General features: G+C 52.9%; 1 protein-coding gene across 1 annotated transcript; it reads right to left on the bottom strand.

The window, feature by feature from the left end:
* Positions 1-6691: 6691 nt before the first annotated feature.
* Positions 6692-65657, bottom strand: LRP4 (LDL receptor related protein 4). The gene is made up of 38 exons (XM_075547683.1): positions 65606-65657; positions 48200-48346; positions 46250-46366; positions 45913-46026; positions 45194-45310; positions 44773-44901; positions 44432-44551; positions 43243-43368; positions 42692-42817; positions 42380-42514; positions 41853-41978; positions 41324-41554; positions 40160-40316; positions 38141-38358; positions 37856-38032; positions 35604-35726; positions 33488-33696; positions 33227-33308; positions 31732-31837; positions 30233-30434; positions 28006-28195; positions 27780-27911; positions 27271-27411; positions 26836-26922; positions 26559-26730; positions 24223-24385; positions 23872-24097; positions 23259-23562; positions 21223-21441; positions 20934-21068; positions 19849-19957; positions 18009-18153; positions 17676-17789; positions 17113-17248; positions 12519-12583; positions 11951-12038; positions 10524-10665; positions 6692-7651 (listed from the first exon to the last, which is right to left on the bottom strand). The coding sequence occupies exons 1-38, from the start codon at positions 65655-65657 to the stop codon at positions 7319-7321; spliced, it is 5715 nt and encodes a 1904-aa protein (XP_075403798.1). The 3' UTR covers positions 6692-7318.
* Positions 65658-66540: the final 883 nt, after the last annotated feature.

Here is a 66540-nt window from a genome sequence, read left to right as displayed (position 1 = left end):
CAACAAATATTGAGCAGCTGGAGATCTGCTAGGCATCTGAGCTAATAATAGAACCAAATATACCAAAACCAAAACACTTCCTTCAAGGAGTTCACATTCTAGAGGGGCTAGCAGACAATTAGCATGTAAGTTAGAACAGGAAGAAGAAAGGGAACAAAGCAGGGTAAACGATCCGGATCCGGATCATCCGGGAGTGGGTAGGGGAGGGGGAAAGGGGATCATTTAGAAAGGCGGTTAGAGGAAGTTTCCTGGAAGATACATTTGAGCAAAGCCTTGAAGAGCATGGAGTCAGCCGTGAGTGTTTTTAGGGGAAGAAAGTACCAACCAGAGGGGACAGCTCTGCAAGGCCCTGAGGTCTTGCCCGGCAAGTCTGAGGCACAGCAAGGAGGCCAGAGTAGGCAGAGCTGAATGGTAAGCAGCAGGAGCAGACAGTGGATGAGGTCCCATCTATAGCCACAGTTTTATCCCATCTGTCCAGGGAAGTGATTTTCAAATCGATAAGGAGCACTGGCGGCTCTACTGGGTAAGCATTGGACTGCTAGTCACAAGATTGGAGGGTCAAACACCACCGACTGCTCTGTGGGTAAATGCTCTTGTAAAGACTTACAATTCTGGGAAAACATCTTGTTCTTATTTGTATTCCTGACCTCTCATAATGGCATTGGTTTTATATACATATATATATACATAATACATTTATATGTATATAGTATATATATCCAATATAGTGATTATTTGAATTTAAACGCAAGCCTCTGAAACCCTACACAGGGTCTCTCTGATTTAAAATGGAGCAAAGAATCAGAGAAACTGGATTATATGAGGAACATGACCTCAGGGTTGGAGATAGGCTTCTTAACAGGCTACAATATACAGGTGACACGAGCTTGCTTTCTGAAAGCACCTGCTGATAAAGACCAAGGACTGCAGTCTTCCGTATGGATTATGACTCAATGTAAAGAAGGTCAAAATCCTCACAACTGGACCATCAGGGACCATCACGATTGGAGCTGTCAAGGATTCCCTCTAGCTTGGGTCCACATCAGAGGCCACGGAAGCAGCAGTCATGAAATCAGATGACACATTGCATTGGGTAAATCTGCTGCACCAGACCTCTTTAAAGTGTTGAAAAACAAGGAAATTACTTTGAGGACTGAGGTGCGCCTGACCAAGCCATGGTACTTTCAACTGCTTCGTATGCGTGTGAACGTTAGACACTGAATCAGGAAGAATCAATTCATCTGACTTATGCTGGTGAAGAATACTGAAAGTGCCATGGAATGCCAAGAGAACAAACAAGTCTCTGGGAAGAAGTCCAGCCAGAATGCTCCGTAGAAGCAGGGGTGGCAAGGATGTACATCTTCGACTCACATACTTTGGACATGTTATCAGGAGAGACCTGCCCCTGGAGGAGGACATCATGCTTGGTGAAGTAGAGGGGCAGCGAAACAGAGGAAAGCCCTCAAGGAGATGGACGGACACAGTGGCAGCAACAATGGGCTCTAGGGTAGGAACCATCGTGAGGCCGGTACAGGACTGGGCAGGGTTCTCTTCTGCTGTGCAGAGGGTCGCTATGGGCTAGAACTGACTCGATGGCACCTAACAACATCATGAGTCAGAATCCATGAAGTGTGTGATAGATAACGTGGGGCGAAGGGAGGCAGATCATGTAGGGCTTTGTAAGAACCTCGTCAGACACTCTCTTCATAGTACGTGTCTAATAAATGCTCGGCCAGTGATCTTTTGTCATCCGGGATTATCATGACATTGCATTTCTCTATGTATTTATTCGTGTTATGTGTGCCTTCTTTATTCCAAGAGCCTCTCCATAGTCCTACTACACAAGAAGGGCATTCATAGGGCACTGATGCCTTGTAGGCATTAGAGATCAAAGTAAACACTTTACGTTATTGTAACTAGAAGGAAACAAATGCCAAACTTCGTGCCTGGTGAATAACTCTACTGTGCATTTCTGCAAAAGCCTGCTATGAGTTGGGGCAGTGCTCATTCCATCTTGATCACAAACTGTACTCCTGTCATGACGCCACTACCATGGGGCATGGACCCATGGAGAGGAGCTTCTTCACGGCAGCTAGCTGTGCTGGCCTTCATGCAACCAATTTCAAGTGGCTGTGGGTCTTCACAAGAGCAAGGTCTAGTCTAGCTTGTACTTGGTTGCTTTGAATTGATGCTGGTTGATCAAAGGTCTGCATACCTTTTTCCTTTGGAGCTTCCCCTTCTAGTTATCACCCCAAGAATGCAGGCTGTCTCAGAACTCTGACCAGACTCATCAGTCCAAATGGGCGGAGGTGGACGGCAGAGATGGGACCTTGCTAGCAGGCTGTCAACTGGCTCTCAGGGGGCTGCCAGAAAAGCTACTCAGGTGAGCAGGTAAGGGAGAATTCTCAGCTTCCTTATGACTCATAAAATGTAATAAGCAGCCTGTGCAGGTTGGGGTAAATGTCAGCCTTGGGTGTCAACTCCCACCCTTCACTAGGTGGTCTGTCTGCTTGGACACCATGTTGAGTCCAAATCTGTGAGCTGGAGCTGTGGCTGGAAAGCAAACTATTCCCTATGCTGAGCTCTACCAGCCCCTGTCAGCCATTCACAGGGGGCGGGGGGGGGGGGGAGGGGGCAGTATAAAGAAGAAAAGAAATGGGCCAGGAGATGTTTCAAAGCAAAGATTGCCTGAATCAGACCAAAGCACACATCCGAGAAAGTGGGTTGTTTGGGGTCATGGTCACACGGTATGTTAAGAGCCAGGAAAAGAATTCAAGCACAGGTATTTTATCGTTAGGCCCATCAACAGAGATCAGAAAACTCAAGTCTATTGGCCATCTTGAAAGTCAGGGCCTGCCACTTGGAAGCGTGCATGCCCCCTACTCTTCTCCATGTTTCTTGCAAGTTTCTATGCAGCATTCGCTGTTGTCTTCAGACCCAGGGTGGGTAAATGGTTTCATCTTCACGTCGTGGAAATCTTTCTGAGGGCCACAGAGATTTTTTCTCCACTGGAAGCTGCACCATGCGTTCATACCACATAGAAAGAAGAGCTTGGGACTGCATGCTTTCATGTCATCAGTTTGCAAAAAACTACAGAGGGTTATCATTTAGCCCGCCTTCTCCATTTCAAACTTTACATCCAGAGCACTAGGCAAAGACGTCTCGACTCTAATCTCATCCCCGAGATCTCCTGGCAAAAGCACAATTACAAAACTCGGGCTGGAAGTGACTTCAGAAACCTTCTGGCTCCATGTCTCCCAAAGTGGGTGATAGCACCCCCTCTGCAGCACTGGACGGGTGCAGGTGGGCTGGGGGTGGGGCACACGAAGGCAGATACCTACACTTTATCTTAGATTATGGGTTCTCATACGAAGGTGCTTCATTGCCAAGGGGGCACAGAGAAATTTTTTTTTTTATTCTGAAAAGGTGGCAGTAGGCCATATATGTGTGAGAACCTATGACGTGGCTTCAACCTTTTGTAATTGGTATGATCAGGAAACTGAGAGCCTGAAAACAGAAGGTGTATTGCTGCCGCTGTTAATAGTCTCTGCAGCTGGTTGAATTCGTGCCAGCACCGGAACCATGAGTCCCAGCTAACCCTCATCTCTCAACCTCTGCAGGAGTGACGGACGAGGCAGCACAGGTGAGCAGGGGCCTCCAAGATACTGGCAATGTTGAGTGGCTGATTTAACTGGACAATAGGGTCACAGAACGCATTCGCTGAACTTTACTCTCCCAGAAATATCTTCAGTTTTCCAACCAAGTGCCGTGTTTGGTACATTTTTGTCCAGCTTTGTAAAGGTCTTCTGAGTTCCTAGCTCTGGAGGTCCGACCATAGTCTCCATGGTCCAGTCCATCACTCTACAGGGTGGTGTGCCACCTTTGTGCTCTGGGAGGGAGAACTGCCGACAGGAATCTAGTGGGGGGGGGGATGGTAGCCGGAATGTAAAGGTTACAAATGACCTCCCACCTCCATTGTAAATATTTAACAATGGAGGGGGATAGGGCCATGGTGACTGTCCTCAATCGAGTCCACTTGTTTTGTTCTGGCATACCTGCTTCTCCTCAGTTGTCCTTGACATCTAATTCCGTTGTCATAGATACAACAGGCTTCGATCTTTTTGCTTTTGTGCGTGAGTACTGCTCAACTCTAAACCAAAGGTCCTCAAACTTTTTAAACGGGGCCAGTTCACTGTCCCTCAGACCCGTTGGAGGGCCAGACTATAGTTTAAAAAAAACTCTGAGCAAATTCCTATGCACACTGCACATATCTTATTTTGAAGTAAAAAACAAAAAACAGGGCAACCCCCACCCCCCGTCCCCCAGGGTCCTGGATATACTCAGTGGGCCGCATGTGGCCCGTGGGCCAGTTTGAGGATCCCTGCTCTAAACCCTGTGTGATGATGTCTTTCTTGTTCATATTTGGGCAGGGCCTGACCCATAGGAGATGAATGGGGGAATTATCGTAGGCCTGGATCCTAGCTGAGAAAGTCAACTGCTGAGCCTTGGCACCGAGTTCTGCATCTGGCATTGAAACCAGTGAGGACTCTCAGTCTTCAAGGCGTATGATGGACAGCGCAGCAAGCTCCAAGTCCTTCTTCCAGCTTTGTAATGCAGTGAAGGAGAGATGAGAAGACAGTTTGTCTTTGCTTTTAGGAAGAAACGAAGCCTTCACTGTCCCTTTGATCCATCTGCCAAGTGACTATGAAACTTGACCAAGATCAGACAGAGCTGGGACTGAACTGAGCGCTCCTTGTCTCCATCCCAGTGTTTCTGCTTCCTACAGTGGGCCGCCTCGCCAGTGGCAGTCCCTGCAGTGTGGCGCTGAAGTCCTCATGAACACAGAACCGAGGTCGAAGATAAAGGGCTCACGTGCTGTGAGGCGTCCTTCTGGTGCCCGAGGGAGGCATCACTAGTGACCTTGACACTTGCCCTTCCCACTGAGTCTGGAGAGCAGCCCAAGAGTGCCCTCCCCACCCACCCTCTGCCAAGAAAAAAACAACAAAACCTCTAGAGGAAGTAATGGATTTCATACTGAAGTCTGCTCTCGACCACATCTCCTCAAGCTGACTGACCGTCCAGCCAGGAACCTCCCACCCTTCTTGTCCCTCATCACCCCACAGCTCCAAAGGACCCCGAGGGGATGTCTGCATGCAGATTCTTAGAGCAGAGGACTGCTGGACGGAGCAGGTATGGTACTAGTCATGACTCCAAGCCAGGCAAGCTGATTAAGTAAAGCTAAATTTATATTAAATAATCATGAAGTCCTAAAATACTGAACATAGTGGTTAAATAACTCCAGAAAGTCCAATCTCTCCAGTGAGTAACGTTAAAACCATTACACGAGTGCGGGAGAATCACAGGGATTTGCTTTTTTACATAGTAAATCAGTGCTCAAATAGATAATTCCTCAAATATGTCCTTTCTACATTCTGAACAGCCCAAGTGCAATAAGATCTGTCCCCCCTTCCCAGTTCTCTCTCCTTCCCAACCAGGCTCTCACGGCTCAATAGTGCTGCCCCCTTGCCCTGTTCCACGTGAAATGTCCCCTTTCCTCCAGGAAGTGGCATCTGACCTTTTCCAGGTAAGGCAAGAACCTTCTAGGCTGGCTGTAATGTGTGGACCCAGACCTCTGTGGCCGACGACTAAGGCCAGGAGGACGGACCTGGCACCGTTGTCGAGTGGTTAGAACTGACCAGAAAAGGCTTGGTCTTGTCCTTCCACACGTTTGCCATCTCAAAATCCACCGATGTTTCCATTCTTCCCGAGAAGCCCACCACTCTGTTGTCAGCCCATCACTGTCACTCTCTCCCGCCATGTCCGATTCCTGGGTGGAAGAGGTCTGGGTCTATCGACCTCACCAGTGGGGCTCGCTTCCTTTCTACTGCTGGCGCCTTGCACCTCTCGTTAGCCCACCTCACCATAGGACTTTGGAGACTGCAGGTGTCACAAGGCTAGGTCAGAAAGAGCTAACTAGGCAACACAGTGAAGAGCCAGGCAGAAGCAGCCTCGAGGACAGGAAGGGTGTCCACTGCCCTCTATGGGCTGAGGGCAGTGCCCTCTGTGTGAACGAGCATGCTCCCGAGGGGTGGCAAGGAAAGTAAGCCACTGAGCCGAGAAGAGGCTTAGCAATGGCAACCTCACCACATCACAGCCACGGGGCCTTTATCCACGACCTTCGATCCCTGAGCACTTGAAAAAGGACACAGGAAGCTCAACCTTATTTATGGGTACTCAAGTCTCTCACCCCATCGCCCGTCTGACTGATAGAAACTTCTGGGGCTTTGTCGAATGGCTGTGTCTGGTTCTCTTTCCTCAGCATCCTAGAGACTGAGGGAAGAGCGTGGGAGAAGATTCCCATGCAGGTGGTGTGCTACTAGGTGTGGCCTCCACAGGGCATCTTAAATAGACCTTGCAGGGATACAGAGTCATCCGGAGCCCCACCATTCACTGAAGCCGCTGGCCCACCACATGGTATCTGAAGAAGACAAGACTTAGGAAAGGTACTGGCCAGTGGCAGCAGGGAAAGAATTCCTATTTCGCCCGTAGTCATGTGATAAGGACCACCCCCCCACTAGTCATCTGAAGGCAGAGAAACCTCCAGAGTCTAGCAGGAGGCATACCAGCTTGAACCACCCCAGACCCTCCCCCCCAGATCTCATTGCCATCTCTGCATTCGAACAAAAAGAATGACTCCGAGGTCGAGAATGACGTCCACTGCCAGCAGTGGACTCTGGTCAACTAGCCCTACCCCCACCCCCAAATTCTCTCCGATTGCCAAGACCCTCGAGGCTGGGGTTTTCCCAGAGGCCCATCCCAGCTGGGCTGACTCCTCCTCCTCTCAGCCTCTGTCCTCCAGCCATCTCTTTACCCACAAGCCCCTGCCCCAGCCCCTGGCAAGCAAGTCCTCAGCGCAGTGGTCACACCAGTTCTGCCAGGCGAGCGTACAGTCTTGCACCACCAGCTGCTGTGGGGCAGGCACTACAGATGCGATCTGGGGGTGGGGCGGGAGGGGGACCTCCGCACTGACAAGGAATCCTTCTCTAGCCCAGTTTCCGGGGGCCCAGACTTCTGGGTACAAGAGTCGAGGTGCGTGGTAACATCCCGGTCTAAATTCTCAGATGTGTCATCATTTCTTCTGCCCAGGGGATCCTGGTCTCAGGTGGGGATGGCTCCCGTGGAGGGCATGGGAGCGGTTTCAGGGTGGGAGGAAGGACGAGCACACGGGGGGGGGGGGGCGCCTGTTGCATAAGCGGGCACAAGGACTGGCAATCCACAGAGGAGGAGTTACAGGCAGGGAGGGAAGGAACCTGGGCATTTAGACCTGGCTCTCGGAGGAGAGCTTGCGTTCATGTTTCCAGCCCGTGTCCGGCAGAGAGCCCCGTCTTTCTGGGGTGGCTGCGGTGTGGACACTGCTGCACTCAGATTGCTCTTCCTGTAGCAGCTGCTCTGTCTCCGTGTCGTCCAGGGAGCCAGAGCTGGCCTGGATGGACACCGTGTCCGTCTTCATGCACACGTGATCCAGCAGGAGGCCGCCCCGCGAGCTCCGCAGTTGCTTGAGGTCATCCCACTCCGCACCGTCCCCAGACAGGAGGCAGATCCCCTCCACAATCTTGATCTTCTCCTTGGTGTAGTTAGGGTCAGGCCCACCCTAGGTCGGAGAGGGAGGAGACAAGGTCAGTCAGGTGGGCGCTCTATAAAGGCTCTCCCGGTGAACTGCAAGAGGAAGTGGGCGTGCCCAGGAGAAGCACAAAGAGCCCACCAAGCAAAGGGGCACGTGATCAGGGTAAGTCTATGAGGCCCAGCCTACAAGGAAAGGAACAGCTACAGTGCTGATGACCCACCACTCACCCATCGGCCAGCACCCACCACTCGCCAGCTACATCGGCCAACGACTTAACATCTCTAAGACTCCCTGCCCCCTCTGCGGCGTGGGGGAGAGTAACAGTACCCACACCTCCCAAGCAGCTGTTCTGAGGGCACAATGAGGGGATACCCTGAATGCAATTGAGTAGCATGCTTGGCACCTAAGATGCACTACATACAACATATTAGCGATCGTTACATGGTCATGAACCCCATGCTGACATCAGCGATCAGAAGCAATCGGCGGAAGCCCTGCAGAGTGTATTCATTCAGGATTTTGGCCAGCGGGATATGCTGTTTTGTTCTGAATTCTCTCTTGTTTTTGGTGATGGGTCCCAAGAGCCCATCCACTGGGTCCCTCTAACCTGGAACTTTTTCAGGGTGGGAGTGTCATTTTGGTTCTGGAATCCCTGGGTGGTCCTGCCAGCACGCTTGCCTGCTAACAGGCTGGCTGGTGGGGTCCACCCAGAAGGGCCTGGGAGAGAAACCGGTGGCGTTTGGCTTCCAGAACAATCAGCTGCGAGGACCAATGGTGGAGCACCGTTCTCCTCTGGTACGCCTGGCACGGGGCCACGATGTGTGAGCAACGACCCAACAGCAACCGGCTCACTCGGCGTCTGCTCCCGTGAGCCCTTGGCCGTTTCCAAACAAGCTGGGACTGGCCCAAGGACAGGGTTGAGATCTGCTCAGGCCTCTCCCTTATAGGTCCCTCAAAGGGCAGCCTGGCTTCTGGTTTCCGGGGAATACCCACCGACATGCTGCCACTCCCAGGAGAAAATGGGCCACTGTGTCCGGGATAGTGCTCCTGCCAAGACCCAACTGCTCTACTCTAGCAACAACTAATCCCACAGATATCTATTGAGCCGCAATAGTATGAACCCCTGGTGGCCTACTGGGTTATGTATTGGGCCGCCCACCACAAGGTCAACAGTTCCAAACCACCAGCTGCTCCATGGGAGAAAGAGGCGGCTTTCTACTCCCATAAAGAGCTATCGTCTCAGAAACCCACAAGGGCAGGTCTACCCTTCCCTCTAGAGTCCCTATGAATCGGAAGTCACTCAGTGCCAGTGAATTTGGTTTTGAGTTGCTATGAAGGGTGATACAGTGGTAGGTGTCCAATGATTGCAAAAATGCGTATAAAATACGGTCCTTGCCATCATGCAGACACAGCACACCAGGAAACACACACACACACACACACACACACCTCTGCTCATCCAACACACTCTGCAAGCTGAAATTAGTAGATTAGAAGCAGGCCACTGAAGAGTCTTCGCCACACACAAACACTCTGGGTAAGTCAGGGAGAAGAGGGGGTCTTGGCACTAGCAATCTGGGGGGACACCACTCCCTCTGCAAACACACAGCAACAGGTACCTGAAATCAAGAAGAAATCAGAAGAGAAAAGGTGAAAGACTATCAGAGGGGTGAAAGAGCTGCTGAGGAAGAAGCATAAAACAGAAGACAAGAGGTCACATGGCTTTCATGTCTAACCTACGGCCCTGACTGAGGTTCTCTTTAGGGACATCAGACCCTGGGGATCCCAAGGACCCCCCGAGTTATTCCTTCAGGAAGATTATTTGAGGAAGGGACCTATCAGCCTCAGAACCACAGGATACCCCTGGATGTTCTTTTTCAGCTTGTAGAGCAAGCTCTGAGAGATTGAGAAAGCACTGGCCTTTGGGGGCGAGCATATTCATCTTGCAGGGGAGCCCTGTGGGGGTGGGCTTGCGAGGGGCCAAGGGGACAGACCGATTAGAGCCTCACAAAGAGTAACTCCTAGAGAAAAGTTATAGGAGCTGGGAGGAAAAATACTAACAACATGATTCTTTCATATACATTTAGCTTTAACAACATCTAAAAAATAGATAACATGGGTTAACTCAGACTTGGGCAGTTTGAAGAGGCAAGATATTGAATCCTTGTGAAAACAGGGCTGTTTTTTCAGCAAAAACAAAACAATTCACGGAAGGGAAAAATGTGCTAAAAAAGCATGAAAAACCTAGCAGCGTAGAGAAGTTGCATGAGACGCCGTGGGAAGAGGAAGAACGAAGGGGAACCAGCCATTCCCAGCCCTGGACCCACCAGCTTGCACGGGAGAGCTGAAGGCAAAGCCACAGCTGTGGAGTTTGGGTGTCTAGGAAGGCTTCCTCGTTCCACTGGGACCCCAGTCATGGCAGAGGGGTGACCACCCCAGGGGAGCAAAAGCGGTCAGTCTGAGAAGACGGGTCCTGGCGGGGAGCTGCACCTTCAAATGCCTTCAGATCTGATCCTTCGAGGATCTACAGGCCACAGCTTCCAGACCAGGGCTTCTCCCCCTTCCTCACACCGCGACCCTTTCACACAGCTCCTCCTGTGGTGGTGACCCCCAACCGTAACATTATTTCCGTTGCTACTTCATCACTGTCATTTTGCTGCTGTTATGAATTGGACGACCCCTGTGAAAGGGTCGTTTGGCCCCCACAATCTACAGGTTGAGAACCACTGTAGACCTTTCCAGAAACCCAAGTTATTTTTAGTTCTTGTTCACTGTGTGAAAAAACAGAACAAAACCAAAAAACCCAACCGTTCAGATGGTAGCTAGAACCACCCAGCCTCCTTAACGGATTTACTCTGGTGAATAAACAGACCCCTTAACTGCAAATTTCAGTCCTCACCTCTTTCTTGTAGCACAACTGATTGTAGATGGCGGGCTTGGGGGCTGCCTCAATCTTCACTTCCTGAGTGGAGGTTCGGTAGGAGGGGTTGCTGTATGTCAGGTTTCCCATGCCGGGGTCGGTGAACTTAGATTTCTTGTGTCTTTAGGAGGAAAGATGATGAGAAATGAGTTAGGATCTTTATGGGTGTGGCACGTGGGGAGGATGTGGCCGATGGCCTCAGAGGTGCCCACTTCCTGGGATTCATGCTCTTCTAAGCTCCTTCCCCCTTAAGTGACAGAGAGGCCAGGTGACGGGCGGTTCGTTTCTCATAGATAGAATACACAAAAGCAGCGGTTCCTGAACTAGGTTCTAAAGAAACTGTGGCTTCTTCTTGAGTTGCCATTCCCCCACTCACTTCTGGCAATTGCTCTGGGGATAGCAAGCGGCCGTGCTGCAAGGCGCGCTGTGGAAACTGGAAACCTGGGCCAAGAATCACATGAGTGAGCTTGGAAAGGGTCTCTTCCCCGGTCGAGTCTGGAGATGAGGCTGCAACGGCAGCATCGACCTGGATGGCAGCCTCATGGGGGGAAGAGGCCCCTGCTTATGTTGCCTCTGGGGTTATAAACCACGGTAGCAGAGGCAATAAATGTTTCTGTTGTTTAAGCAGCTGCATGTTAGGGTAATTTATTAGACAGTAACAGATAACGAACATACCAAGCTTTGGCGTCAATATGGACCTATATTTCAATCCTCCTTTTATGAATTACGAGTTGGAAACTTGGTGACTATTAGCTCATCCTCATCTGCACAGTGAGAAATTACGCCAACAGCTGTATTTACAAAGTTGTGTGTCATCGATACATATTTATTAAGTGGGAGCTGCTCTCAATATTATCATTGTTATTATTTGCAAAACCCAGAGATTTTTGCTGCAAGCTGTGCTTCTAGCCTTTGGGGGAAGATAAAAAAAGCAGAGGGGCATATGAAAGATGCTACATTAAAAATGATACGTTTTACCTTCCCAGGACGGCTCCTACTGAGTGATGATATGTCAGCCAGTATTGTGTAAAGTGTATTTGTGCAGAGAGAAAATGATATCCAATTCCAATCGTGGGAGGCAGTGCGGGCAGTAGGAAAAGCAAAGGTGCTGGAATCTGTCCCAGCTCTGCCTCTTCCTGTGTGACCCGGGTACTCATGAACCCAGTCTGTCAAGGAAATGCCAGGGGGTTCTGTGGCCATTAAAATCAGATCCCCTCTGAAAGTGTTTAGGTTGTGACCGGGGAAGAAGAAACAATCTTCAGGTTTCCGTCTTTCCCCTCTGCTTCTCTGACCAGGGACCCAACAACCTTGAGATGAGGCGGGTCAGAGATCAAATCAGTGAACTCGGAAGCTTCTGGACGATTCCAGGCAGGGCCAGGAAGCCCCTGCAGTGGGGCTGAGGTTACCTGTACAGCATCAAAGCCGCAATCACCAACAGAATCAGCAGAATACTGAGGAGTCCGCCGATGACGTAGCTGGCATGGAGTCCCTCCCCTAGTTGGAAGAGAGGGCCAATGAGCAGGGCTGCCAAGGGCGGGAAGGATGGAAGACAGGGGACACAAAGGGTGCTTTTGTAGTCGCTGGATTCCACACCATCTCAGGATGGCCAGTGGCTCCTCAGAAGACAGCACCAGGGGTGACAAAAGGGGCGAAGAAGAACTCTATCACTCTGCTGGCGGCCCCCTTCCTAACACAACTGAAGGCAAGTGCTAAATTTTTAAGCTTGTGTTTCTCCTCAGTTAAACTTCTCACAATAAATTGCTCACAGGACTGGTAGAGTTAAATTAGGAGAGAATATATGTATATTTAAAGTGGAAATACACACATACACATATGGCCATATGGAGAGTTGGTTATGACTATTATTTCCACAGACTGCATCTAATCAGATGGATTAGATTAACCTTTGGTCTCAAAGGTTATGAAAGACTCCAAATCCCAATATTCTCTTTTCCAAACGAGTTCAGGGCTTACCTGGAGCAGCAGGTACAGCCTCAGAATGTGCACAGAGGCCCAGCTGGGCATCCTTCTCAGAGCACCTGTGGAGCACAAGACACCAACTGTGAAGGCTACATGCATGCAGGAGCAATCTCCCTTTCCTGCAGGACAAGGGGGAATGTTCCTGTGATCTGAGAGTTTGTCACAGAGGGGCCACCAGAACCTCAGAGAGGGCAGGACGGGGAAATCCAGGGAATTCGGTGTGAGGCACTGTCTTCCAGATGCTGGACCATCTAAAACATGCTCTGAAACATATGTTGAATAAAGAAAATAGGTGGACGCTTGATACAATTGATGTATGGAATGTTTTAAGAGCTGTAAGAGCCCCCAGTAAAATGATTTAAACAAAAAAATATGTTGTGACCAAGGGCTCAAGTAGCAAGAAAATGTTTTAGAAACGATGGTGGCAATGTTTGTACAAATGTGCTTGATACAACTAATGTATGGATTGTTAAAAGAGCGGAAAGAACCCCTAATGAAATGATTACAATAAAAAAATGTTGTGGAAACAAAAAAAAAGAAACTCAATGCCATTGAGCGGATGCCAACTCCTTGGGACCCTATAGGACACAGTAGAACTGCCCCAGTGAGTTTCTGAGACGGGGACTCTCCCTCATAGCGGCTGGTGGTTTTGAACTGCTGACCATGAGGTTAGCAGCCCACTGCCTAACCACTGTGCCACCAGGGCTCTGTGTGGTGAAAAGTTGAGTACAAGAAAGAAGAAAATATCTTAAAACAGATCGTGGTGATTGTACAACTCTTCTTGATGTGATTGAATACTGAATTGTATGGTGTGTGAATTGTATGTCAATAAAACTGTTGGAAATATGTATATATATTATTAAAAATAAATTGAGAATCAGAGGTGAAGGTACTAGAAAACAAAAAGACAAATAGTGTAGAAGAAGAAGTACATACATACATATACATATATAAAAGGTTTTCATACCAAAAGAAGCAGACTTCAGTAGTGACCGGGGGTGGAAGGAGGAAGCAATAGGTTAGAGCAGTGGGTCTCAATGCCGCGACCCTTTAATACAGTTCCTCACATTGTGGTGACCCCCAACCATAAAATAATTTTCCTTGCTACTTCATAACTGTAATTTTGCTACTGTTATGAATTTTCACATAAATATCTGATATGTAGGATGTATTTTTATTGTTACAAATTGAATATAATTCAAGCATAGTGATTAATCACAAATCCATATGTAATTATATATTGTGAAATATTTATTTCTAGTTGCAAATAAGTGAAATTTTGTTTTGAAGCATGATGTAGCATGGGTAACAGTCTTCATGCGGGGTACTCGTAGGTGGGTGTATCTGCAAGTGGGCAGATCCTCCTGGAGACAGATAGAGGAGCGGTGCCTCAGGTCCGAAGCCCATCCGAAATATGGGTTTTCCGATGGTCTCAGGCAACCCCTGTGAAAGGGTTGCTTGAACCCCAAAGGGGTCACGACCCACAGGTTGAAAACCGCTGGGTTAGCGGGTTGACAGGTGTTCACTTCGGTCAAGGAGAGAGAATATACTACCAGAGGGAGGTGGGGTGGATAGAGCAAGGCTCTGATTTTGATAAGTTGTTTCAAATGGTGAACAGAAACATGATAGTGGGATATGTAAAGCCCAAATTAATTCGTAATGAAAACAAAAGCAAAACGGAGAAGCCGATTTGGGAGTGTGCTACAAGTCTGGGGAGAAGATATTAAGGAAATCAATAGTCTGCTTGATGAAACTACCAGGATGGATTGAAAGCAGCTCCCAGCCAAACCAAGCTGATTGGATAAAGGCTCACACAGGAGCTCAAAAAAATGTTTGTTTTTCTTCCCACTCTTCTTTGACACAAGACACCCAGAGGGAGGGCTGGGACAGCGAACGCAGAATGCTAAGCAGGTAACTTCTTTGTGCACATTCTAAGCAGGCAATTAAAAACATCTTCTAAAAGGCTGGAGGAAAGCTACTTGCAAGCACTTTAGAAACGAGGATGCACAGAATGTTCCAATAGAACTCCCATCAGGAAAAGGTCCAAGGGGAGTTCAAGAGTTGTCTAAATCGACTTAGAGAAAGTCAGTGAGGCTAACAGTGGTGGCTAATCCTATAAGAAGTAGCGAGAAAGTGATATGATTTTACCTAGGTATCTGCTTTTCTTTATAAAGTTTTTATGAAAAAGATGGGGGTGGGGGTGGCACATGGTATATGAATTGGATCATATACAGATTTTATAATTTTAGGACTAAGAGTCTAGAGTTCGTATTTGGGGTTGGGATTAGGATTGGAGTTCTGATTTAGAACTGAAATTAGTGCTACTTTTTAAAATAAAATTTAAAAAAACAAACCCAACAACATAAAATTGAACAAGATGAACACAATGTTACTCACTGAGTTATACATGTTAAAATTATTGAATTGATAAATGTTTTATGTATGTTTTTAACCACAATCAAAATTGATATTAAAAATTAAAACACTTGTATTATTACGATGAAAAACCAAATCCAGTCCAAATACAACAGATAGATGGCAAAACATTAAGAGTGATTATATACAGGTACTCATTAATTCTCTTTTAGTCCTATCTAGAGTTCTATTATTCTTTTGCAAAGTGAAAATCCTTATAAGGATGTCTCTAAATTAGATGTAACATTCTATTCAATCAGTTTTAAGATGTGCATTTCTCCCCTACATCTTAATATCTCTGAGATGGGAATGTGTTTTATAGTCAAGGGTGTCTGGATTGACTATTAGTTATTTTCCCCCTTCAATCTCACACCAGGGAAGTCCTGAATTTTGGGTAATCTCTCAAAGCAGGACGCTTCTTATAATCGAAAGCACCTTTGATTAAGGAAAGGCAAAACTGTGCACTCGATTGGAGAATCGAGCAGCGTCGGACTGGGTTGTTCAATACTGTTCTATGTGTGTTTTGAAGATGCCAACTTACTGCCGTCAATGCTGACTCATAGCGACACTATAGTACAGACTAGAACCGCTCTGGTGGGTTTCCAAGATTATTACTCTTTATGAGAGTAGAGTCTCATCTTTCTCCCACAGAGCAGCTGATGGTTTCGAACTGCTGGCCTTGGAGTTAGCAATCCAATGGGTAACCCATTATGCCCCCAAGGCTTCTGGTTTGAACATTAAACCAAACCAAACTTACTGGCGTGGTATCTCTTCCACCTCACAGCAACCCTGTAAGATAGAGTAGAACTGACCTGTGGGTTTCCTAGACTGTAAGTCTTTATAGGAGTAGAAAGCCTCATCTTTCTCTCGTTGGAATATTAGCTACTATTTATCATCTGAAACAAAGACAAATATCTTTTTTTGTTCCAAATGATAAAGCCACTGCCTAAAGACTGAAGTTACGGATTGATTGGTGTCCCCCCCACACACAAATAAATGTGTTAACTGGCTAGGTCATGATTATGTGTCTGCCTCGCATTTGTGATCTGTTATAATTATCTTCCATTTTGTGCTATGTTGCAAATCCTAACCCTGATATGCTAATGAGCGGGCAGGTAACAGGGTTGGGTAAAGGGGGAGGGAGGAAAAAAGCAGAGCTGACACTAAGGGCTCAATAGAAAATAAATGTCTAAAAACTAATGATGGTAACATATGAACTAATGCGTTTGATACAGCTGATGTATGGATTGTTACAAGAGTTGTAAGAGCCTTCAATAAAAATGTTTTTTTAAAAGAAAGGCTGGATATGTCTTGAGCCATAGTCTTAATCATTCCCACCCTTTTTTTGACTTACATCTTTCATCTTTTTTTTGTTCTTTTTTTTTTGTTTACATCGTTCATCTTACAAGAAATGAAAGGAGAGAGGATAAGCTGAGAGGAGAAGGATTTTACAACCATCAAGAAAGAAAAGCCAATGAGAATGATTGGGGCAGGGAATGTGCGGATGTGCTTTATACAATTGATGTAATGTATATGTATGGATTGTGATAAGAGTTGTATGAGCCCCTAATAAAATGGTTTTTAAAAATATCAGGAAAAAAGAAAGAAAGAAAAGCCAGAAGTGGAGTGCAGTTTGCGGATCCGGGGTCCCTGTGCTGAGAGTCTCCTAGACCCAGAGGGAGAGCTCAGCCAGGACACATGGAGATGTCCAACGACTGCAGGGAACACAGATGTTGCATGGACAAGAGGACCTTCCCCTAGAGCCAGCATTCTAAATTTGAACATCCAGTCTTCTAAACTGTGAGAAAATGAAAATGTGTTTTATAATTAACACGCGATGACTAAGACAGCCCCAATGACTTAGTGGCTTCTGAGTGAACTACAGGATAAGAACAGAAACTAAACAAGTGAATAGGAGCAATGTCACAGATGGAAAGTTTCCTGATTGACTGATTGATCTCTGTAGTCATCCTTAAGGCTGGTCCTCAGAACTATAAAGAAAGTCACCTCAAGTCTAAATATGGTAGCCTGTCTCAAGGAGGGACTAGGGCTAGCTGGTACGATCTACTGCCCATCTGTCCGTCTCGGTAAGCTAGAACTACTGACCTGTTGCTGGTGGGGACAGTGATCATTTGAACGGAAGGGCCCGCATTTCTGTTCGGAACCGACTCACCTTCCTTCCACCTCCTCCAGGGATGTGCGGGTCCGAGTGGTAGAGGAACGTAAGGTGGTAGGTAGCGTGTTAGGTAGCACGGGGCTCTTTTCACTCATGCTGGTAGCCTTGGGAGCTGGGGGCACCAGGCCAGGCACTGGAGAGAAAAAGAGGCCTGGCATGGGTCATTGGAACCCAAACCTTTAATACGGTCCGAGACTAACATCTGGAGAAATTGACACAGCAAACCGCTAGCTGCTCCGGTCCCAGGCACCCTCCAGAGACCCCCTTCTTGACACTAGGAATAACGATAACTTGGATCCTATTAATTGCTCTGGATGGGCTAGTGAGCCTACGAAGGTCGGGCCAAGAGAGCAATGCACGGGCCACAGCACAGATCCGGGAAAGCAGGCGAGTCACTGACAGCAGCCAGACTCACACCATGCTTGTGTCCATTCCAAAGCTCAAACTCAACTGTTCCTCCTTACTCAGCTCTAGGGCCGCCAAGGGGGGGATGATTTGCTAAAAGACCCTCCCAGGGCACTGCTGTTCCCAGAGGCTGGCTAGTCTTCAGTCCAACTCACCGAGGGAGCACGGCCGGCCGTCAGGCTCATCCGGACAGGCACACACAAAGTCCAAGGCTCTGGCAAAGCAGAGGTGGGTGCAGCCGCCATTGTTCACCCCACAGGCGTTGGTCCCTGGAGGCAGAGCAGACAGGACCAGTGCTCTTCATTGGACACATCTCAAAGCCCGGGCTGTGCCAGTCTCAGGGACAGTAGGGCACGAGACGTCACACCACACGGGGGCGAAAAAGAAGTTCTAACAGCTTAACACGGGAGCCGAAGGCTCATCAACCATTCTTGGGGTGACCGACCCCATGGACCGTCGGGAAACTGACTCAGTATCCGGGAACCCACCTGTCTGCCGCTGAGGGGAAACCACGATGATATCCATAAGTCCTTCCACATTCGCCAACACTGTCTCCTTGTTCCGGCCTGAGTACTTGTCTACACGTTGGATTGACTTGGTCTGCCAGTCTGTCCAGTAGATCCACCTGTCCTGCTACTCAATAGGGAAACCCCGAAAGAGTCAATATTATTTGACAGTCAGATCCCAATCCAGTTTCTATGCTTCACCACCCAAGAGTCCCTTTGCTGAAACATCCTCTTCATCTCTCACCCACAAAGCCACCTTTTGTGAGTCTCCAGGAATGCCCTCCTCTGAGAAACCTCCCCAGACCCACCCGGCGTTCACTCTCCTCTCTTCCCTGCTGCTCTGTCCCTTGTGCTCACATCGACAGGTGGGTTGCAACACGATAGAACAAATCGACGGGTCTATCGGTCCTCCCAGAGTAAGTCCTTTAGGGAAGGCTTCGCTCCTACTCTCTGAACTTCCAGCCCCTAACATTCAGTCCTCAGTAAGTTAGCTGAGCATCTCGATCAGTACATGAGTTCCTAAATGTAGCAGAGGAGCAACTGGGCCTTCTGGGTCCCTGCTTTTGGGCTCTTCACTCAGAGTTCTGACTCGATTACTTTGGGTTTCTTCTGTGAGCCACTGACTCCTAATGCAGTGGTCCTGAGTCTGAACCACGGTACCCTGGGAAGGCCCTCTGGCTCTTAGGGCATATATCGCAAACTCCAGGCAGAACTAAGAAACTGGAAAAGTTTATTCAGCAGTATCCAGGGATGTCACATTTGGAGTATGAAAGGGGGAAAGGGATACCTATCATTAAGTAAAGCTGGACAACATCTAGTTGCCAGGATATAATAGAGACTATGGATAACGGAGAATATGGAAAGAGTGGATGAAGTTTGTCAAAAAGGGACAACATTTTAAAATCATTAAGAATTCTTGGTCTATAGCATCAGTAGACCTCCGTTTTTCCTTCTTTTTTTTCCCACACCACTTTGCAGGTTTGAGCTCTCAAAAGTGACAGCTAAGAAAACAATTATTTAGAGATAGCTTGCACCGAGTACTACCCACATGCCGGGTATTCAGCTAACACTTGAATATGTGACGGGGATAGATTATTACACTTGAGCCACACATTGAGCTGTTAACTACAAGGTCAATGGTTCAAACCCCACAGTAGCTCCCCGGGAGAAAGATGAGGCTGTCTGCTCCTATAAAGATTTAGTCTCAAAAACCAAAGGGGAGAGCTGTACTCTGCCCCACGGGATCACTATGAATCAGAATCAGCTTGATGACAGTGAGTGTGTCTGTTTTTTTCCCAGCCTAGAGATGTGTAGTATGTCACCTACAGTTACACAGCTATGTAATGAATGACACAGAAGGAACTTGAGCCCTGGGACCTGGCATGTGGGAGGTACTGATTGGCGAGCTGCCTTAAAACTCTGGGCCTGAAGCTTTGTCACCTTACTGCCACTGTGGGGGCTCGCTGAGCTCAGATGCTGGGACCAGAGCATTTGGACCAATTGGAGCACTTGGTAAAATGCTTACGACTGGGCCCAATCCTCAGAAAGCCAACTCTCTATGGCCGGAGGCCCAGGAATCTGTGTTCTCACAGCTCCTCAGCTGACTCTACATTAACATATTAGTCACCTCGAATGCTGCAGCATGGGAGTGGGGGAGTAGGAGGGGAAGGGTCCATAGGTACGGGGCTTCAGAGCACAGCAAGCCCCCTGACGTGCACCCCTAGAGCACACCCAGTGGCACCCAGAGCCCAGGATGCTGACGCCAAACTCTAGGCCACGCCCCAGTCCAGGAGCTCTAATTGCCACCCTCCTGAGCCAGTACCTGGGTGAGGGCAAAGGGGTGGGACACGCGGCTGACCAAGACCTGCCGCAGCTTCCCATTGAGATCGGCGCTCTCGATCCGGTCCAGATGTGCATCGACCCAGTAGATCCTGCAAGGAAACGGAGACAAGGCTGGCTGCTCAGACCATGGCCTTTTCCCTAAGGACCACCCTCCACCTCTCCCTGCCAGCCAAACTGGCACAAGGTGTGAGCAGCCAGGAACTCCCCTGGAGGAGAGGTCAGTGTCAGCTCCACAGGGGAAGGACTGCCAAGTGGGCAGACCAGGGTTGTTCTGGGATTAGTGGACGGTCTGGGGGCCGTGGAGGAAACACCATTCCCCCCGCACCTGGATCACCCTTTGATCCCTCATCTGGAGTCTAGGCCCAAATGATTAAGATATTCTTCATGAAGAGAAAGAACCTGGTCTGCACAGACACCTCTGAGCTTCAAGGAGGAAGGCACCTGCCAACTCCTCAGGGAACTCTGACTCTCGTGCCCTCAGTCCAGAGTCTCTCTTCTGCCCTCCGGCTTTTTTCTCTAAACTCACAAAACCAAACTCACTGGCATCAGGTTGATGCCGACGCACAGTGAGCCTCTAGGACTGGGTAGAAGTGCCCCTGTGAGTCCTGTCTTTCTCCCATGGAGCCGCTGGTGGTTTCAAACTGCTGACCCTGCAGTTTTCAGCTTACCTCCTAGCCACTAGGCCACCAGGGTTCCTTGCCTCTAGAGTAGGCATTTCGCCTTTCAGTACCTGAAGGGACTAGCAAGGTAATGCATACGAAGGATCAGCTGAGTCGGTGGGGGGGTGTGCGTGTGTGTGCGCACTGGGGGGTTCTGACTGCGGTCCGGTCAGAAGACCCCCCCCCTTTGCTAAAAGCAGTTAGCTTAAAGGCATTTAAACCAGTGAAACAAAACCTATTCAGGGGTGAGGGCTGCAGGTGGGAACCAAGTCATCATCTTGTTCCCCGCTTTCTCGTTCCTACTGACGAAGAAACTGACTCTTGTTCATTCACCCTACTCACACCACAACCTTCCTCTCTTCTGCCCTCTCGATGCCCCGGAGGCTCTCTGGGGCAGGGTTCCCACCTGCGGGTATCATAGTCCAAGGTCAGGCCATTGGGCCAACCCAGGTCTGTACTGATGAGGACCTTCCGCTCGGAGCCATCCAGGTTAGCCCTCTCGATTTTGGCAATGTGGCCCCAGTCCGTCCAGAAGAGGTACCTGCAGAACAACAGCGTCACCGTCACCGAGGCCAGGAAAGATGGTCCCCAGTGGCAGAGAATACAGGGCTCCCACACACACAGTGACGACATAAACCCCTCTTTCTCACCAGGCCCCTCCTGCCCAGAGTCCATGTCAGCCAGCAAGGACTCACCCCTTCCTGGGGAAAACGGCGATGGCTCGAGGTTCATCCAGGCTGGTGTTGACCAGGACTTTGCGGCTGGAGCCGTCCAGTCTCGATGCCTCGATGGTATTCCGGCCTGTATCTGTCCAGTAGAGGTTCCGGGCCACCCAGTCCACCGCCAGCCCATCAGTGGTCTTCAGTCCACGCCCGATCACTGTCTCCATGTTGCTGCCATTCAGGTCTGCTCGCCTTGGGAGATAAGCCAGGGTCCCACCAGTGACCAGACAGACCAGGGACACACCGAGACTCAGTTTATCCTTATCCCTGTAACTGGCCCACCACTGGACTAAGCTCGAGAGAAACAGGGCCAACTATCCATTAGTAATAATCCTCACAGCTAGTGTGGTAGCTGCTCAATGGAGCATTTGCAGAATGAAGGAAGGAATGGTCCTTGATAGCTGTCGTAGAGTTGAGTCCAGCTGTCGGTGAGCCCCCTGTGATGCCCACGGTGTTCAAGGTTATTCCCAGGTACCTCTGCGTGAAATCAACCCATGCACCTTTTGGGGCGTGGTCAAGCCCTTAACCATTTGTGCCACCTAGGAATTCCCATTACTTCTTAAGAGCAGAGAAACTCTCCTGCTGCCTGCAACTAGATGGGTGTTGCCTTGGGCCCATCTCTTCCCGGAAGACAGGTTCATCACGCCCCCCCACCACAATGGGAGGAGAAGGGTTTGCTGCGCCGTGCTCGGCAGCAAGGCCACTTTGTCAAAAGCTACCTGTGCCTGGTTAGTGGCTCTAAGCCAAGAACCTCAACCTTGGGAGGGCTTCTATAAATGACTGAGGTCCCTCTCCCTGCCATATGCTTCGGGGAGGGCAAAGGGGAATGCTCCCAGGGGTCTGCTCCATGGGAGACTCTCTCTCCCATGGGGGACTTTCCTCCCTGGTCAGAGTCCTCAGCTGTCAAGAATACAAACACTCAGACACCTGTGGACCCCACTGTCACTGCCCAGGGTTCCTATACTGCACTCCAGATATAGGGGTGAGCTACAAGACCCTTCCTCAGTACGCTCTACAGGACCCATGGAGCCCCCCACAGGGCCCGGGATGGGTGGAAAGCTAGAAGTCGTTAGTCTGATTTGATCTATTTTGTTTATTTGGCATTTTTAATATATGGGCTTCTACGTTCTAACTGTAACCAAACTAGTCCTGCCTACACACACACACACACACACACACACACACAAAGTGAGAGAAAGAGAGAGGCACTCAGCTCTAAGTGGTAACACTACAACATGAATCCACTCAGGATTAGATCTCACTGCCCAAGTCCATCATGCTCAGCAAAGCAGAGAGGAAGCCCCTCCATGAGACGGCCCGACCGTGGCAGCAACAACGGGCTGTCACGTAGGAATGACTGTGAAAATGGAACAGGGCTGGGCAGTGTTTCATGTTGTTGTACACATGGCGGGGCTCAAAGTCGGATCTGACTCACTGGCACTGTGGCAGTTACATAATCTCCTGCCAACTTGCGAAGGGGTGGGGTCTAGCCTGTCAATCAGGTCACAGGTTGATGACCTCATTTGGAGGAGCGACAGAGATAAATAGCTCACTGGAGGCCAGATGTATTCTCTCTGCGAGACATTCCTGTTGACAAGCCACATGGAGCTACACTGGAGCTGGAGGAGCCAGGTGGAGAGCCACGCCAGTACTGAGATGCTTCCACCACCACTGGATCCACATGACTTTCCACCCACTGGCCTGTGATCTTCCTGCATTTGGCGTCATTGCGTATGCTGTGTGAGTCTGAAGAGGAATTTATAGACTGGTATCGGACATATGGGCTAATGTCGGACCTATGGACTTGAACTGAACTGGGCTGCTTTCTTAATATACAATTACTCTTTGATATAAAGTTCTCTCTTACACGCATATCAGTGTCTCTAGATTTGTTTCTCAATCAACCTGGACTAACACAGGCACCTAACGACAACAACCACACCCACGTTCATTCAGAGGTCCCTACAGACCACATGACTCCACACATCTTCTGGAAGTTTCCGAGGTACCTGATGACATCCAGGAAGACATCTGTATAGTAGACCTTCCCATCCACACTGTCATAGTCCAGGGAGATGACATTGTTGAGTTCAGGGACAGGAACGTGCACATCGGTGTGGTCGCTGGTGTCCAGGGAGATGCGTCGGATGGAGCCTCGGCTGGAGAAGAGCAGATAGGTCTCCGGGGAGGGGTCACAAGTCTCGCCGTCGCCCTTGAGCTGGATGCCAGTGGGGCAGGCGCAGGAGAAGCCGGAAGGCCGAGGCAAGCAGAGGTGGGAGCAGCCGCCGTTCCGCAGGCCGCACTTGTTCAAACCTGGTGATTGACAGACAATGGCACGAGCATTGACACCCAGCCTGGAGCACTGGGGACTTTGACAAAGGTCCTGGCTGCAAGTCCCTGAGGCAGGGGTGAGGGGCAGCCGCAGCTGTGTCCCCAGGAGGCATTTGAAAGGGACCACATCCCAGAGTTGTAGTACCAGCCAGAGCCAGAGGGAGCACAGCTGGATCCCACCGCTTCACCGAGTCCCAGTCTCTCTGACGGTGGTCTCTGTGTAGCCCTGAAGCTGGGACACCCCCAGAAAGCCAGACGCCTTTGCAGCTCAGCCGGAGGGGGTCTTCTCACCTGGTGACTGTGCCCGGTCCACAGCTTGGATGTCCATGAGGCCCGGCAGGTTGGACCTCACCAGGATGACGTTGCTGCCTGTACCCTTGTCGGCGCGGTGGATGCTGCGCGTCTGCCAGTCGGTCCAGTAGATGTAGGAGCCGAGCAGGGTGAGGCCATACGGGTGCTGCACGGGCGACACCAGCGTGTGCCGGTTGGCACCATTCAGGTCAGCGGCCTCGATTCGCTGTAGGGGAAGGAAGGAAAGCGTGACAGTTGGTTACAGAGGCCCCTCTGGAGAGCACCTCTCCAGATGGACAGGCCTCTGCCACCTTCCCAGGCTTCCAGGGAGCAGCAGGGGCAGGCGTTCACCTCAGTGTGGGCATCAGCCCACAGCAGCTGGGAGCCGGCCTTGTCCACGGTCAGTCCATTGGGCCAACCTAAGTGGTTGCTGATGAGCACGGTGCGCCCGGAGCCGTCCATTCCAGACCGCTCCAACTTGGCATGCTCGCCCCAGTCCGTCCAGTACATGAACCTGGAGGGGGGAGGGGTGATCGTTACATCCGCTCTGCAGAAGAGAGAGACGTGGCCTTCTGCTCCCACGAGGACGCACAGCTTCAGAACCCCACGGGAGCAGTTAGATTCCATCCCATTGGGTCGCTTCGAATTGGAGTGGCCTCCGTAGCAGTGGGTAGAGTTGAGCCCATTAGCACTCACAGGGCGCAGAACACTGTGCAGAGGGACCTTGCTGAGTTTAGCTCACGAGTCTCCCCAAGGGCCAGGGAGTATGCCCTTTCTCTGCTGGGTAAGGAAGGGGAGGAGTAGAGGGGTTAAAAACGGGGCCCCCTGGCTATTACAAGATACAGCGTCTGGGGCCTTAAAGGCTTGTCGTTAATCAAGTGGCCATCTAGCAGGGAAGCAACAAAGCCCACATGGAGGAAGCACACCAGCCTGTGCGATCCTGAAGTATCGAGGGGAAGAGGTATCGTAAGTTCAACAACAACCAACCACATCGATGTGAAGGGGCGTGCATGGAGTGGAGACCCCAAACCCACCTGTAAGATCATGGGACAGTCCCTCACAGAAGGGATGATAAATCCAGGGTGCCGTATGGCCCTGATGAGCCACGTAACTATCCTGTAGTTCTTTAATATCTCCTCCCCTCACTATTAGGACTTTTATTTGTTCTACCCCATTAAGCATGTCAGATTTGCATATGTTCACCTGTTTATTTAAGATTGTTCGGTACATGAAAGCCAGCTAGATAACCCTTCAGAAACAGCAGAGGAGTAATGTTCTCTGAGGGTATGGACAGGGGTGGGGGTGGGGGGGGGAGTGTGGAGCTGAGAGCACTGACGACGGTATAACCTCACTCGATGGGATCGAGCAACACACCTGTACGTGAATGGATACATTGGATTGTGTAAAATATGGCAAAAAAAATCTATTACAGGGAAGGGAATAAAAAGGATTCCTGGTTTGGGGGGGTAGGAAAGGTGGGGATAAAGGGGAGTTCATATCAAGTTCAAGAAGAAAGAAAATGTTTTGCAACTGATGATGGTAGCAATTGTCCAATACTGCTTGATGTGATTGAACTATGGAATGTTATGAAATCTCTAAGAGCTCCCAATAAAATGATTAAAAATTAAAAACAAAACCCAGAACGGGGCCCATTAGGCCAATGTTCATGACAGCACGAGTCCGAGTGTCCACAGATGGAAACGCCCTACAGGTTCATCCACTGACAAGATGCGGTCCACTGTACACAGCCCTGAAGTGGGGACACCCCAGGCAACCATCAGGAGGAACCAAGTCTTGCTACGTGCGACCACAGGACGGAGCTTTGGAAAGGTTACGCCACGCCAGTCAGTCACCTGACACAAATATTGCATGGTACTATGTATCGGGGATAGGCAAATAGAAAGTAGAGATCCTTGGTGGTTACCTGGGGTGGGCGAGGGGGAATGGGGGATTCGTTCTTGGTGGGCACTGAGTTTCTGTTGGTGGTTAATTCATTTGGAAAAGAAGAGCAGTGCGGGGGTGGTGGGGACCATGTCCCCGAATTCTACGTGTCAAAACAGCTCGGTTCTATGTACGTGTCCCAGCATGAGCAAAAGGAGCCCTGGGGCACAGTGGTTCAGAGCTCAGCTGCAATGGAAAGGTTGGCAGTTCGAAGACAGCAGCTACTCCATAGGAAAACCATGTGACAGCCTGATCCCACAGACGTGGCCTTAGGGATTCCCCAGGGGGGCGCGTTAGGGTGCAGAGGCAGTTCTGCTCTGTCCTCCAGGATTTCTGTGAGCTGGACATGGGTCTCCACTCCATGGCAATGGGGTTGTGGAGCTGCAATTGTGGACATGGGACTGCCCACAGCCTGGAGATCCGCTTCCAACAAGATCACAGCCCAGGAACCCCCCTGGGTGGCTAGACTTTGCCACACAGGGCAATTGGAGGGGGGTGTGTGTCACAATCAATTCAACAGCACCAGGCAGTGGCAACGACCACACCCACAATAAGACAGGGGAGGACCTGGGCCCAAGATGTGCGGCGAGTGCACGCGGCAGGAACTCCAAGGCATTCTTTCCATCTCGACCCTGCACTGCTGCCTTGAAAGAAGTTACTGGGGAGCACTCAGGTGCACCCCTAAGCTTGCTTGCTCTCCGAAGGCCCATCCTTCTTATCCTGTTGCCCAGGGCCCCAGCTCTCACCCCATCTCGTGGTACAGAACAATGGCCCGGGGGCTGTCCAGGTTCTGCCACACCAACACTTTCCGCATGGACCCGTCCAGGTTGCCCACTTCAATCCGGTTGGTGCCCGTGTCTGTCCAGTAGACCTTCCTGCCAATGGCATCCACTGCGAGCCCATCGGTGGTCTGTAGCCCTGCGGGAAATCAAAAGAGCTCGTTCGCTCCAGGCTTGAAACACAGGGGCCGTTGCTCAGCTCTGGGGCCAGACAGGCAGTCCCCAGGTCACCAAGGAGCCCCACCTGTGGTGATGATGTCCTCATGCTGAGAGCCATCCAGGCTGGCGCGGCTGATCCTGTGCAGCGTGCTGTCAGACCAGTACACTTTTCCTGGAGAAGGAAGGCTCTGCTCAGCCAGGACCCTCACCTCCCCAAAGGGACACACGTCACTGCCTCAGGCCCCAAGCTCGCAGGGCGTGTCGGGGAGCCTCATATACTCCCAGCAGCGGAGGAGATCAGGGACGTGCAGAAATACTACAGCAGGATGCTCTTGGGAGACATGGAGCTGAAGGGCCCAGAGGGAGGCCTTCCGGACCAGAGAGAAGGGGCTCTAGAGATGGGGCAGCGGCTGAGCCAGAGAGCAAGGGAGCCCGCCAGCTCTTAGCCAAGGGCAAAGTTGGGAGAGAATGAAGGACCGTGGTCAATGCGGGGCAGGTGGGAGGGGCGGGTTGCACCGACCTTCCTGGGGATCCACTCCAATAGCAATGGTGTTCTTCATGGTAACGTTGACGGGCACCACCACGTCGGCGAAATAGGGGATGTCCAGGGAGACCATGCGGATGTCTATTCTCCTGGCGAAGATGAGGAAACTGTTCATACCTGCACGAGGGACAGAGGAGGGAGGGCGGTCACTCAAGGATAGCTTTGGGGCACCTGGCAGGAAAGATCTGCTTCTCGCTGAATCGATGTATCAGGACCGTTTCCCACGGGATACAAACAGAACGTCTTGAGAAAAGAGCACCTTTTCCCAACAGGCACGAAGTCATGAGGACTAAAGCCTGTGACCCTGCCCACCTGCACCCTTGGGTCTCCCCACTTTCTTCTAAGCTCTCTGTCGCTCTCTGAAGCCTCTCAATGGACCGGGACCTAGAGAGTTTCTTGGACAACCCGAGAACTCATCTCTTGAAGAGGAGAGCCCTTTCTCTTCCCAGCGAGGTTGCAGCCAGCTCTGGGATCCTTGGACTTACCTGGTGAACAGGTCTTGCCATCAGACTGCAGGTTGATGCCTGTGGGGCAGGTACAGCTGAAGCCGCTGGGATTTGGGGATCGAAGACACAGGTGGCTGCAGCCACCATTCTCCAGCACACAGGGTGTGGACACTAGGTAGGAAGTGGGCGGGAAGTCAATGGGAGATCCTCCCCAGGGCAGGGGGAGAGGTCCACGAGAGGCCAGGGCCACTGGAAAGCTGCTGACCTGGGGGCCGCCGGCGGTGGAAGACATGGATGTCCATCAGGTTCTCCAGGTTCTCCTGCAGGGTCTCCCGGTCCAGCCCCGTCAGCCGGTCGGCACTCTGTATGCTCTTGGTCTGCCAGTCAGTCCAATAAATGCGCTCTCCGTAGAGAGTCAGGCCAAATGGGTGGGGAAGCTGGCTTCCGATCAGCACCTGCCAGGGTGTCAGCAATTGGGTCATTCCCCAGGAAGGTGTGACAGTCCCAAGCAGCGGTCCAGAGCTCAGACTGCAACTCTGCCACTGTCACCTAAGCAAGGGCTCGTTATGAGACCTCTCTGAGCCTCTGTCTACCCATCGGGATAGCATCATGGACGTGTCTAGCTCCCAGGGCCGTGTGAGGATTGAGGAGGACACGTGTTATTTACAAGCTCTCCATGTCCCTCTCCACCGTTGGCTTGTTCTGGTCGGGAGGTGCCGTTGAGCCGGTGCCCCCTCACAGGGACCTGAAGTATCAGAGTGTAATGCTAGGGCCAACCTCACCATCGTGCTATGTTCGAGTTACAAAAGGAAAAACAGCAGCTTTTCCATGGATACCACTTTAAATCCAGCCATCCAAGTTAACAGCACCCATAAAGGGAGACATCACGTGCCTACTGATGAGACACACCGAGAACTCCTGGCGCGACTTCCCTAATGCAGAATTTCTGCCCAAACCACACATTCCGAATCCCATCACAAGGCAACATCAGACAAAAGCATGACAGTGAGAGCCATTCAACCACGGAACGGGTTTTTAAAAGGCAAAGGCCAGAGTAGAGCTTAGAGAGACATGATTATAAAACACACTGGGTGATCCTGAATTGGATTCTGGATCTAAAAAGAGAAGAACTAAGGGAAAGAAGGAGCTGACACCAAGGCTCAAATAGGAAGTAAATGTTTAGAAAATGATGATGGCAACATATGTACAAGTATGCTTGATACAATTCATTGTTATAAGAGCTGTAAGAGCCCCCAAATGATTAATTAAAATTAAAATAAAAAATAGAGTCTAACAGAAAAATAAATAAAATAGATCAGGACTGCTCTCTACACACACACACATACACACACACACACACACACACAAGAAATTTTCCATGAAAGAAATAAAAAGAGAAGAAGCTATTAAAGACCAAACCAAAAAGCAAAACAAAAACTCACTGCCATTGAATCAATGCTCATTTTTAGCAACCTTCTGTGAGTTTCCAAGACTGAAACATTTTACAGGAATAGAAAGCCCAGTCTTTCTCCAGAAGAACTGTTGGTGGTTTTGAACTGCTGACCACAGCCGTTCACGCTCCTTGCTATTAAGGACAGATTGGAGACATTAGTGGTGAAACTGAGTATGGGCTGTGGATTCGCGAGCAATATTGCCTTGGTGGTAACTGTCCTGATTTTGATCATTGTACTGTGGTTATGTAAGACAGGATCTTGTTCTTCGGATACATTACATGCATTAGAGTATTTTTAGGTCAAGGGGCAGGATGTTTCCAAGTTAATCTCAAATGGCTCAGAAGACACACACACACACACACACACACACACACAGCCAGAGTGTAAGAGAGAGAGAGAGATTGAGCACGCCAAAGCAAATAGTGCAACATATTCGTTATGATTTTGGACCATTTCTCAGCTTTTCTCTAAGTTTGAAATTCTGACAAAACAAACAGGAACAGAAACCAAGAGACGGGGTGATATACTGTGGGCTTCGTTGGGGCTCAACTGGTATAAATGATGATGGTCATTGGCTATTGGAGTCCCTGGGTAGAGCAAATGGTTCAAGTGCCTGGCTGGTAACTGAAAGGTTGGAAGTTTCCGTCCATCCAGGGACACTTCAACAGAAAACCCTGGTGATCGCCTTCTGAAAACGCATGGCCACTGGGCCCTACAGCGCTCAGTCCTACTCCAACCCACCCAGGGTCCCCAGACCTGGGACTCTGGCTTGATGGCAAGTGGTTGACCGGAGTCAGCTGATGGTGATGATGATGGGGGATGTGTGTACACTTACAGTCCCAGCCTACAACCTACAGGTATCCCCAGTTTCCGTTTTTCATCCATCAGCAGGGCCCACTGGGCTCTGAGGACAGTCATAGCCCCGTGCTGGTTCCATTCCCTCCACGCCCCCTAGCCCCTATCAGCTGCCAGCCAGCCAGTGCGGTCTGCCCCAGAGGCTGTCAGGTCCATGGGAGGATGCTTGGGTACCACCCTTACCTTCCTCTTGCTGCCATCCAGCCCAGCAAACTCAATCGTCTTCATGCCAGCATCTGCCCAGTACAGCCGCTGGGACCCGTAGTCAATGGCCAGGCCATTCGGCCAGGTCAGGTTAGATGAGATGATGACCTGGCGGCCAGAGGCATCCATACCAGCGCGCTCTATCTTGGGACTCGCCCCCCAGTCCGTCCAATACATGTACCTAGGCATAGATAGGGGAGGTTGTGCAACCTTCCAGTTACCACCCAGTAGGGAGTCAGGTACCCAGGGTCTCTGGGTTCCTGTCTGCAATGGTGCCCTAGCTTCCTCCTTCGGCTTCCATCCTCATCCTGGGCTCAGGGCTTTCTCAGAAGGTCTTACACCTTCTATCCCTATCCCAAGGCACTTGAGGGTCTGAGAAAAGGCAGAGCCCATTGACGAAGGGGCGCTCAGCACGGAAGACCAGCGGGAGAATGAAGAAAGAGGGCAAATGAAGGCAGAGGAGAAGACATGTTTCCTTGCCTGGATGGACTAAATCATGACAGCACATACATGGAGCAGATCATATAATTATAAAAGGGGACAAGGAAGAAAAAAATCACACCCAAACCCACTGAGCCAACGTTGACCCTGTTGAACAGAGCAGAAGTGCTCCCCGGGGTTTCTGGGATTGTCAGTCTCGAAGTAGCAGACAGCTGCATCTTTCTCCCTGGTAGTTGGTTGATTGGTGTGCTTGAACCAACAACCTCAAGGGTAGCAGACCAATGCTCAACGCAGGCTGCCACCAGGGCTCCTCACAAAGGGCCCCCTGCCCCCACATGGGAACCCTTAACAGCACCGTTCCTTAGGGCTGCTGAGATGATAAACCATCATAGGGACAGGCAGTCTCCTCTTTCTCTTGCATAAAAAGGTCGACCCACACTCCCCCTGCCTCCAAAAAACACTGCCATCGAGTCAGGTCTGACTGAGAGCAACCCTCTGTCCCCTCTGGGGTTTCTGAGACTACAGGAACAGACAGTCTCCTTGTTCTCTCGGAGAGACTGGCGAGTTGGAACTGCTACCCTGGAGGCAGGGAGATCAAAATCACAAAACAAATTCAAAATAAAATTCAGAGCTGTGTGGTGACACACAAAAACTAAAGACACGTGACAATCTAGGATGCCAGTTTGATATAAATCAAAACCACAAGCAACAGCACGTGTGGACTATGGAAAACCGAAGGAAAACCCGGGCAAAGCCTCCCTCCAGTACTAACAGTGGTTCTTACTGCAGAGTGAGATGAAGAAAGGGGAGGGTGCTCATTTTCCCCAAGTTTTTTTTTCTTTTCCAAAATGATGAGTTTTTTAACAAAGGCGAAAAAAAAGAAAACCCCACTTGAAAAGGTGTCTTTGTCCCCAGAGGAAGCCGTGGCCTCGTTCTCTGGGGTTGCCACAGCTGCCCTTGCTTCCCCGGGGTGCCTTCCAGGTCCCCCTCCTCCCCCCGTACTCAGGCTTGGGTTTGTCTGAGGGGCAGGCACTCACCCGCCCATGGGCTCCACCACGATGTCCCGGGGACGATCCAGGTTCTCCCAGATAAGCACTGTCCTCATGCTGCCGTCTGTGTTGGCCACCTCGATGCGGTCGGTACCTACCGAGGAGGAGGAGAAGAGGGCCAAGATGCTCACTCCGGGCTTGGCCATTCACCCTCTTGTGCTAGAGATGTCCAAGGGCTATGCTGTGGCTGGGGTGCAACGGGGACTAGGTTAAGTGACTGTGAGAAGGGATGGTGGAAGTGATTAGTGTCATTTCTTAGAAGAGCAAAGCCTCCGGGTCCCTTGAGGCACTGTCTCTCCTGTGGAGCACACAGAAGATTCAGAAGAGCTGGTTACGTGTAGTAGTTACATAGTCTCTTGTCACTTTAAGGCTAAAGAGTGAAGGGGGTGGCGTATAGCCTGTCAGTCAGGTCGCGGCTTGAGAACCTCATCTGGAGGCGCCAAGGAGATAAATAGCTCATTGGAGGCGGGACACTGGCGCAATCCCTGAGAGACTCTACTGACGAGTCACATGAATCCATGCTGAGGGCAGCGAGAGCCCTGGACCTGGAGGAGCCACATGGAGACCCATGCCGGCACGGAGATGTTTCCACTGTCACTGGATCCACAAGACTTTCCACCCACTGGCCTGTGATCTTCCTGCATTCAGCACCATTGCATGTGTTGTGTGAGCCCGAAGAGGAATTTGTAGATTGGTATCGGACATATGGGCTTGATCTGGACTGGGCTGGGATGTTTTCTCAATATTCGATTGCTCTTGTATATAAAGCTCTTTCTTATACACATATGAGTGTTTCTATGAATTTGTTTCTCTAGTTAACCAGGACTAACACATTACGATACAGATTCCTGAACCGGACTCCCAAGGACTCTGATTCAGTAGTTCCATTAGGGGGCTTCTTGAATCTGTAGTTCAGATACGTTCCCAGGTGTTACTGTGCTCGGAACAGCACGGCCTCCCACACCCATCTGGCTGACGGGAGATGCTGTTGAATGCAGATTGCAATGGAGGGAAAACCACAGGGCTTCCTTGTATAGGTTCCTCATGTGAAATGTCCCAAAGTGTCCCCAAATGGAGGAAGGGCTGGGGAGGGAGGGGGAAAAAATGAGGAGCTGATACCAAGGGCTCAAGTAGAAAAGGTTATGAAAATGATGGCAACCTATGTACAGATGTGCTTGACATCATGGATGGATGGATGGATGGAGTGTGATAAGAGCTGTACGAGCCCTCAATAAAATGACTTTTAAAAAATGTCCCCACGCATTAGCCACGTAGCTGCCCTTTGATGGGCAAACACCAAACCCTCAGTGCGAGTTTCTGCCTTCAGCTCTGTGGCTGCCACTCCTGTCTCCCAAGGACTTCAGGCCGTGACAGAAGCAGTCCCGGAGGGGCTCTGAGTTCAATTTTCCGGAAGCCAAGGTTTTCAGTCAAAAGAATCCCAGAGCCCAGGACCAACGGCAGTGGCTGTGGCCGCCGCACACACCTGCATCTGTCCAGTACAGCTTGTTGGTGACCCAATCGATGGCCAGGCCGGCAGGGCTCTCCAAGCTGGTGTCCACCACCACCTGGGAAGGAAGCAAAGCTCTGTCACCACCTCTACTCTGACCCAGCTCTGGAGCCCCAATCCAGCCACTTCCCCAGGTGATGAAGGCCCAGGAAGCTCTCCCCCTGAAGAGGGTACATTCCGTCCCCCCGCGATATCCGCCCTCCCCAGGGGGCTGGCTGGGCCCTCACTGGGCCCTACCTCCTGTCCTGTTCCATCCCACTTGGCCCTGCTGATGGTGTCAGTGCTGACATCTGTCCAGTACACGTGGTCATCCCGGGAGTCCCAGTCAAGGGCCACAGCACTGCGCACGTCAGCCAGTGGGATGACGTCGTCGGACAGGTCCTCGGTGTCGAAGCTGATCCGACGGATGTCCATCCTTCGGGCAAAAAGCAGGAACTTGTCAAGACCTGATCAAAGGCCGAAAGGGGTCTCCTTTTAATGCTCTCCATCCAGGAACCGTGACAGACACAGACGCTCACCTGCGTGACATCTGGCTCAATCACACTTCCTGGGTCTGGTGCCCTTTCCCCCCTAGTCCTCACAGCTCAGGCTCACTGGGAGCGCTGGGCCACCCATGCTGGCAGAATCAGACTTGGGGACTGTGCGGCAAGGGGCTCTATCCAGTGCCCAGAAGGGGACCTGTTTCAGCGTCTAGTAGCGCTCATGTCATCTCTCTCCTCTGACTTCCCTGGTTTTCCTCGATCTCTTCCAGTAGGCCACTGCCCTGGTCACCTCCCACTCCTCTGACTTCCCAGACAAGCTGTAGCTGCTCCAGTCACCATCGAGGTCCCTCCCTCCTCACCAAGCCCTGAGCTTGGTGTTCGTTCCTCCTGCCTTGTCTTCAAAAACCTCACGCCCATCCGCTGCGGCACATCACACTCCTGACTCCCACAATCCCGGGGCTACCCGAGGTCCAGGAACTCAGGCCTGACTTGAGAACCGTATCTGGGGCCACTTCCCCCAGAGTTCCTTCCAGCTTCTCCTCCAGCCCTGCCCCTAGCCTGGTCTGTCTGACTATGTCCCCACGACACTGTTCTGGCTCACTTGACCAGCTGTCTTCTTCCAAGCGCTGGGAAACCTTTACAGGGAAGTTGGTGGGAAACCCCTTCCTGTGCCGCACCAAGGCCATATGGGCAGAGCTGGGCACACAAGAACACCAGGGGGAGCCTCGGGGCAGGAAAGGAGAACAGGCTCAATCTGGGGTGACAGAACGCTCCGCCTGTTTCCTCTGCGTGCTTCCCTGCACCTCACTCTCTGGGAAAGACCCAGATCCCAGGTGGGTGAGATTCTAACCAGGCATAAGCAGGCACACCAGGTGAGGCCAACCAGCCACCCCAAGCTCCTCACGGGCCCGACCACAGGCCTTTCTCTGAACTACGCTTAGGAAAAGGCACCCGTAGCTCTGAGCTAGACAGAGCCACCCTCGCAAGGCAATGACCTTGTAGGCCCCCAAGGAGGTCCAGGCAGCAACTCGGGGAGAGCCCGGGCCACTGGCCCATGTGACAGGGGCATCCCATTGTCTTCTACTTGCTATGTAGCCAATAGCAACAAGTGGCCCCGGGGTGACTCAAGTTTGTGACTGGCTGTTCACCTCCAGGTGAGTGGCTGAAACCCACCCAGGGGCTCTGCAGAAGAAGAAAACCGGCCTGGGGATCCACTTTTGTCAAGATTACAGCCAGGAAGCCCCTATGGTGCCCGTCGGCTCTGCCACACAGGGCATGAGTCAGAGTCACCTTGAGGGCATTGGATTTCTTCCCCTGTGTACACAGGGCAGCCTCAAGGACCCTCCTGGATGAGGGGCTGGAAGAAGGGGAGGTGAAAGGTCTGCCCCCAGCCTCAGCTCCCGTGCTTTTTAGAAGGTCCTGGCACCCGCCTGCTGCCCTACCTCCTGAAGTGAGAAGGAGCCCTGGAGGCGTAGTGGATTTTACACTGACTCCACTGTGCTAACCCACAAGGTCGGCCATTCAGAAACACCAGCTGCTCCAAGAGAGAAAGATGGGGCTTTCGGCTCCCGTAAAGGGTTAGAGTCTTAGAAACCCACAGGGGCAGGTCTACCCTCCTCCAGAGTCACTATGCGTCTGCATCGACTCGATGGCACGGAGTGTGTCTTTGGAGTGAGAGAAAATGGAAGGGGTGGTGCCACCCCTGAGCCTTCCGCTTGGATAGAGGAGTCCCCAGCTTCTGGCGGTGTCCCTCTCCGGGGACCTGGTGCCTCCCCACATGATGTCATCCCTCCAACGCCCACCTCACAAGGCTCTGCCTCCCCACCCCACAAGGCCCCTGCACCGAGGTTTGGAGGCGCAGGCCCACTTACTCTGGGCACAGGCGTGGCTGCTGATCTTGCGGAAACCGGTGGGGCAGGCACAGGTGTAGTTCTGGCCGCTGGGCAGACACAGGTGAGTGCAGCCTCCGTTGTCATCCCCACATCGGTTCTTCCCTGCTCAAGGAGCCCAAAGCAAGAGGACCGGATCAGAGCCAGGTTTGCAGAGGCGGGAGCCGGGGTTTCACCACAGAGGGAGGGGCCTGAAAGGAGCCCTGGTGGCCCTGTGGCTAAAGTGGCCTACTGCTGGAGAGAAGGGCCAGAGGTTTGAAGCTACCAGCTGCTCTGGGAGAAAGATGTGACAGTCTGCTTCCATCACAACAACAGCTGTGGAAACTCAATGGGGCAGTTCCCCTCCTGCCTATAGGGTTTCTATGCACTCAAATCAACCAGATGGCGACAGGTTTGGTTCGGGGTAAATTCCCTGAAGAGAGACACTGTCTGTCTATCTGTATATATATGTTCCAGTTGATATAGGAGCCCTGGTGGTGTTGTGGTTACATGTTGGGCTATGATGCGGGAGGTCAGCAGTTCAAAGCCACCAGGCGCTCTGCAGGAGAAAGACGGGCTTTCTATGGCCGTGAAGAGTTGCCGTCTGGGGACGTCCCAGGGGAAGTTCTACCCTGCCCTGCGGGGTCGCTATGAGTCGGTGCTGACTCGCCGGCAGTGAGCTCGGGTCCTTTTTGGTTCCAGTTGACAGGTCAGTCATTATCGGACATTCAGAAGATGCCCTGTACCCACATATGTGTGTGAATTAGCTGGAAATAGCAAAGCCGACAAGTGAAGAGGGCTCGAAGTCCTCACGGCTTTTAGGAGGGGTGACACCTCAACACAGACAAAGCAAAGATGCTCCCAACCAGACCAGCACCCACATCACGCTAAGTGGAGAAGGGATTGAAGCTGTCGGGGGTTTCCTCTTACTTGGATCCACAATCAATGGCCATGGAAGCCAGCAGGCGAAAAATCAAAGGATGCACTCTCTTGGACACATCTGCTGCATATGTGTTTTTATTTTTTAATGTTAAAAAAATCGAAGAGGAAAGAAAATGTTCTGAAAATGATGATGCAGCATAGGTACAAAGGTGCTGGACACAATCGATGGATGTCTGGATGGTGACAAGAGCTGTGAGAGCCCCCAATGAGATGATTAAAAATAAGCAAATAAGCAAGCAAGCAAAGAACTGAAAATATGAACCCAGAACTAAGAGAGCCAATCTTGGGAGAACACAGATGTGAACGAGATCCGGAAAGAAGTAGGGTTTCTCGGACAAGCTTTGCAGTTGGGGGGTGTCAGATGGACCAAGGTCTCCACACTGTGCTTGGAAGGGAGCCTCCAGGCACCAAAACCCAGACATCCTATGGGACTGCCCTGATCGGTACAGGACCCCAGCCACAGGTGCCCACCGCGGTGGCTCTTAAAATGTAGCTAATCTGAACTGAGATGTGCTTGTGGGCGTAAAGCACACACTGGACTTTGCAGACTTAGGATGGAAAAAAAAGTAGATTTCTTGTTCAGTTTCATACTTATTTCATGTGGAAATGAAAATTTGGATATTCTTTCTTAAGTAAAATACAATATTGAAATTTTTTTAAAAATCGAAGATGTCACTTTGAGGGCTAAGAAGTGCCTGCCAAGCCATGGTCTTTTCGGGCATCTCATGGGGATGGGGGGCTTGGCGGGGTGGGGGGCGCTGGACAATGACAAGGAAAGGCTAAAGAAGAACTGGAGCCTCTGAGTCCCCATGCTGGCAGGGACTACGGACTGGGACCCATGGACGGGCAGAAGAACACGCTCATCTGTCTTTGGAGAAACATGGGCAGCACATGCCTCAGCAGCAGAGATGGCGAGACTCGGTCTCATGTACTCTGGACGTGTGATCAGAGGGACCAGTCCCTGGAGGAAGGCGTCAGGCATGCTTAGTAAAGTAGAGGGGCCACCCAAAGAGACGGCGACCCCTGGACACAGTGGGTCGACACCGTGGCTGCCGCCCTGAGCTCTCGCATGGCAATGGCTGTCAGGGTGGGGTCTCCATGAACCTGAACTGACCCCGTGGACGGCTAACAGCAGCGGCCCTGCAGAGTCGAAGTCTGCATTCACGAATTTCAGTGTTGTGCTACCCTGAATGTCCAGCAGAGGGAGGACGAATCCACAGCAGAGTCAACCGTGCCCATTCCCGCTCTAAGCAAAGGCAACTGTGACAGGTGCAGGGAAGGCTCTCAGGCACCTTGGGTGGGCAGTGTCCTACCTGGAGGCTGGCGCTGGGGGTGCAGGGTGTGGATGTCCATGGGGAAGTGGAGTTTGTTACGAATGATTTCCTGGTTCTTGCCGGTAAATTTGTTGGCGCTGTTGATGCTCTTGGTGTGCCAGTCCGTCCAGTAGAGGCTGTCTTCAAACACCGTGATGGCGAAGGGATGCGGGAGGCCTGGGGGGAAGGCAGGAAGACTTCGGTCCAGACATGGCCTGCCCTGTCTCGGCAAGGCTCCCGGGGGCAGAGACGGGATGAGAGAGAGGGGCAACCGCAGGGCCTCACCCTGGCTAATGACAGCCTTTCGGTGACTCCCGTCCAGGTTGGCCCTCTCGATGACATGGTGCTTGGCATCCACCCAGTACATGCGGTGCCCGGCATAGTCGATGGTGAGGCCATTGGGCCAGAAGAGGTGGGTGTCGGCAATGATGCGGCGCCCGGAACCATCCATGCTGGATGCCTCGATGCGGGGGGTGTTGCCCCAGTCGGTCCAGTAGATGGTCCTGGTCGGAGAGAAAGGGGAAACCGAGAGGCTGGCGGCAGAGGGCGGGCAAGCAGCTGAGTTAGCAACTGGCAGTTCTCAGTTTAATCCCACCAGCCTCCACAGTCCATTCACCCCACTGCCACTGAGTGGATGCTGACTCCCAGTGACCCTCTGAAGACAGAATGGAACTGCCCCCTGGGGTTTCCAAGGTTGCAAACCTTTACAGAAGCAAAGAGAATGTTTAATCTTTCTCCTATGGAGGGGCTTAGGGGGGGGCCTCAAAATATTGTCCTTTGGGTTCGCAGTCAACCGCTCAAACCACTATACCATCAGGGCATACTTTCTGACTAGTCCACAGAGTGCTTTTTAAAAAAAAAAAAAAAAGAAAAGAAAGAAAAAACATTTGAATTGAGCCATCTTTTAAAAAACGAAAAAAAAAAAAATCTCATTACCGGCATCGAGCGGACGCCCACTCACAGCAACCCTATAGGACAGGGTAGAACTGCCCGTTGGGGTCTCTATGACTGTCACTTTTTATGGGAGCAGAAAGCCCCATCGTTTTCCCTTAGAGCGGCTGGTGGTTTGGAACTGCGAACCTTGTGGTGAGCAGTCCAGTGTACCACCCACCACACCACCAGGGCTCCTCCTCTTTCCAGGAGACAGGGCGCTTTGTGCACAGGCAGCAGGAGGTCACTGCTACGCTAACAGGGCTCGTTTATTCACTTAACAACCTTTTTGTTAAATGCACGACACCCACGACCATCGAATCCATTCGGACTCACGGTGACCCTGTATAGGGCTTCCACGGCTTTGTAAAGCTTGACGGGAGCAGACAGGCTTCACCGTCAGAGCGGCTAGTGGGTTTGAACCACTGACCTTGGGGTGAGCAGTCCAACACTTAGCCAAACAGAACCATCAAGGCTCAATGTACTTGCTGCGGGCAAAGGCCCTGGCTGGTCCTCACAGTACATCACTGAGTTGTGAAGGGAGGGGGCGGAGGTTCGATGCCTCCAGAAGCTTCTCAGAAGAGATGCTGAAAGTCCTATGAGCTTGGGTCTGCTCCAAGGAGAACAGGGTCGCTGTGAGTTGCCACTAGGTGAATGATGGCGGGTACTCTGGGACGCTCCGCACTGGGGACGGCCGTGGACAAACGGCCTCACCCTTGGGGAAGGGGCAAGCTAGTGTCATATGAGTTAGGACAGAACTTTTTTTCTTTGTTATGCCTCTTTCCATGCCCTATTTCTCTCTCTCTCTCTCTCTCTCTCTCTCTCTCTCTCTCTCTCTCACACACACACACACACACACACACACACACACACACACCTACCCACCCAACCACCCTGTGGGGGTACAGCTGACCCAAGACTGCCGGGGTCTCAGAACAGCCACTGCCTTGCTCTCAATTGACAGCACTGGATCGTTAAGTCAGAGGTTAAGAACTTCCATTTCCGGGGACTTGTTTCCTCTAATTATAAAAGTGACTATTAATTTTTATGAATGAGCTCAACCCTCACAGCTAAGAATAAAGATAGCTAAATGCCTATAATTTATCTAATGTGCAGTAGGTGCCCCTTTCAAAGGCCTCCTCTCTTTTCATCTTCGCGCAGCAATGAGGGAGGTATGATTCTTATCACCAACCTCAATTAAGGAAAGGGAGGCCGAGAGACGGTGAACCAGCCCAAGGCCACCGTGCCAGTTACTGCTGAGCCAGGTGTGCTGAGGCGCAGAGCCCATGACCTTGGCCCCACATTGTGAGATTTCCCAGTCAGGCCTGTTCCTGAGACCGTAGGAGAGGTTCGGGAGACAGAGGTGTCACTCACCCCTCCATGGGGTGCAAGGCGATGGCCCTCGGCTTCTCTAAGTTCTGCCACAGCAGCACCTTCCGGTGCGCTCCGTCCAGGTTGGCCACCTCAATCCTGGAGGTCCCGGAGTCGGTCCAGTAGAGTTTGTCATGAACCCAGTCCACGGCCAGGCCCCCTGGTGGAAAGAGGCCGCAGAGAAGTGTCAGGGATTCCGTGCAGGCTCCTTGGTGCCCTGACACCAAGAGCAAACTCTCAGATGGAGTCTTTCCATAGAATGGACTGGGAACGGCTCTAACCATTTCCCACACCCTAACTCGCTGATTTCCACAGCACCTCTGTGAACTCCAGAGTGGGGTCCCCATGAAAGAGGAGAGTCTCAGGAGTCAGAGAACTAGCCAAGTTGATCCATTCCCTCCTCACAGCCAACCACACCCCTGCTTTCCAGACTGCTGGATCCCTGACCCACAGGGACTGCCACCTGCCTGGTGTGTGTCGGGCTTATCAATTATGCCCAGGGCTCTGCAGAGGCCCGGGAGAAGGTCCGCAAGCTTGAGATTCAAATGCACCCCGTTCCGAATGCGACTCGACTTTGCCTGCTTATGGGAAGGCTAGCTCAAGACTGCAAAGTGCTGGCTGCTGGTGGGGGTTGCTTGCTTGTTGAAATCCACCACCGTAGGAATACGTGTGGCAGCAGTGGGGGTTAGGGATGGGGGAGGGCGCTACAAATGGTGACGAGCTCGCCTTCAAGACCCAAAGTTCAAACCCACAAGAAAGGCCTGGTGAAGCGCTTCCAAAAGGCCACCGCTCTGAAAACGCAACGGAGCGATTCTCCTCTGCCCACCCCAGGACGCCAGCTGGGCCACCACCGCCAGCCAACAACTTCACCAAGCAGAACTCCAGAAATGAGCTGGACCAAACGGGAGGGCTGATTGAAAACTGTCACATAAAGACCTGACTCCAAATGACCACACACATCGGCACTATCTCGATGTTGGCAAGGCTTGACCAGCGAGCTCGTGTGATCAAGCCAAAGCTATGAAATCAAGGGAGTCCAGCAAATGCCGACTTTCTGCTGTGATTTCACTGGAAGCAATGAAGGCAAAACCCTCCTCCCCCACTCCCTCGATTTGCACACCATTAGGCTGCTTCCCGTTACCGCTGGCTGGGGGACCGGCCCCCTACCTGGGCTCTCTAGTCCAGTAGACACCACCTCCTCCACGTTGCTGCCGTTGAGGTTGGCCCGGAGGATCCGGTCCAGGGTGACGTCGGACCAGAAGACCAGCTCGCGCCGGTGATGGAAGTCCAGGGCAATGGCGTTCTCCAGGTTGTTGAGCAGGAGCGTGTACTCGGAGCGGTGCGGCAGCACCTGCCGGATGTCGATGCGATTGGCAAACAGTAGCACAGGCTCCGGCCCTGGGACACACAGCACAGAAATGGGGCCCCACTGGGCTCTAGAGCTGCTCTGGTGCCCATCAGCACGCACCCCCAACTCCTGTGGCCCCTAGGGCGTGCCCCCAAGCACACAGCCAGGCAGCTAGCAGAGTGGCGGGCTCAGGACTCTACTGCCCCTTCCCGAGGGTCTCTCTTGGGTCCCAGCATGCAACCCGCTGCTCTTTCACCGAGACGGACATAGTGCTCAGGGATCCCTGAGGTCCGGAGCTCCCGGCCCCAAACCTCTGCCCTGCAGTCGAACGCCAGCACCCCTCCTTACCCAGAGCCTTGCAGCTGCGCCGGTCAGGCCGGAGCTCGTAGCCCGGTTCACACCAGCACTGGAAAGCCCCCTCGCTGTTGGTGCAGCCCTGGCTACAGTACCCCTCCTCGGCACACTCGTTCACATCTAAGAGGAACAGGGCAGGGTCAGACCTCCTCTTCTGCCCCCCTCCCACTTCACACCCCACCCCTCCCGAGGCTGACTGGCGACTCTCCTGCCCACAGATCCCTCTCCTTTCCAGGCCTCGCAGGAAGGCTAGGGTAACAAGTGCTGAAGGCTTTGGTACCCTTCAGACCTGGCTGGAACCACAACTCTGCTCCTCGCCAGCTGTGTGGCCTTCCGTAAGTTACTTAACCTCTCTGGGCTCCGAGCATCCCGGCTGTCAGAGTCCTTACCTCTTAGGGTTACTGTGTGACCATACAGGAGGTCGCATCTGTCTGTGGGCCCGACTCACAACCAACCCAGCTGCTCCCTGTCAGCTCCCTGCCCAGCCTCCTGGCTCTGGTTCCACCCAGGCCCCAGCTCACCCTGGCACGTGTGCCCATCCTCGGCCAGCCGGTAGCCCGTGTGGCAGGTACACTGCACGGCCCCCCGCACCATCTGGCACTTCTGGGTGCAGCCACCGTTGTTCACATTGCAGCTTTCCTCGCCCGTCCGGGGCCCTGTGCCAACCGAGTCAGAGATGGGAGTGAGCCGAGTCCTCCTCCACACAGCCAACTTGGCATTCCACCTGGACCACAACGAACGGCTCCCCGGGTGGCCGGGATCCGAGGGGAGGATCCCTTTTGAGCTCTCCGGGTGGGGGTGCGGCTGCCCAAGCGCCCCTGGAGGACACTCACGGCAGTTCTGCTGTGGGCTCTCGTCACTGTTGTCCCCACAGTCATTGACCCCGTTGCATAGCTTCCTCTGCCCAATACAGCGGCTGTTCCAACACAGGAACTGGTCCGAGGCACACTGCGGGCTTCCTAGAAAGGAGGGAGGGAGGGCGGGCCGCTCACAGCTGGGCCGCACAGGACGGGGAGCAGGCCGGTCACTTCCTAGGCTGGGCTGGAGACAGAGGCCACTCCAGGTGGGAGGGTCAGGGTGCGAGACTGGAAACCACTCAGACGGGACCAGCTGACTGTCTCCCTCTGTTTGCCCCCCAGGACATGAGGAGGGGGGTGATGGAGAAAGGGCATCTCCATGCCTGGCACTGGGTGGAGCTGCGGGGGTGGGGGTGGGGTGATACAGGACAGGCAGCCACGATGCTCTAGGCCCTAAGGCTGCAGGTCAACAGGGGCCCTTGGGCTTGACCCTGGGCCCTGGGAAGGAGCAGGGACCATGTGGATGGGGCCATCGCAACAGCCACCAGACCACAAGGGGCAGCGGGGGGAGCCCCAGGGCACCCCACCTGTGTCCTCACAGTTCTCCTCATCACTGCCGTCGGCACAGTCGTCCTCACCGTCACAGCGCCACGACAGGCGGACGCAGCGGCCTGACCGGCAGCGGAACTGTTCGGCCGTACACACAGAGGTGGCTGGGCAAAGCAAGAACCCGGTGAAGGGCTGCCCCACCTCTGCCCGAAACCCCACCCCGAGAGTCACAGCTGGGCCTCAACCCACCACCCTCCCGGCCAGCCCCTCGGGCATGCATCTTTGTGTGAGTCAGAAACAGGAGCCTCCTTCCTCAAGACCTAGGGACCCCGGTGGCATTGTGGTTATGCGTTGGACCGTGCGACCCACAAGGTCAGTGGTTCAAAACCACCGGCCAATCCTCAAGACAAAGCCAGGGCTTTCTCTGCCCAGGAAGTGACAGTCTCGTCAACTCCCAGAGGCGGTTCTACCCTGTTCTATGGGGTCGCCATGAGGCAGCATGGACTCAAGTCAACTTGGTGAGTTTGTTTGGTTTTTGGTTTTTCCCATGACGTGGAACCCCAGTGGCTTAGTTAGTGGGAGTCCCATGCTGACCACCAGGCCACCAGATGCTCTGCAGGAGAAAGATGAGGCTCTCTGCTCCCCTACGGATCGACCAGCCTTGGGAACCCCAAGGGGCAGTTCTCCTCTGACTCTGTCCTAAGTGTCCCTATGAGTCAAACTGGACGCGATGGCAGTGAGCTCATTTTGTGTCTGTCCCACAAGGCCCTTTTGGAACCTCTGGGTCGCGCCAACAGTTGCGTTGCATGGCCACTGACCGAAGACTGGTGGGTCTTATCCACTCAGAGGAGCCACGAGCTACCGGGCTGCCAACCAACTTCCGAAAGACTGGAAAGCCTGTGGATGGATCCCAGTTCTACTCTGACCCTCATGGAGCGTCTCGAGTGGGAATCAACATGGAAGTGACTGTGGTTTGACCCCCCATGACCCCTGTCCTGCCCAGGACACTTTACTGCCGACTGGTAGAGCATGGCCAGGATGAAGACAGAACATCGGTGTCACCCGGGTGAGTGGCATCTCCTTGGTTAGAATGCAGTGCCCAACCTACAGAACCACCATGCACGGTGCTCCTGCCTAATGGCTTCCTGCTGGGGCCACGGTGGCCCCTTTGAATACATGACCCCTGACCCGAGCTCGGCTCCGCTCCTGGCACCACCAGCCACTCACTGCAGTTGCGCTCATCCGATTGGTCATCACAGTCGGCGTCGCCATCGCAGCGCCAGCCGGCATTGATACACAGGCCACTGTCGCACATGAATTCCCCCGAGCGGCAGGGCTGGTGGGAGGCTGGGGAGACACAGTGGGCTCCTGTCTCCAGCCAGTCTGTGCCCACGGAGAATCCCCATCCCGGCGTCCGGGCTCCCCCATCTCTGCCCAGTGGGGACCAGTCGCTGGGAGTCCAGGAACGCCTCCCCACTGGGCTCCTGCCCCACTTGGCACCTGTGCCTTCCCACCGGCGCAGTTCCTCCCCACCCGGCCTCCCGCTGGCCGCTGGCCAGCCCACTCACAGCAGTCAGACTCGTCCGACCAGTCCCCGCAGTCATCATCGCCGTCACAGTGGTAGATGTCCAGGATGCAGCGGCCGTATGCACACTGGAACTCCTCCAGGCTGCAGGGGGGCGCCGGCACTGCCGAGGCTGTAGTGAGGCAAGGGTGGAGGAAGGGGCTCTGGCTCCTCAAAGGGAAGAGATGCTGTACTGGGGGTGGGGAGCACCTTCCTTCAGGGAACAGTGACCGGCTCTCCTTTCAGATGGTTCTTGTGGACTCCCACGTTCAGGGTACCACTAGGGCACTCGGCCCTGCCCCAGCCCAACCTCGGGGGAGCGGCTTCTCAGGGACCCGCTGGACAAGCAGACCTGCCCTGGGCCCTTGAGCCTGTGGGCTGGAGCCCTCTGCCCTCTCCCAGCCCAGCAGCCTGAGGTCACTCACGGCAGCTCTCCTCGTCAGAGCCGTCTTTGCAGTCGGCGTCTCCGTCACAGTACCAGTGTTCAGCGATGCAGCTTCCGTCACTGCAGCGGAACTCCTTGTCGGAGCACTTGCGCATGTCTGGGGGACGCACGTCGGAGGGGTGGGGAGAGAGACACCAGGAGAACCCCGTGATCATCCGCTGCTGTCCCCGGGGGCTCTGACCCAGCCCTCTTCCATTCAGTCTGCACAGACTGGTGCCGAGTCCCCGGGGGAAAGCTAAAGCTCAGCAGGTGACCCGATCGTGCCTTCGTCCCCTTCCTCGGAGGCACAGAGGGTCATGGCAACACCCTCTGACTTTGGGCTCGCAGATGGCCCGGGTGCCCCCTCCTGCGTGATGGAGCTGTTCTGCGCAGAGAAGGATCAGGCACCAGGAGGGCTAGTGCTCTCCAGGAAAGGGGTGCAGGGGGCTGATGGGGTGACGTAGACCGAAAATATGGATGGTCTTTAGCTTTTGTCCAGGACCAGACCTGTAGACCTCAGGTCTCGGATTCGGGCCCCACGGTTCCTGGTTCCTGGGGGTGGGGTGGGGGGTGATGGTAGGCCACTCTACGATCCTCCCTCCCTCCAGCTACTTGGGGCAGCGGTTCGAGGTCAGCCAGTGCTGGGCCCATTGCGGCGATCTCCCGCCTGGCCAGCCCGTCCACTGGCCACCAGGCCTGCCTCCCCGGAGCATCACTCACCACACTGCTCGTCGCTGTTGTCGCCACAGTCGTTGTCCCCATCGCAGTGCCACAGGCTCCGGATGCAGTAGCCATTCTGGCAGGGAAATTCATCTTCCTCGCACTCCCTCGGGGCTGGGGGTGGGGCAGCACAGAGCGGTCAGGCGGCTGCAGGCAGCGGACCTCACTGCCCCCAAGTCCAACATCACGGCTGCCTTCCGGAGCAGCCAGGGCACTCCACTGCTGCCCCGGGGAATTGAGAGGGGGGCACGGGCCTCCGGGGACGCCTCAAGGGCCGACGTGGGCCCCGATCCTGCTCGGTTTCCTTTAACTGCGGATTCCCTCGGCCCACACTCACGGCAGTCCTGCTCGTCCGAGTCGTCCTCACAGTCGTTGTCCCCGTCGCACACCCAGGAGCGGCGGATGCACTTGCCATTGTCACAGTGGAAGTCGAGAGGGGAGCAGGTGGGCAGCACTGGGCGCCGGGAAAAGAAGGCAGTGAGTCAACGTGGTGCCTGTCCTCGGCCAGGCTCCTCGGGGCCCGGAGACCGTTACAAACGTCTTCCTTTCCCCCTTTCAAGTTCTTCCTCAGGCCTTGCCCCCACCCTTGCCAGTCTCGACAGAAGGAGCAGGCTCAGCAGACCCCGCAGCTGCAGAGGGAACGTGCTAGAGGGGAACAGGAACTAGGGCAGGGAGGCTGGCCCAGGGCAGGGGAGCATGAAGAAGAATCCAAGGAAGACGAAGCCTGCCAGGAAGCAGAAAGAACACCCTGGGCGAGAAAGAGGATGGGGCTGCGCCTGGTCCTCCTCCTCCTGCTAAATGATGACCGGGGCCCGGCAGGGTGGCTGGCTGTGTGTCCAGAAAGACAGGGTTCTCTACTGCTGTAGTGAGGGACCGTCTGGGAAACCCCCAGGGGAAGTCTGCCCTGTCCTATGGGGTCACCTCAAAGGCAGCGCGTGGGATGATGGCAGATGCACCTGGGCGCCAGTCCCAGTTCTAGAACCCATCCCTCACCCCACCAGGCCAATCCCTTAGCCTCTCTCCGCTGCAGCTTCTTCAGCTGCACCATGGGGAGGGATCCCGATGCTGGGCTGACCGAGGCCCTCTGAGATCAAGCGTAGCAAAGTGCTACACCCAACAGGTGTTTATCATCCCATCACAGCTAGCTCAGGTGGTTCCTTTCTTCTCAAGGAGCCTAATTAGCCTCTCTCGGATGGAGATGCAGGCGATCAGAGATTGCACCCCTAAACCCAGACAACTGGCTCAGTGGTGCTCTATCTAGAGCTCCGAGATGGGGCGCTCAGGTACACTGTGCTCTGTTACCACATGGTCTGGACATAGGGGAGAGCAGGCAATGCTGAGGCTGGCAAACAAAGGCTGACAAATTCCACTGCGGCAAAATTCCCCGACCGGGAAGAATCTGCATCCTGTCTCCAAGCCCGTCCCAACTCACTGCCAAGGAGAGTGATCCTACAGGGCGATGCTAACTTCCCTGGGGGTGTCTGAGGTGACAGCCCTTCACAGGGGCACTCAGCCTCCAGAGGCTGGTGGTGCTGACCTTGTGGTGAGCGGGCCCATGTGTGGCCCCACACCTCCATCAGGGCCTCTGCGTCCACGTACAGCACAGACATTTCACACACACACACGCCTCCATCAGGGTACCTGCATCCACGTACAGCACAGACGTTTCACACACACACACACACACACACACACACACACACACACACACGCCTCCATCAGGGCCCCTGCATCCACGTACAGCACAGACGTTTCACACACACACACACACACACACACACGCCTCCATCAGGGCCCCTGCGTCCACGTTCAGCACAGACGTTTCACACACACACACACACGCCTCCATCAGGGCCCCTGCGTCCACGTACAGCACAGACGTTTCACACACACACACACACATACACACGCCTCCATCAGGGCCCCTGCATCCACGTACAGCACAAACATTTCTTTGAAGATTCAGCATGCACACACACGTCATATAAACACAAAGGGATCTATGTGAACAGACAACCTGCTGGTCCAAGGGTACCGGAGTTTTCCTCTATACTGGTTTCTAAGGTGGCGGTTGCATTTTGAATGGGACGTAGGCTAGGCCTCCTGGACCAACCAGCAGAAATACAGGGCGTGTGAGGGAGTCGGGGTCATCCCCTCTAACATTTGTCACCCTTGCAAGTGTCCGAGTGTCTGAGTGGGGCGCAGTGGATCCACGGAATGTCCCAGTGGGTTGGCCCTTGCTCCCCACCCCCTCCCGCTTGCCCTGGGCCGGTGGGGAGGCTCTTACTACATCCATCCTCATCGCTGTGGTCGCCGCAGTCGTTGTCTCCGTCGCACTGCCACTGGGCCGGGATGCAGGTGCACTCGCCAAGGGCACTCACGGTGCACGTGAAGTGACTCCGGCCGCATGCACACTCGGGGCTGCTGGCCAGGCCTGGGCAGAGGGAAAAGGGGGCAGTGAGGGCAGACTCTGGTTCCTGCTCCCCCACAGCTCATTCTGGGGCTGGGGACAGGAGCCCAGTCTAAGGACACTGCCCTCCTACAGTGCAAGGAGACACAGGTGACCCGATCGTGCCTTCGTCCCCTTCCTTGGGGGCACAGATAGTCATGACAACACCCTGTGACTTTGGGCTCGCAGATGACCCAGGTGTCCCCTCCTGAGTGACGGGGCTGTTCTGTAGAGAAGGATCAGGCTACCAGGAGGCTAGTGCTTTCCGGGAAAGGGGAGCAGGGGACTGATGGGGTGACATAGGGAGATCTTCATTTCCTTCCCCCAAAGCTAGGTTGTGAGATGGGTGGTTTTGCTTCTGTCCAGGACCAGACCTGCGGCCCATGGTCCCTGAAGGACAAGATCTGCAAATATTCATGAGGATAAACTCCTGCCATAGCTACAGAAAGAGCCTTCCCAGGAGACGAGGAAGTAGGAGACGAGGAGAGGGCCAGTGGCTGGGACCAGGGTCTTCCTGTCTGAGGGACAGGCCCCGCCCCTAGTCTCCTCCCCAGACTGCAGCTGGGCTTCCCTATTGAGCATCCAGCTATTGGCCTGGCCAAGTCCTATGACTGGCTGCTGTGCCCCCACCTCGGCATGCCCAGCATGATGCCCTCGGATGGCGTGTGAATGGCTCGGTGCCCCTGCTCCAGCCGCAGCTGGAACAAAGGGTTCTGCCAGGGTCACTCTCCCCCCCCTTCCCACTATTCATCTAGCCCGCTGGGCAGCTTGCAGCTGGGGAACAAGGGGACACAGATCATGGCCGATCTCCCCCGCCCCTCCCCAGTGGTTTCATCTCCCCTTCCTCCCATCGGCTGGGTTGGAACCCGGCAAAGAATCAGCTCTGCCTCCTCTCTTGACTGGGCTCAGTTTCTCTCTTGTGGCCCATCTTCTTGATGTGTATGCTTGTCTCACCTTAGGAACGATTGCCCTGCTCCAGCCAGGAATGAATGAATGGGTGTACTGCTTTCCCCTCCCAGAGCAGAGAGAGCGCGAGGCCCCTCCCTCTTGACCTCAGGCCCCCCACGGGGGGGTTGGGGAGGGGGTGAGTGTGAGCACAAGGAAGACCTTGCCAATCAGTGGAAGGATGGATGGATAGATGGTTGGAAGGGAGGGAGGATGGATGGAATTTGTGAACTCCTGAAACTACAGGCAAGTGGACGTTTCTGGGGAAAGCGATCACCGATTTCACCTAACCCCCAACTGAGGCCTCAGCCTCTTCTTCCAGATGGAGGATTTCCTGCAGAAGCTCCGGGGAGTCTGGGTGGTCTCTAGGCTTCACCCAAAAGCACACTCCAAGCCAGCGCTCTGTCTCTCTGGGTGACTCTGACATTCAGGGCAGTGGAGTTTTTCCCAGGGACGCTCTGGAGACCCAGCCCCGGGCTTGCAGGTCGCTGCTGAGAGTGTGGAGAAAGGGTTTCTCAGGAGAGCTTTAGTAGTGTAACTGGCTCACTCCCACTTTAGGGGTGCATTCTCGCTAGATCACACAGGAATCCACTACTCTCCGGGGTGATTCTGACTCAGAGTGACCCTTGAAGGCAGAATACACCTGCCTCTGGGGTTTCCAAGACGGCACCGCTTTATGGAAGCAGAAAGCCCCATCTTTCTCTCGAGGGGTGGCTGGTGGTTTTGAACTGTTGACCCTATGGTTAGCATTCCAGCGAGTAACCCGCTGTGCCACCAGGGCTCCTTGCTGGAGGACAACAGGAAGGAGTAAGTATTCCCTGGGACTCCCGCCACACAGACCCCTTGGTGAGGAGGCCCTGCGAGGAGCAAAGAGGAGCCCAAAGGAGGGCTTCTCATCCAGGGAGGGTGCAGCTCCCGGGAGGGGGGCGGCACCTGACAAGGTCTGGGGTCATCATGACCAGCAGTACTACCAGGCAGAGACGCACCGGGCAGTCTCATAGCAAAGAATTCTCATTGGTTTAAAATGCCATCAGGGCTGAGGTAGAAAACATGCAGGGATACACATACAGAAGGGAGTGGGTAAGCATCTCAGGGGGTGAGGGGAACGGGGTATGTGTGTGTGTGTGTGTGTGTGTGTGCGCACGCACCCAAGAGCAGGGAGGGAAATGGGGAATATGAGGGAGGACAAAGTGACTGAGCTGGTTAAACGGACCAGCCATATTCCCTTGCCTCAGTTTCCACGATTATGAAAAAAAAAGTCACCAGGCTGCTGCGCATGACACTCTTCTGTGAAGAAACTGACCTCGTCAAAGACAGGGTACACCAAAGATGCTCAATCGATGGAGACTGGGAGAGTGGAGGCATGGGAGTCTGAACGCTAAGTTCCCCCAAGGGGAAGCAAAGGTGCTGAGCACCAGCTTGGGAAAGCAAGGAGCATTGCAGTGGCCTGGTGTGAGCGGACAGGATGCTGCAGGTCAAGAGGAGCCCTCTGCTTGCCTTGGCCAGGCCTCCACCTCCACTTTTCAGGGAGCGAGAGGAGGAACTGGGATTATGTGGCACAGGCTCCAGGGACAAAGTGTTCCACTGGGGCATTGAGTTCATTGCAGGGGCAGGAGAGTCGGGCTACCTGCGGGTTCAGAGCAGCATCTGAACATCAGCACCCTCCAGATCAGGCAAGCAAGCCCTTGACACAGGCATTCATACCATAAACAGACCCTCGTCAGTCCAAAAAACCAGCTCTCCGGATGACCTGGGCGCACCCTGGGCCCCAGAGGTGACACTCTGCCTTTACACCCAGATCCTGGTTGTGATCAGAAGCGTAAGACTTATTAACAAAAAGATCGGTGACTGAGGAAAGGAAACCAATGTCCGTGGGGGGCAAAACGCAGTCTTCATTTTAAGAGACTTTGACTTAGAATACTCTCAGGGAGGCTTCTCGGGGCCCCTGACAGCCTTTTGCCAGCCACACAGGTTCCCTGACCCCCAGGGTCTTTCTTGGGCCCTAGCCTCTAGACCAAATGTGATTCAATCAGGTTCTCTGCTCACCCAGATACCTAACTTTTAAGATACACAGCAATCTACAGATTCAGCCTTCTTGGTGAAGTAACCTAAACCTCACCATTTCTCCCTCACCTCCTGTGCCTCGCACCTTGACCGTTCTTGTTGCTCCTCTTCAAAAGGAAATGAGTGACACAGTCCACAGGGATGTAAAGATATGGTGCAAATGGCAGTAGCCAGCAGATTCTAAAACCAGAGACACTGCGGTTCCCATCCCTAAGTCTACCAATTCACTATGCAATCTAGGCAAGTAACTGAATGTCTCTGAGCCTCCGTTTCTTCATCTGTAAAATGGAAATAATAATAGTGCTTCCTAAAGGGTTTTTTTTGTGGGGGTGGGGAGTGTAAATAAACATGAAGTCACAATCCATGTAAGATCTTTAACCCAAGACTGACCCCCCAGCAAGAGTTTCATTCCGACCCAGCCATCGATGATTTACTAGGACCCCTTCAAGGGTCCTTCCCCAACCTTTCTGCTTCCACCTCCACCCCCACCAAACCCATACCCCTCATTACCTATGGTCTTCCCATAACCACCCCAGTCTACTTTGGGTGTCAAAAACCCATTTCACTTTATTTCTTTCCCTTGAATAATAGTGGTCTCACTCAGTATCTGTCTTGATGAGACAAACTTTGCCGACCGCAATGCCTTCCAAATTTGTCCATGTCCTGAGGGGGTTGACAGTTTGGCCATTGTTTTTCAAGGCTGCGTAGTATTCCACGGTGGGTTCGTATCAGAGTTTATCTATCCAGTCCTTCCAGGTGGGCAGTTTGGTTGTTCCCATCTTTCTGCTATTGTGACAGTGCTGCGAAAAACATGGGTTTGTTGGGACTTCATTTCTTTGGGGTACATACTGAGTCGGGTCGGATGGTATTTCTTCCAAGTACTTCTTAAGTGTCTTTTCTAAGCAATTTCACTAAGTAGCAGTGGGACCATCAATTAGTCTTCCAGGTGACCCTGACGTACTTCAAGTTAGACAGGTGCTGCTCTGGGCCATCTCATCAAATACTCACCTGGAAGCAGACCACACCTGTCACTTGGAGCCACATGGATAGACGGTGATGACACACAGCTACAGAGCAGCTTTTTCAAGTTGAACCAGAGACGGGGAAGCTTAAGGAGTGCCCTGGGAATGTTCTGGAGTGTGGAGGCTACCCCAGCGTGGGAGCAAATACCAGGGGGAAAGGGAAGAATCACACCAAAGCCCTCTTCCCTCCTTCCTGTCCAGTGCTGGCAGGGTGAGGGGTCAAACATGATTGAAGGGCGATTAGGTCTTTCAATGGCTCTCCACGGCATCCAGGCCAATGTAGGTCAGATTCATGGATTTCAGGGAAAGAGACATGGTATAGCAAGACACAACAGATTTTGAAAAGGAAAGGCGGGGGCAGGGAGGAGCCATATGGAAATGAACTTAACCTCGCCCAAGATGTCCGGGCACCTCTAAGCAGCCAGTGTTAGGAGAGGACAGAGCCTGCTTGAGAAGAGTGAGGCCCAATAGAAGGAGACTTTGGCCAACACTGTCCCACCTGGCCCCTCTTGCAGCCCTTTGCACCTCCTCCTAAAGCAGAACGTAATTACAGTGGGATGACTGTTCACTTTCTAGGTGATAAGGCTCTTGGCAGCTAGCATTGTGTGGACTACAACTTGGTAATCACAGTACGAAAACAAACAAAAATGTTCAGCTACAACTACTGGTCTCTTCCAATCTGGTGCAAAGGCACGTGAAACGGAAAGGAGACTCCAGGAAGAAACCGGTCCACAGAAAGAGTGGTCTACATGAACGGGGGCCTTCTGAGATGAGAAGAACCAGCTGGGAAGCCGCTCCCTCTAAGGACTGATTGTCCAGACTTAGGACACAATAGGAGGTCCCAGTTGAGATGGAAGAGATCCTTAAAAAGGCTGATCGATAAAGACGAAAGGAACCCCTAAGATTACTGTCCGAAGAGGAACCCCTTTGAAGTTGGAACTCCCAGAGATCGCCTTTCATCCAAATGAGGTTGGCTTATAAAATGAGCATAATCACCCTTAAACACTGTACTTCCTGAAATTAATCAACTATGCGTAGCCGAGACCCAACAATCAACATTCACCCCAGAACACAGACGGGATGCTAAGGAGGGACAGGAAAGCTAGCGGAACAGAAATTGAACCCAGAGAATGGACGTGATGAGAATGCTGAGTCATCGTGAATGAGAAACGCAACCAATGTCACGAAACAAGTTGCAATGAAAATTGCTAAATAGGAACTGATTCGCTATGTACATTTTCAACTAAAACACACACACACACACACACACACACACACACATACACACACACACGGGAAGCCCTCAACAAAATGGATTGACAGAGTAGCCGCAACAAGGGACTCAGACCACAACTATGAAGACGGCACAGGACCCGGCAATAGCTCACTATTACACGTAGGGTCGCCATGAGTCATTGTCCGCTGGGCGGCCACTAAGAAAGGCTCGCTGCTGTGGTGTTGTTGATGTTGTTAGGTACTCCTAACCAACCCCATCTGACAGAGTAGCACTGTCCCATTGGGTTTTTCTAGGCTGTAGTCATGTCACCAGGAGACACCAGTCCCCCTGGAGCAGGACATTACGCTTGGTACAGTGGAGCCCAGTGAAAAAGAGGAAAGCCGTCACCAAGATGGACGGACGCAGTAAGGAGCTGCGACAGTGGGCCCAGGCACAAGAACACCTGCTAGAGGACAGCGCGGGACCAGGAGGTGCTTCCTTCTGCTGGACGTCTGGTCACTGTGCCACCTGACAACAAGGACACACACACAACAACAATCTTTCCAGGATCAGACCAGGTCTTTCTCCCCGAAAGATACAGGTGAGGGTCAAGCCCCCAACCTCTCCGTTAGCAGCGGAGTGCTTGAAGCATTGTTAGCGCCCTTGCTTATTAAACGAATACAATTCTAAGCGAAGGACAGTTCCTTTTGAGTCCTGTAAGGTTGGAGCACAGGAAAAAGAGGGTCCCGGCCGAGCAGAAATCAAAGTGGTTAGTTATTTCCTATGTTCACCAGGACCGAGGAGAACCCGGATCTTCATTTAATAAACAAATGCATACACACACACAACCAAATCCACAATTTTATTTTTACCTTTTAATAACGTTAAATCCTTTCAGGAGACAGGATCACATAGATTCTGGGATGGCCAATGGCCTTAGCAGGGAGGCTGTTTGGGAATTTGACCTGAATCCGGCTGCCCTTGCCAGGGCTTGAGTCCCCATCCTCCAGCTCTGGTGGCCTAGTGGTTACCCATTGGGCTGCTGAGGGCAAGGTCAGAAGATCGAAATCACCAGCCGCCCCCACAGAGAAAAGACGGACGACTTTCAACTCCCATGAGGAGTTAGTCTACGAGTCAGCCTCGACTCGATGGCAGCGCGTCTGGAGAGTCTGGCGATTACCTCGTTTCGCTACGTTTGTCACCAGGAGTCACCGCGCTGTCCGGTGTCTCGTACACAGCAGCACATCTCTTGCCGAAAGAGAATCCTGCTTCATGTGGAACATAAACGTTGTGGTTTGGGAGACCCTGCTGATAGGCAGCAAGAATGGCCAAGGAACTTCCAGATCTAATTGGCAAACCCATGATGCTTCCACAGGTTCTAGGAAAGAGCCGAGCTTCTGCTTCAGGCGGCTTCTATCCGGTCCTCGTTGAGTCCGGGCTATTCTGTGCACACTCTTCTCCTGCAGAAGTTCCTTTCCGGCTCTGTGCTTTCAGGAGCTCCTACTAACTCGTGTGACTCTGCTGACTTTTGCCTCATGGTCCCTTAGAGGGACCAACAGAGGCACTTGATTGGCTTGAAATCTACCTGGTGAAATGTTCTAGTGGGTCCTCCCCAAGGGGACGTTGTCAGACACACTGCAAGTTCAGCCCTCCCTTGATAACGCTGAGAAGCAGAAAAGAAGTTCTCGATGGTCAGCCTCCACGGTTACAGAAAGCATGATGTTCAGAACACGGACGGAAACTCTTTAGGCACAAATCCTAGCTCTAGTTCCCAGTGGTCTGACCCTAGGCGTATTACTTAGTATTTTGATCTCTGAGTTTCCCATCGGGATAAATGGGATCATAAGACCCTCTACCTCCTCAATGACTCAGCCCTACAGGCGACAACACTAGAGACACAGTGTGGGAACTGCGCCTGCTCTGACCCCACCACACCGAGGCATGCAACAGAACAGCAAGGGGAGCAGAGCAAGAAAGTCCCGAGGGAGTACCAAAAATAGACTTTGGGACCAGGACATGGTACCCCATCAGACTCTACCAGAAAGCACTTCTAAAGGTCAACAAATGGACCTTGAACTATTTAAGGCTTTTCTTTTTTTAGTCATTCGTTTTTTTATTGTTGTCACTGTTTTGTTTTCTTTTGTCGCTTTGTTTTGCTCTGTCTTGTTTTTTGTGTGCATACTATTATCTCAGCAGGTCTATCTAGATAAGATAGGCTGGATAAACAATCTGGAGAAAACAACAGATGGATGGTTCTGGGAGGACATGGCAGAGAGGGAAGTGGGGGAAAGGAAGTGGTGTTAACAAACCCAGGGACAAGGGAACAACAAGTGATCCAAAATCAGTGGCGAGGAGGCCTGGAAGGGAATGATCAAAGGTAATGTAACCAAGAGGAATTACTGAAACCCAAATGAAGACTGAGCATGATAGGGGGACAAGAGGAAAGCAAAAGGAAATAGAGGAAAGAACTAGGAGGCAAAGGGCATTTATAGAGGTCTAAATACAGGCATGTACATATGTAAATATATTTATATATGATGGGAAAATAAATTTATGTGCATATATTTATAGGTTTAGTATTAAGGTAGCAGAAGGACATTGGGCCTCCATTCAAGTACTCCCTCAATGCAAGAACACTTTGTTCTATTAAACTGGCATTCCATGATGCTCACCTTCCAGACACGATCGCTGAAGACAAATGGGTGCATAAGCAAATGTGGTGAAGAAAGCTGATGGAGCCCGGCTATCAAAAGATATGGTGTCTAGGGTCTTAAAGACTTGAAGGTCAACAAGCAGCCATTTAGCTCAGAAGCAACAAAGCCCATGTGGAAGAAGCACATCAGCCTGTGTGATCACGAGGTGTTGAAGGGATCAGGTATCAGGCATCAAAGAACAAAAAATTATATCATTGTAAATGAGGAGGAGTGCAGATTGGGACCCACAGCCCACCCGTAGGCAACTGGATATCCTCTTACAGAAGGGCCGAGGGGAGGAGATGAACCAGCCAGGGTGCAGTGTAGCAACGATGAAACACACAACTTTCCTCTAGTTCCTAAATGCTTCCTCCCACCCACTATCATGATCCCAATCTATCTTACAAATCCGGCTAGACCAAAGGATGTACACTGGTACATATAGGAACTGGAAACAGAGAATCCAGGGCAGATGATCCCTTCAGGACCAGTGTTAAGAGTGGCGATACCTGGAGGGTGGAGGGAAGGTGGAATAGAAAGGGGGAACCGATTACAGGGATCTACATATAACCTCTTCCCTGGAGTATGGACAACAGAAAAGTTGGTGAAGGGAGATGCCGGACAGTGTAAGATACGACACAATAATAATAATTTATAAATTATCAAGGGTTCATGAGGGGAAAAATGAGCTGATACCAAGGGCTCAAGTAGAAAGCAAATGCTTTGAGAATGATGATGGCAACAAATGTACAAGTGTGGTTGACACAATGGATGTATGGATGGATTGTGGTAAGAGTTATAGGAGGCCCCAATAAAATGATTTTTTAAAAAAGACCCTCTACCTCCGGTGGATGTTACAAGGATTAAATCTGTTAATTCATTAAAAAGCACTTAGCATAATACTTGCCATCAATTAGCCCTAAGTCTATTGTCAAGGAGCCCATTCCAACTCGTAGTGACCCAAAAGGTCAAGGACGGCCTAGGCGGTTTCCATGGTGGTGATTTTTACAGACGCAGACTGCCACATCTTTCTCCTGTGAGGAGGCTCCTGAGTTCAAATTGCCAGGCTTTGGGTTGGCCACGAGCGCTTTGGCTACTGTAGCATCAGGGCTCTTGGAGCATGCTAAGAAACAAGCAAACAAACAAACAAAAACTCATTGCCCCGGAGTCGATTTCATCTAAAAGTGACCCTACAGGATGGGGTGGGATGGCCCCTGTGCGTTTCGGAGACGGTCACTCTTTACAGAAGTAGGGCGTAGAAAGCCTCGAATTTCTCCTACAAAGCAGCTGGTGGTTTTGAACTGCCCAACAGGTAACCTATGCCACCAGGGTTCCGGCAGCTCTTGCTAGGAATACCAGCGATTACAACTCAACGCAGAATTGTCTGACGGTTGCGATGTGATAAATCCTACTGCATGCCAAGCAGCAGGGGCCTCCTCATGGCTCCTGTCAATGGTAGAACTAACCGGTCCACCCGTTGACAGGTATAGCCACAGGGCGAAGTGGCCGAGAGACCTCGGTGAGAATCCGTCTTTCTTTCCTTTCTCTGAAGGAGTTTGAGGCAAATGGTTCCTTGATCTGCGTCTGCTTTCCCTTCCAGTACAGAAGAGAGAATTCAGAAACTAAAAGCATGTATCCACCCACAAATGGACTCACTGCCTCTTTTAAAAATAGAGATGATCACAGTACAGAGCTCACCGCTGCCATCAAGTCACCTTTGACTCATCGTGGTCTTGGAGAACGGAGTGCGTCGCCCCATCTGGGTTCCTGAGGCTGTACATCTTTATGGGAACAGACAGCTTTACTTTTCTCCCCGGAAAGGATCGGTGGGTTCGAACTGCTGACCTTGTGGTGAGTGCAATGTTCATACCCACAATGCTGCCAGACCTCCCACTATGCCCTCATACGCTTCGATGTGAAGCGCACCGCCCGCAACTTTGTTACTATTCTTACAAACACACTCGTCCTCATCCGGGTATGTCCTTTTTCCCAGCAAAGCATCACATGGCCACGATCCTGGGATGTCTCCGTACAGGCCCTCAAACTTCTGCGGAACCTCCGAGAGCGCTCCAGCAACAGATCCACCACGCCAGCACGGCTTGCACCTGGCCAGGCTCTGAGGGGTTGCTCAACATTGTGCTTCCTCCTCCCACTACACTGCAAGACCCAGCACTCACACAATAACCTGTGGCTTCTGGGAGCGACACCCATCGCCTCCCTTTCTCGGACCCTTTTTAAAGCCTTTTGCCACCAAAAAGCACCTGGAAAATAATTTCGGATGCACTGGGATTCCCAAGACGATAGCTGAAAACAGAAAAAGATAGAATACAGGCGTTTCTGACCTGAAACTTCTGGGGCCATCTAGATGGGTGTTTTCCAAAGTGGGCAATACTACCCATTGTGGGGGGAGAGGTGCAAACCATCCAATCTCACTCAATGTGTAACGGCTGCGCAAGAGCACATACCTACACTCTATCCTGGATGCTGGGCTATAGCACAAACGTTTTTAACTGCCAGGGGGATGCTGAGTAGTTGGGGTTTTTCTTGCTTCTGTAATGGGGGTGGTAGGTCAAATACGTTAGGGAAGCTTATGTTTTAGCTTTAAAATATTCTGTTTGAGAGGTTGCGGATTCATGGCTTAGGCACTGGGTTCAACTCCTGACTACTCTCTAGCCTTGTAGCCTATCAACCCTTGAGCCTCGGTTTCCCCTCTAAAAACAACCTCGGACCAATCTCTTCCTCTGGCCGAACACACACTAGGCACGATCACAGGGCAAAGCATTCAAAAAATGTTAAATGCCCCCCAAAGCACATGGACATTCCTATGGTCAGCCCACGGTCCCCGTCAGGAGTGCGAACGTGGTCACGCAGGGGATTGTTTCCAGAAGAGCAGACATTCTCCTCGGACATTTTAGCGCCGTCCACTTTTACTGTCTCTTTGAGCCTGTGGTGTAACTGCTTTATTAAACTGCCTGGACGGTGGGGAGAGGGACAGAGAGAAAGGTGCTCTTTGCCTTATAGTTCTAACTAGGGTAACCTGGCAGCTAAGTTCCCTCTTCCTTCACCCAGGCCCCAAAGGTGGTGGCAGGAAAGTAACCAAGGGCTGGGGCCATGGGGGCACAGCTCCCCACCCCTGCCCCGCCCCGCCTCCCCGAGGCAGGGCAGGAAGTGGGGCTGCTGATCTTGGAGAGCTCGCTGGGGAGCACTTAGACTCTAGATTTTTCTGGTGCTAAATCAGGTGTTTCTGTACCTGCGCAACCCCAACGACCAGACAAGGGGAGGGGCCTCTGCCCCCAAGAAGGCCGTTGCCCAGGGCCCAGAGTTTCCCGGCCCTGGCGAACCTCCGGTGATAAATTATGTAGCAGTACCTTTGTGTCGCCGCCTCGCAGCCAGATGGGAGGCTAGCTCCCAGTCTTTTGTTTCCGGCTTTGCGCGCAGCTCTGATCCTCAGCTCTGCACAGAGGTGAGGGGGGAGCTCCTGAAGGCCAAGTCAGGGCTTGCTGCGAGTCCCAGGCCGGCTTTTCCCCCAGCTGGGTCTGGAGCTGCGCCCCTCCCCTCCTCTCTCCAACCGGAGCTTTGAGAGTGCCATCACACACGGGAGTGGGGGAGCAGGATGCAGGCCATGAGGAGGAACACAGAGTCAACCCACTGGTTTGTGAGCAGGGGTGGGAATGCCTGCGTGCAGCCAGCCCCCCCGCCCCCAGCCCCGATCGCAGGCATGGGTGGAAGAGGTGCCTAGGGCACTGAGGAGGTTTGCTTCTTGCTAAATCAAAAAATGAAAAAGGCAGAAGGACAGAAAATGGAGTTAAAGGACGGGAAGCCAGCGACTGGGCTCTGTTCTTGAGGCCGTCAACTTTCTGCTACACACACACACACACACACACACACACACACACACACACACACAAGAACAGAAAAAGAAAACCATCTCATCACTGACACCAACTTAAAAGGAAGAAACAAAGAGACCACAGGGGTCAAACTTTGGGGTGGAGGGGCTGGGCTGAGGCGGGGCTCCAGATCCACATCAGTTACCCCTGCACAGGGACAGACAGCTTCCTCATGGAAGACTGTGGTCCTCTATGGAAGGAGGCTCTACCATAGCCCAGCCCCCAAATTGGGGCAATTACTACCTGATGAGCTGCACCCCCCTCCACTCCCCAACTCCCAGCTCAGGCCAGTGGGAGGGAGAGCTTGGCATTCTACACTATTTCAGCTACAAGAACTCATCCAGAGTCAGAGGAATCTGTGGGTGAGCAGTTGCCTGGCCGCAGCCTTGACCACTGGCTCCTCATGCTGCATCCAAGGGGGCTCCTTCCCTGGAGAGAGATCGCTGAGTGCATCCCCTCCAAACACCAAACTCATAGTTCTGACTCATCGTGTTCTGATAGGGATATGACAAAAGAGAGCTGCCACCCACCCCCAACCCCGTGGGTTTCCAAGACTGTAAATCTTTATGAGAGTAGAAAGCTTTGTCTTTCTCCCCTGAAGCAACTGGTGAGTTCGAACTGCTGATCTTGAGGTCAGCAGCCCAAGGTCTAAGCCACGACACCATGAGAGCTCCTTGAGGACACTCTCCAAGACTCCCGTTAGAGCACAATGAAACTCTTTTCTGGCAGTGTGGACATGAGGACCAAGACCTGAACCTGTGAAGAGAACAAAGAACTAGCTGACAGGCATGAAGGGCCAAACCTCCATATGCTTTTTTTTTTCTTTTAGCACACAACACTGTAGTAGAATGAGTTGCTTACCTGGCTCTCACATTCCAAAGGCAAAAGCCATGTCTGAGATCCATTTATGCAGCTAACGTGTGGAGGCTGATGGTAACGGTTATCCTCAAGCTCTGTGCTGAATCATTTGAACTCATTTAAGCAGCCCTGGTGGTGACGGTGAATGAAATGGCAGGTTGCTGACTACAAGGTGAGCAGTTTGAAACCATCAGCCACACCACAGGGGAAAGATGAGGCTTTCTACTCTTGCAAAGAGTTACAGTATCCGAAACCCACAGCAGCAGTTCTACCCTGCCCTAGGGGGTCCCCATGAGTCAGAAGTGACCTGATGGTCGTGAGTATGGTTTTTGGTTTTGATGGTGCTGTTGGGTTGTGACTTGAGCTATCTGCCAGACCTGTGATTCAAACCCCCCCAGCTGCCCCTTGGAAGAAAAAGGAGACTGTCTGCTCTAGTAAAGAATGACAAAGCCTCAGAAGCCCTAGACAGGGTCCCTGTGAGTCAAAACGGCCTTGAAAAGGAGTTTGTTTTTGGTATCATCTCATTTAGGTCCCTGGATGGTACCAACGGTTGGCTCTAACTAGTAACAGAAAAGCAGATCATTCAAATCCACCCAGGGGCATCTTGGACGAAAGGTCTGGCCATCGGCTTCCAAAAGATCACAGCCTTGGAAGGCCCGTGGACTGGACTTCTACTCTAACAACACTCAGGGTTGCCATGAGTCACAACAGAGCCAACTGGCCCTTTCTTGTTGCATTTCATTGCCCATCTCACTTCATCTTCACAGTATTCCTATGTGATAAGGGGCACACGTGCCCCCATGTTTAAGGATCAGCATCCTGCAGTTCAGGGAGACTGAAGTGTTTTGCACTGGTTTACCAGGAACTGCCAACGCCAAGGCCATGATTCAAACTCAGCTCTGCCTGTGCTGTGGGACCACTGAGCTATGTACAAAGCGATTAGAGCGGAGCTTGATAAATGTGTCTTTGCTGAATGAATGAACAAATGTATGGGTGAAGTGCCTGCCCAGTGTGGGGAATGCTCCTGAGTGTACTAGGGAGAGGGAACCCGAGCCTGGCAGCTCGGAGCTGGAGGGAGAGTGGCAAGCACAGACATTCAACAAGCTATTTATAGGGCTCGACTCTGGCTCTGCCAAGCAAGCAAGCAGCAGTGTCTTCACTGGGACACGGAATCCGACCAGGCTGAGAAGGGGTGAAGGTTCTCTGCTGCGGAAAATGAGATGGCAATCCTGACAGCCTGGGGTCCAGATGCCCCATACCCAGGCGCCTGCGACCAAAGGAATGCCTAAAAGACACCACGGAATGCAGAGGGACTGTGGCTGGTACAAACCGACAGACCTGGATGAAAGCACATGGAATTATCTCATAGTTTTGAGATGTGCCCAGTCATACACAAAGACAAGGCCACAGGGGACTTTCCAGCCAAGAGTTGATCAAATGAGTCCCTGGAATTCTGCTTCTATTGTGGAAGTCTCTCGTATCAGTCTTTTCCACAAAGGAGCAGCAAGTCCGTCAATTCCCCCCATTTTCCTCCTCCTTCGGGCTCAAGGTTAGCAGCTGCTCAGTGAAAGGGTTAGCAAAGATCTGTAGAACACCCTCTCCTCTGTGACCTCCTGTGTTCTCTGCTGACCCAGAAGTTGGCCACACCCAAAGGGCTTGGCCTCAGACATGGCCAGACTTGGTTTGCCTGCACCTGTCATTCTTCACACCGTGTACCAGTCCCAAAGATGTTATCTGATATTCACCAGGGGGCAGAAGAGGAAATCCAAAGATAGTGGCAAGCCAAGCATTTTCCCCAAGTCCAATATGATCAGGGACAAGGTCACCCACGTCCACCATGGCAACCACAGTCATGACAACAGCCAGCTGGAAAAGAAGCCAGTGTCAACCCCAGTCTTTTGCCTTCATCCTCAGAAACACCCATCCTCTCGACCTAAGCACTCCTGGCAGAATTTTGGCTTTCTGAAAACGGTTCAGAATTCCTGAACCTTTCGGCTCCGCTGGAAGGGGCCTGCCAGACAAGACAGGGTTTCCAGTCTTCAAGCAGCTACTACAAACAATCAAGTTTCCCTCTACCGTCCGTAAGGTCGGGGGTGTCATGCCAGCTCAGGTCAAACCCAGACCAAACTAAACTCATCACCATGGAGTTTACTCCAATTGATGGTGACCCAAAGGGCAGAGTAGAACCACCCCTTGGGGTTTCTGAGGGTGGACATCTTTACCATTGCTGAACCCCCTCCCCCCCCAGCCATCTCCTGGGTTCAAACTGCTGAAGTAGCCCAATGCTCCACCAAGGCTTCTTGCTCAAACCCAAAGGCTCTAAAAAAGCCCAATGGCCAAGCAGTATCCAGATAAACACCTTAGGTGTCAGTGTCCTGAATTCACTTCCTGCTGATCTAACAGCCATCTTCTCCTGGGAGGGGGGCCTGAGTGTACAGTCAAGGGTCCTGGTGGGGGTCATTGGAGTGCTGCTGGTTGCAGAACCTGCAGTGGTTCTGGCTCATCATCAGGGAACCATGAAGAGGAGATACCAGGTCAGAGGCGAGTTCACCTTTACCCTCCACTCTCCACTCTGTTTCCATGATGCGTAGACCCGGAGAGCACCCCCGTGCCTAAAAATGTCTATTTTCTTCCACGCTGGGGAGGAACCTTGAGAAGAGTTACCAAGCACCTTCCCATCTTTTTTTGTGGAGCATTCGATTAGGCACAAATCTCCCTACCTCTGCTTCTCACACGCAGTCTGTACGTGGTGGGAGGAGTGGTGTGCAGCTCCAACAACACCAGAACCTTTAAAGTTTGATTGACTTCTTCGTTGGCCAGTGTCAGCCAGGAACCTTCCAGCAAGCCCCCTTCCCCAGGGCAAAAGGCGACAATCTAATCTCTGGCTTTGTTGGTATCCGTTTTAGACTTTTTTTCCCCCCTTAGTGCCTTTCCATTTCTCTTGATCTTTTTCAAAACTTCCTCCAGGTGGCGGACAGGAAAGGTTCATCCCCTCCTTCTGCAGCTCGAAGGGGGAGCCCCCCAAAAAGCACAGCTGTCCCTTTAAGGGGCCCTCGTAGTGGGAAGAGCAGCCACATTCCTACCCCAGTAGGGCTGCTGTCCCGACACGCCACAGGGGCTACAAATAACCTTCCAGGAGAGCGCCCGCCGGGGCGGGGGAGAGAGCGCGGCGCGGCGCGGAGAGGAAGGCGGGCGGGCGGGTGGCTGGAGAAAGGGCTCGGGGCTGCGCGAGAGCAGCGTTGCAAAGAGCCACGGAAAACCCACGAGGCGCTTAAAGAACAGACGCGAGAAGTCGCTTTTGGATTTGAGAGGTAAACCAGTCAGTAAAACAAGTGCTCAGGCCTCCACGCCCTGCCGGGCGGGTCCCGAAACCCGCACGATTCCCACACGAGTCCCTCCACACTAAAGAAAGAGTGGGTGCAAGGCCAGAGTCGACGGACACCGCCCCCCCACGCTGCGGGCTGCGAGGAGAGCGGGCCGATGGGGCTCCCCCTTCCCTCCCACTTAGAATAGCGGTGGGTGCAGCAGGGTAGGGCTCCAGGATCAAAGTTCCTGACTGTGGGCGCACGCCCGAGGCAGCTGCTTACAATCCCGGGGTGCACCCACGTCCTACCCGGCTGCGGAGAAACGGATTCCACTTGGAGCCCTAAACACACACACACACATACACACACACACCCTCCCCCCACAACAAGTGATTCCTAAGGAGCACGCAGATGAAGCGGCAGCTCTAGCCAGCCCTTCCGCTCCCGCGAGGGCCCAGGCCCCCCGCGCGCCGGCCTTCCGAGGTGCTCCCCCCGCCCCAGGTCGCCTCGGCGAGAGCCTTCCAGCAGTTTCTTCCCCGAGTCCCTCTTCTACCCCTTTTCCGACCTCGTCCCCCACCCCCTCCCCCGGGGAGGATCCGAGGCAGGAAGCTGATTGGCCGCAGCCAGGCGAGGGAACCCAAAACACAACGCGGGGAAGATGCTGCAAGCCAGTGGTGGCCAAAGACCCTCGGCGCGAGGGATTGTTCTCGGAGCCGAGGAATGCTCCCAGCTCCAGCACTCAGACCGCCCCCCCACCCCCACCCCAAGGCTGCAGGACTCTGCAAGGTTGGGACGGGCTTAGCGACCACCCTCCCCGCCTCCCTTTCTTCGCACACGCTAGCCAGCACCATGGGCGCCGAGACCCAGGCGTAACCCCAAAGGGAAGCGGCCCCCGGCCCCCCAAAAGAACAGAGGGAAAGGCGAGCGAGCGCCGCGGATCGTAGCCCAGCCCCGACCCCTGCAAGGCAAGGAAGCCCGCCCGCGAGCGCCGAGTCCGGCCCAGACCCAAGTCGGGGACGGTGGCTCCGCCACTACCCGGTCTCGGACTCCAGAGCTGGGGACGGTGCGGGTCCCCTCCCCGGCACGCCATCTCGGGGCTCCAAGTAGGGGTGAGGGGTCTCAAGCCGCAGCCCGCGCCCGGCAGGTCCCCCCCACACCCCCAGAGGTGAATCCCCACAGCACGGGACCCCCAGGAAAACTTTCCCCGCCGGCCGGCCGGCCGCCCAGCGCGGGCGCGGGGACGCCGCTTACCGTGTGCGCATAGCAGGGCGCCGAGCAGCAGCGCGCCCCACGGCCGCCTCATGGTGCCGCGGCCGCCGCTGGCGCGCCTGCCAGCCGGGGGTCCCGCCGGCTCCTGCGGGGCTGCGCGCCGGAGCGGGTCGGCCGAGGGTCCCCGGGGGCAAGCGTCCCAGCTCCACGGCGACGAGCGCGCCTGCAGGTCCCCTCCGGCCGCCGCTGCCTTCTGGGCTGCCCGAGCCGAAGCCGCCCCGCCAGGGGACCGGGAGGGGGTGTCCCGGCGCGGCCGCCCCGCCCCCAGCGCCTGGCCCCCGCCACCGCCACCGCGCCTGGCCCCGCCCCCAGCTCCGGCCCGGCCCCTTCCCCGCCGGGCCCCCGCCCCCCGGGCCGGGACCCCACCCGCCGGCGCCTCTAGCGCGGGCCCTGCTCCTCTGCAGGCCTCCCCCACATTCCTGGCCCGCGGGAGAGCCCCCTCCGTGTCCCGCTACTGCTCCTCCAATGTCCCGAACTTCTTTTCCATCCTGGCGACAACGCTGGGATGCCACTCAATCCCACTCTGCGCCACGGAGGGGCACCCCGGGCTGACCCGTCGCCCGGACGTGACCCCAGCCCCCTACCAGCGCCCCGATGCAGACGGCAGTGCAGCCCCAGAACACGCGCTCTTTTAGGAAGATTGAACATGGGACCTCGGGGTCCCTCACTCACTGCGAGTCTGAGATTGCCTTTTACTCCCTCCCTCCTTTCTCGCTGTCTGGGCAGCGCGGTTCCCAGGCCCAGCATTTCCACGACCTCCTTCCTCTTCTCCTTCACGCGTTTCCTGAGGTTGCTGCTGTCTGGGTTCGGACGCCGCGCAGACTTCCAGTCCAGAATGGGCCCAGACAGTTCCTCTTCGCTGTCTTTGTAAGTCAGCGTCTTGGACCATCTGATCTTGGCCCCAAAGGAAGAGGCTG

Source organism: Tenrec ecaudatus, chromosome 4 (assembly GCF_050624435.1).
Source record: "Tenrec ecaudatus isolate mTenEca1 chromosome 4, mTenEca1.hap1, whole genome shotgun sequence".
In the NCBI taxonomy this organism is placed as follows: domain Eukaryota; kingdom Metazoa; phylum Chordata; class Mammalia; order Afrosoricida; family Tenrecidae; genus Tenrec; species Tenrec ecaudatus.
The sequence above is the reverse complement of the archived record's forward strand: the minus strand, read 5'-3'. Positions and strand labels throughout refer to the sequence as shown.

What these genes read in the sequence shown, in the direction of transcription:
- LRP4 (XM_075547683.1), bottom strand. Translation starts at nt 65,657, where the DNA reads ATGAGGCGGCCGTGGGGCGCGCTGCTGCTCGGCGCCCTGCTATGCGCA. An exon ending in CCCCCAGCGCCAGCCTCCAG is followed by an intron (nt 35,727 to 37,855) that starts GTAGGACACTGC and finishes CTCCTTGAGCAG; the next exon opens with GGAAGAACCGATGTGGGGAT. An exon ending in GGCTGTACCTGCTGCTCCAG is followed by an intron (nt 12,039 to 12,518) that starts GTAAGCCCTGAA and finishes TCTTCCAACTAG; the next exon opens with GGGAGGGACTCCATGCCAGC.